Source organism: Pleurodeles waltl, chromosome 2_2 (genome assembly GCF_031143425.1).
Source record: "Pleurodeles waltl isolate 20211129_DDA chromosome 2_2, aPleWal1.hap1.20221129, whole genome shotgun sequence".
Classification (NCBI taxonomy): domain Eukaryota; kingdom Metazoa; phylum Chordata; class Amphibia; order Caudata; family Salamandridae; genus Pleurodeles; species Pleurodeles waltl.
Genome location: NC_090439.1, coordinates 40,979,396 through 41,051,484, shown reverse-complemented (window position 1 = coordinate 41,051,484; position 72,089 = coordinate 40,979,396).

The window sequence follows — 72,089 nt, the reverse complement described above, 5'->3', positions numbered from 1 at the left end:
GGACACACAACACATACACCACAACAGCAACATCTAGACAGGAACACACTGAGGTCCTTACATCACTAGCCATGTTTCTTAAGTCACCATTGAACCTGTCACACATCGGAATTTACTGTACAGCCTAATGTTAAGACATCAATGAGTGTGGTTGCCTAAATGAGACCTTGCAAATTGTAGGTGTCACAATGACCTTTACATTAATATAATGCATAAGTTTCAAGGTATGGGATGTACCGGGTACTTTGATATGAACGTGTTAACAACACTTCCAAATTTAAATGTGCATGGAACTATCATCTCACCCTCAGTGAAGACACACGGACACCTGTATCACAAGTCACAATGCTAGTGAGGGCACATTGTACTGCAAAAGCCAAAACATATTGATGACAAACGGTTAGCAGACAAACACTTGCTCAGCTAAGGAAACAACACAATGCAGATGGTATAGCCTACAAGTATAGGATGTCACATTAGTACACAAAAGAGTCACAGACAACACAAGACAACTACTGCCATTAAAGGTCTTTTCAATAGTGCCAGCTACATCTACATTGACCCAATTCTGTGTTTTTCTTTCAGCTGATCAGGGGTAGGGCATCCAGCCATGGCTGATGACACCATTTGGGAACCCGAGTACTGCTGCAGAGCGGGCATACAACGACGCCCATCAGAGGACACGCAGCATTGTCGAGCGCACCTTTGGGATCCTAAAGTCAAGGTTCCGCTGCCTTGACATCACTGGCGGTAGCCTACTATATTCCCCCGAGATGGTCTGTAGGATCATACTCACATGTGCAATATTGCACAACATTTGTGTAAAAAGGAACATTCCCCTCCTCGAACCAGACCCATACATGCCTGAAGACGACGTAGAGGAGGATGCTGGCCTGCAACAGGAGGGGGAACAACCAAACACGGCTGCTGGAGTGCGTAGGCGCCAACAGATTGTAAATAATTTATTTTCATAATTATCACCATCACCACTTAATGCATTATTGTAAATAAACACTGATAACAAACACCACATCATGGTTTGGCCTATTCATTTCTGCCCACCTTTAGCTTGGAATATCTGAAGAAGAATGTCGTCTCATTGAGCAATAATTATATAACAATCATGACACAAAAATATACACCACAAATGTAATGGCCACCATACAATGGTCAAATACACACACAATGTAAATGACAGACATCCTGTACAGTTCACCTTTGAAGGGCAATAGCTGAGGACCACACATATGACTCATATACATGTAGTAAACATGGATCATCGCAGCAGATGGCACACAACTAAAACACCATCACTCAACTAGGGGAAAACAGGCCTCATACATCAGGCAGTTCACATGCTAATGCTTCAGGAACAGGAATGTAGGAATACACTCTTGCCAACAGTAATTCCAACTACTTACTATCATTGCAATGACTATCTGTCACTAGAGTTCCACATAAGCAGAACATACACAGCACAAGTGCTACACCTACGACAAGCATCCAGCACATCACATCCCATCTACATGTCAGCCCTTTTCTAAAAACATTACACACACTTGCAGCTGCTTACACCCCACCTGTCTGAAGAGGTCCCTGGAATGCCGATTTGTGTACACTGAGATTCCCTCATCTACACACACACACTCACAAGAGTCATCCAGTGTGCCACACCCTTTACTATGCCTACCATTGTCATACTACCATCTCAATGCATGGAACTCAGCTCATATAATACACTGGCTTGGAGTTTATAAGGCCTGGTATCACCTGTAGATTGATTCTTCTGTGAAAGGTACTGTAGGGTATTTATCAGCAAATCCCAACTGACAGGACTAGTGAGACACAGATGGAGGCCACACCAGTGATCCCCTCCATGCACACCACCCAAATGTACATGCCCCCTCCCTGCTGATGCCTCCTACTGCATACATGTTGGAATTTGAGCTTTTACATCATTAAGCTTTGACACTAATGTTGCCGTAGAAAACTTTATCAGGGTTCATGTGTCACCTTCAAAACAACACAGGACATACACAGTGTGACATCTCAACTATCTACTGCTCCCTCTGACCAGTCCTAGTCAGAACACGTGATCATGTAATTACTGAAAGAACTTGCTCCTGATTGACCCAGCATCCTGTCAGCCTGACTGGCACCTGTCCGTGGGTCACTCTACAGATACCTGGGGTCCACTTATGGACCACACGTGCTGTCCAAAACCTCTTGTACCTCAGACACTAATTTGTCATTAGCCTCATCAATGTATACTCAAATACATAGTATTGCATCATCTGACTGTTATTTGTATCAGATTTGTGACGGTGCCCTTGAATAGCCAAATCTTGGCCCTTCCGTTGTCTGGCCCGCATTAATGCCTAAACTATAAAGTGTGACAGTGGACCAGGACCATACTGTATGATGGTGTAAATGGCCTCCATCAAAACCAGCAACCTCAGATAATGTCCATGAAAAGGTAACACATATGAGGGCCCTGACTGTTCAAACGCTGAGTAACATTTTTCAAATGATAAAGATGAGTCATGTGTTGAATACCCGCCATTTACTTCTGCACAGAGGCTATTATGTTTCCTGATACATTACCATCCACAGAGGCCAACTGGAGTAGAAATGTTGCAATGACACATGCCGGATCCAGACACCTGAGACATTCTCTCACTCAGCACTCCAAGGTTGCCCAGTTGAAAGTCTCATTACACGTTTTCAGTGACAGTGTGGGACCATCCATGTGTAGGTGACCATGTCCTCAATGGCTTCTCTCAAATTATGCTACAAACAATACCCAATTGAAACAAGATTAGCTGCCACTAACTCATGCGGAGACCTGGAAGTTACAGTGACAACATACACCCTGACAGTTGACACTGGATCAATATTTGATCACACACATACACATGTACCATCCAATCAACAAATTATTTGCAAGCAGCCGATCACAGTAGTGTCCCAGTTGTAACCTAGCAGGAAGAATGAAACATGCCACTAAACCAGGTAATGCATAAAGGGCCACATACATCAACAACCTATTTGCCCTCAGGAAATGGGGAATGTTGAGATTTAGCCAAAAATGTCAATGCAAAATGGTATGTCATATTTCTCCCAAGAATCAATAGGGCAAACGTCAAATGGGCAAATGGGATTACAGAATGGCAAACAGTGAATCATACCCTATTTGCTTCCATGAGCCTGCTGCTGCAGGTTTAGCATTACTGATTTTGGGAATCCCTTGGATAAATTTGCAAGTCTGGAAGAGCAAACCCTAGGGTGCTGGGGGCCTAAGTCCACCTCTGCTGCCCCCCAAATAGACATTATATATGCACATGTGAATCACACACATGCATAAGGCGCATGTGTGCACTACATGTCAAAAGGAAAACACATTGAAGATACATTAACTCGTAATTAGGACATGGTTACCCCCTTAAAACGTGTTTTCGACAATTGCACTACCTATTTGGCCTTTATATAAGTTTGCTTACCGTGATAAATGTGGACACATTTTAGCAAAGGTAGACATCCTGGTATACCATTCATATTTTGAAATTAGCCATCAGCAATTACCCACATATGTGTACAATTATGAGTAATATCCATTCTGACCAATCATTACTATTGCACTGTGAATACCTTCTATACATCCTATAAGGGTAATTTGCCATAGCTAACCCCAAATGTGTATTACTTAGCACCGTCATGACAAAATTCTTTTCACAATTTGACAAATGAAAGACATATTTGTCATAATGCGTCATATTTCCACGCATAAAGCTTGTGCGTCATAATTTTAGACGCACAGGAGTGCAGATAATGCAGAGTCAAAATTAATTTTCATATTTAGATATCATAATTGCCAGCGGCTTAATTTTCAACTCTAGAACTGTAAAATAAGCCTCAAACAAATATAATGGTCCAATGATGAATTGTTTTTTGACTCTGCATTATGTGCACTCCTATGCATCAAAAAATATGACGCACAATCTGTATGCGTGAAAAAATGACGCATAGCGGGGAAAAAACAGCGGCCATTTTATGCAGGATGTGATGTAATAGGATATCCTGTTTACAGAATCTGTACAGTGGGTGTACTTTCACTGTGTGGAAAGTGTTGTCCTGTGTATTAGTGCTTTTGTGTCCTGTGTAGCTTCTCAATTGTGCTTTTGTCATCATTGTCTTGTTGTTGAATACTGTCAGAGTCTGTGTTGTATTATTTTGTCAAGTCCAGTGTTTCTTTTATTGTCTGTGGGAGTCTGTTGTGGGTAGTGTAATATAGGGGTTAGTTGGGCTCTTCTTCTTAAGTTTTCTTGTTTTTCACTACTCTACCTTTCCCCATTTCCCCCTTTTCCTTTTTCTCCAACTTTTTCACCTTTGTCAGTGCTGACATGTCTGGTAGGCCACGGCTTGCCAGGATGGGTGAGGAGGAATTGGGTGGATTTATATGGCTTGTTTGCCATTTCCTCCCACTCATGCTGGAGGCTGGGGGTAGGGTGATACAGGGGTATCACACGGAGGCCCGTAAAGTCCGGTGGGGGAAGGTGCGCCATCACTTGGTCCGTGTCTATGGTAGCCTGAGGAATGAACATCAACTTAAGCACCGCTGGACTGATCTGATATCCAGGGAGCAAGATCTGCCGGACCACCTGGGAATCAGGATTGGTGGCCATGTTGGTGAATACACATCAATTACATGTGCACAATTTAAAGCTGTGTGGCGACATGTGATGATTGTTACCCAATCTGCCAGATAAGTAGCTGACTGTGTGTAATGCTAGGGAAACCTACTTGGTAATTGATGCACAATGTGAAGGAAGACAAATGCTAGCAGTCAGGTAGCTCTTGTTTTCTACACATACCGATTGCCTGTAGCAGTATGTAATGTAGTGCTGCCTTTGTGTCAGACAAGCAACACGTTAATGACTCAATTAGAACTCTACAGGTCACAATAGCCAGTGAAAAATGGATGTTGAAACATCATACCTACATATGTAGAGGCCATAGCTAAACTGACATTTGTAAACCCAATATGATGCTATAAATGAGTGCTGCCTTCACGTCAATTGAAGTTAGCAATGTTGTCCACACATATGTCACATGTGTGTCTGGTTGGTGTGTGAAGAAAATGACCACATAGGCTGTTTGAGTTTGAGAGGTCATGCAGTCCTCAAGTAACCAGCTTTTGGATGTTTCCCTTGGATGCACATGATGAGATGAATGCACCCCTATATTGTTGGGGCATACTAATGGAGGTGCATCTTTGACACCACATGACTGTCCTGGCCACTGCATGTGTGTAGTAGGGTGTGTAACTGTAGCAGGACACTCATCCAAAGTAAATGTTGCTCAAGAAAATTTCCATGCAGTATGAGCATGTGTGAAAGTGTTTCATTACGCATGTCATATTCTCACATTGTCTTTGTAATTGCAATTGTTTGTGCATGGATTCTGAGTATATTCTACCTTCCATGCTTTACAGGTGGACCTGCACCGTACACTGTGGGAGAGGTGGCTCATTTAGAGGACCCCGACACCTACAGTGAGTGTTGCATGTGTGCTATTTTTATTGTTTGCTGGTGATGCATGATGGACTACTGTGTGTTCAACAGAATTCAAGGTTTGATGCGCTGCCCATTCATTAGTATTGTTCCATTAGTGGGATTTCAAATATCACTTCAGTTTGAGTAGACCTATGCTTATCCTTTTTTCTGATTTTGGGTCTGTAGGCCATTCCAGTAGGGCCCGCTATGGGGAATGGGGTGAATCATGTGGAATACACTGGTTAATGTAAGACTCTGGGACTTGTCTCGGACTGAGTCTGCATATCAGACTGAAATTCTCCCAGATAGCTTCTGCAGAAGGCTTGTCTGAAATATGCTGCTTCCCTAGTTAACGATGGACTGAGTACACTGTAGGTTGGATCTTCCGGGGGAATGTACTTCCACAAGTTGAACTAGAAGTGTGTGGGACTAGAGTGCAATGGCCTAGGTGTACATTCTACTCGTGATCATGGGTGTTCTTGCTCCTCTGTGTGTGTGGTAAAATATGCCTCACTGGTAGTATGTGATGTTGGCCTAAGTCAGTACATTTTGACATGTGTGGACCTTGGATAGGACAAGGTTTAGCTGACTCCAATTTGTTGCTAGGCCTTCACTGGTGTTGTGTGTGTGGAGGCAAAAACTTGTTGAGCTTTCTAGACACTCCTGGGTGTGCTTTGAATATGGGATTGTTGGTTGTTCTTCCCACCCCCCCACCACAAAGACTGCCATGTGTTTGGGAATAGGGTACCTAGGACTGTAGCAACCAGTATGTTACACATACTTGTGACCATTTGCAACTTTGTTTATAACCTAGTGTACACACTTGGTTATGGCACATGAGTTCTATACTAGCAAAAACAATTACAAATGGCAGATATTGAGGGTTGTGATTGTTATCACATAGACTGACATATGTAGTGAAGGCAGTAGGCGGAGGAGGTGCAGCCATAATGTCAGCTGCCTTACCAATTATTTGAATGAGAAGTTTAGGCTGAAGTCACCCATCAAGTAGAGACATGGATATGCTAGGTGTGAGATGCCCTTTTGTATGCAGGTTTCCCATGTAATTCCTCTGAGACTTTCAATGATATATGTGGTGAAATTAGCTGTTACAACAACAGTAAAAGTAATGTCCAATTGAGCTATTGTGCTATTCCACCCAATGCATTTCCTATGGTAAATAGTTGCCCTTTCTCTTCACAGCTGCAAACATGAGTGCCGCACAGAGGCATGATTTTCAAAGGCGGGCAATGAGATACCGGCACATCCTGCAGGTGCAGTCGGGGTTCCGACGGATGGCCCGAAAATACCAGGCGGATCGGGCCTCCGGAGCATGGTGGGCCTCACCAAAGGGTGGCCCAACGTTGCCCACTACAGCCACCACCACCACATCCACCAGTTCTCCCCAAGTGGCCCCAGCAACGGCGGGGACAGTTGTCCCTGCCTCAGCAGCACGACCTGGACCCAGCAATTTCAGAGCTGCAGGACAGTCCAGTGGGCTACCAACAACTTCCACACCGAGCACCTCTGCCAGCACACAGACAGCAGCAGCACCTCCTATTGACCCTGCGGCATTCCAGGCTTTAGAGCGGAAAATGGACAAGTTCATTCGTAAGGTGGTCAAGCTGAGCCAGGATGTGGCGTACATTCAGAAGCGGGTTAGGTCCAACAGGCGGACCCTACAAAGGGCCAACCTCTAGGACTTATTTGATTCATTTAAATTTATCCCTCCCCTCTCTCCTCTTTCATTTTTATCATGATAGGTGGGTTTTAGGGATTAGTGTTAGGTTAGTATAGGTTGTTAGCTTAGTTAGTGTTAGGGAGGAGGGTGGGGGGTCCTTATTCTTTCTATTTTTCATTTTTGAGTGTGTTTCAATGTTGGGATTCCTGTCTGTTTAGATAAAAAATATATATATATATATAAAAAATTATAAAACAAATATTAAAAAAAATAACAAAAACATATATGATTGTTTAGGTTAGTATAGTATGTGTGTAGGTTAGTATGTGTTGTCCTGCATGTGTCCTGTCTCATAATGGTGGGTGGGGGGTTGATGTTTAGATCGATTCGTTATATGTGTAGAGTAAGTTTAGATTAGGTTAGTTAGGGACAGTTGTGGGTTAGGAGTAGTCAGGTTAGATTAGTGTAGGTATGACTTTTCCCTTAGTTGCCTCTGGTGTGAATACATATGAATAAATATATAGTTAACCCTTTGCATTATGTGTTAACTGCTACTTGATCATGGCCTTGACATCAGTGTAGGTGATTGTTTTTCTATGACATTTGTGTCCTATGCTACACACCGTAGAATATAGAGGTTTTAAATGGCAGCTACCCCTGTGCTAACTTGGTAAGTATCCACCATTTGATAGAACCACCATTAGTAGTTTACATGGATCACCAAGGATTTGTGTTGATGAGTATGTATTCTACATCACAAAGTGTGCTTCCAGAATTGGTATTGTGGGTAATTTATTAGGTCGGACTGCAGTGTGATGTTCAGGGACATCTTTGTAGATGAGGTGTTGTTGACCGTCTTGTCTTGTTGTCTTCATTGCTGACATAGATCATGTGTGCAAAAATTCAGCATGACTTCCCTTCATGTAAGTATACTCTGAAAGGGTGATTGATGCTGTGTTTAGTTGTGTTTGCTTAGATTTTACTGCATAATTTCATGTTTTAGTATTGCATGGTGCCTACATTTATCAGCCACCATTAGTCGACTTTGATTGCTATAGATGGAGCATTATTCTGTCCAACACTGCATGATTGTGTGTGGTTTGTCCCTTCATCAGTTATTCTCCCCAGGATGGTCAGGCTATGATGCAATCCTGGACACTGCACAGATGTCTCAGACTACATGATGTCAGGACAGTTGTATTGACAAGCTGCATGGTTGTCACACAGGCACTTTAGAGTTATCTACTGCACAGTTGATGTGTCAAATAACACAGAGACATATTAGGTGTGCAAGTGCTATTTATTGATAGGTGCTGTTGTGCAAAATGCACATTGTCCATGTTTGCTGAGTCCGTTCTGGTGCATTCTTACATGGTGATCCTACAGAAGGGGTGTGGATGATGCTCCTGACATGCTGGGGTGATGTAACAGACAGTGCAGAGGGACAGGATTTGCTGATTAGTAGGAGAGAGACATTCACTGGCAGTGCTGACAAGTCATACAGTGGTTAGCAGAACAGTCATTGAGTATAGTTGTAGTGAGACTGGCATTTGACAAAACGTAGGACCTTGGTCAAAGTAGGCCATGGTGCAGGGACTAGTGCTTCCGGGTACTCTTCCGTGTGAATGTGATCTGTTCATTGTATTCTTCTTCTGATTTGTGTGTTGCCTTCTTTGTCCTTGTTGTTGTTGGTTGTGAAGGGGCAACACACACCTCAGTGTTAGAAGACGTGGAGTCAGACATCCCGGTGGCTGCTCCCTGTGAAGTTCTTAAGGGCAGTACTGCTGCAAGGAGGGCCTGCTGGTTTTTGAGAATAGCAGCTACATCACGATGGTAGGCAGCCAGGTCAGCCCTGAGGGATTCATGATAGCATTCGTGCATGCAGTGGAAAGTTTGGGGTGCGAGGTGTTGTGGCAACTCCCTTACTGCAGTGGTAAATTCCTTTATAGTTTCTTGTAGTCCATGCAGTATGGATGTTAGGGCTTGCATAGCTGCTGCCTGATCTGCAGATGACATCATGCATGAGCGCACCCCCTCAAGGCTGGCTACCATAGTTTGTATTCCCACCCGCACCTCCTTGGCCAGCTCCCGCTGTACTCCAACTACAGTTCTTTCAAAGCTGGTGCCAGTGTCGTCAGAGTCCTCAGCTGTGTAGGAGCTGGCAGGTCTTGCAATTGGGGTGGTGGGTGGTTCTTCTGTGATGGCTGCTTGTTCTGTGCTCCTCCTTGTGACTGAAGGTGGGGTCTGGAGGGTTTCAAGGACCTTTTGGATGGTCTCCTGGGGAATGTTTATGGGCTCGTCATCCATGTCATCAGGGAAATCAGGGACAGGCATATCGGCAGGAGATCCATGTTCCTCTGCAATGAAACAGGGTACAATTAGTGTATCTGTGTTGTGACAATTTTGCCGTAACATGCTAGTCTTTTGATGACTTCACTTTGTGATCTTGTTTGGTATTGGTATCTGCTGTCCTTCATATGGGCATTGTTATAGGCCTATGGCCCACCTGTGTGTCACATGTATGATATAGAGTTATCAGACTTGTCTGCCTAATCGCCTCTAGGTGTTGCTTTGTACCAAATAGGGAATAGCCATCTTTTTGTCCTACTTGACCCTCTGTGTATATCTATTCTTATGGTGAGACCTTTCACTGGCTGTGGGTGTTCTGATTGCCCTGGCAGCACACTTGCCTCTCAGGACCTGCCCCAACCCCTGATTGTTCACATTGACTTAATTGTAAATGACATGTGGCATATCCTATGCATGGCAATGTTATGATGTGATATGGATGTAGACATTGTTCATGTGTCCAGCTGATGTTGGGTAATGTGTGTTACATTGGATTGCCCTGTTTATCGTATCAATGTCCTATATGGTCCTCTGACTGTGCAGGTCTATTTAAGTGACCAGTTGCATGTGTCCCCTCCTCAATGCTGTTGTCTGAGCAGTCTGACATTTGTGATGTTGCCTTGTTAGCCAGGCACGTGAAGGACCCTGACATATGCAGCATGTGTGTGTCCTTAGTGCTGTGTGGCTCCTATTGCTGTTTACTTTGGCTGATGTATGTGACAACTATGGGCATTGACATATGAGTGTACTGGGGCCTTTGTCTTGTTTCAGGAGATTGTTGCAGATGTCATCCTCACCCCCTAATTTAGGTATGTATGTTCCATGGGGAGGTTACTGCCATTGGCTACTTGTGCTGCACAGAGATCAGAGGTGGTAGTGTCAACTGTTGTGGCAGTTACATTGCAGTTGTTGTTTTGGCTACTGGATTACTGATAGGGACCTAGTTGATGTAGGAGATATTTTGGCTGACGAGTGCCAGGATGTAAGTTTGAGGTTGTGGCCTTCCCACCTGTCGAGGCTTTCCCTTAGCTCCATTGTTGTCATGACAGGATGCCCCATGGGACTGTTGTTGGTGTTGTGTAATGTCGTGCCCCAGCTTCTGTATGTGCAGCCCATGACCCCATACCGTGCCCTTTACCCATGCCACTCCATGTATATGCTGACTTACATGCAATGTGTAGTGGTATTTCCCCCCCTGCTTACAGTCCACATTATTGCATTATAATTCCCCATGCGACTTACCCTGCATGTGAGTTGTTTCCTGGTAGTCTGCGCTGTCTTGTCCTTGAATCCCTGTGACGACCTCCTCAGGGATGACGGCTGCGACCATCTCCTCCATGTGGTCCAGGGCCTCCTGGTGTGCTGGACTCCCACCTCCAGTCTGCAGTGCTGCCTTCCTGTTCCTGGCCATTTTTTCCTTTGTCCTACGTTTGCATTCATGCCAGCGTTTCTTACACTCGGTGACTGTTCTGCGTACTTCAGCCACACTGTTGATCTTGTCAACAATTTGTTGCCATATGGCCTCTCTCCTGCTGATTAGCAACTTAGAGGTGATGAACAGTTGGTGCTGGTGTTCCGTCACCTCTTTAACCAGGATTTCCTCCTCCTCTGCACTGAAGCGACACTTTCTTTTTTTTCTATATATGTCCTGGTTCCTGTTTGAATCATCTTGGCTGGTTCCTGGTCTGCTGTCATCTTCCTGGGGTCTGTAGTGGCATCTGGGATCCATTTTGGCTCTCCTCTGTTGAAAGGGCAGTGTTCGCGGGTAATTTTGACGCTATTGCGTAAAAAAAAACGGCGCTTTCCGGGTTGCGCTGTCGTAAATCGACCCACAGTCATTTACGTTGCGTTAACATCGTTTTCCTTTACGACTTGACGCCGCGATGTGCGTAAAAAAAAATGACTCTCACCTGGTTGTTGCGCCGCCGTGCGTCAAAGTATAAATTTGACGCCCGCACGGCGCATCGAAATGGCGTTAGCCGGTGGTAAAATTTTTGACGCAAAACTGCGCCGGCGCAGCTTTGCGTCAAAAAGTATAAATATGGCCCTAGGTGTGGAAAGCTGACCCCTTAGAATCAGGCATAGTCGAACTTCATGAGGTGACTTACTCGTAATGGGACCTTAGATGTAATAATCATGTAAGGAACCCACTTTAGTTCAAGCTACCTCTTAATCGTATTTGTTAAATGGATCTCTTGGGGACTTATTATTTCCATTCTCATAACCTACTAAAATGCCTTTTGAGGAATTAGAGTATTAGTTTGTGGAGGACAAGGGCCACAGCCTTGATGTAAGCTATGACTGGGTTTCTACAAGGCCCATGACACCCAGTCCACAAATATATCTGGTTTCTAAGACGAGCATCTTGCTCATGCTTTTATAGTTTAACCTAAGCCACAAGGCCTTTCCTGGAGAAAATCCATGTGGTATAGGCACAACAGGCAGCAAAACAACATAGGACCTCATTATGACAATGGCAGGCAGCCTCCATAACACCATCAGGCCGCCTGTGTGGCCTGAACCCCGCCAGCCCTATTATGGTTTCCCCATTTGGCTGGCGAGCGGAAACAGTGTTTCCGCCCTCCCCCCAGGCCCAGCAGGGAACAGGGCCTTAACATTTCATCTGGTTCCTAATGGAGCCAGCTGCAATGTGGCAGTGCAGCGGGTGCACCAGCACCCATTGCGCTTTCCACTGCCCATAATTCGGGCAGTGGAATGCACAATGGGGCTGTGCATGCGGGCCCCTGCAAAACCACCATGGACAGGCTGGTGGATGGGGACTGAAGGCAGATCTGCTTGTAGCGCTGCCCCTGGCGGATTACAACCGCCTGGACTGCCAGGCTTTAGGCTGGCGGTGTCGCCGGTTGGACCGTGGCGGCTCCACCACAGTCATGATGTGGTCCGACCGCCACCATGACCATGGTGGTCTAGTGTTCGCCAAGGTCATAATGACCCACATAATGTTTTAATAAATAAAAACCTAAGGTCAAACCAAACCTAATAAAAGGTGAACCTTTACTAAGGAAAATGTACAACAAAATCAACAAATTAAAATACAGCAATCAAACTTTTTGGGATATTTGTATTTGTTTGCTCCCCATCAGGAATCACCCAATAAGGTACCATGGGAAAATATTTCATGTTTTCCTATAGGAAATGCAAAGTATAGTGCCTTCTCTACAGTTGGGTTTTTCATAGGCTGATTCAAACTGTTGGTTGACCCTGTACAAGGTTTTATCTTTGGACTTAGAAACATTACTGGAGGTCACAAATACCCACAGAGAAAGTTTGGAATCTGCTACCAAAAAGAGATACACAAAGTTGTATCCATTGCTTGAGTGGTCCAGATTAACATGTGACAAAAATGCTCCAAGTGAAAAAACTGCTATTATAAAGCCATCAAGCCACATCATTTTTGGTAAGTGTGGTAACTTGACCCCATCCTCACGACACAATCATTTCAAGGACCAAGGTCTGATGTTACACTTCCAGCATTTCCCTTCCTTGATAAAACAAATCAGATCTTCAAGAGTGGCTCTTTAGACCCTGATCCATATTTTTCCTGATGGTGCAGGCTTCCACATGTCAGGCTATAGACCCACAGCAAACTTTTCTGGTAAAACTAAGCAACTGGAATTAATCTAGACTGTCAATTGTATCCTCTGTCTCAGGGCCAACATTACAACCAACAAAATACACCTGGAACCGGATTCGCAATGGAAAACTTACATGTATGTGTAAGCTTGCTCTACTAAGAAATTCAAAAAACAATTTCGTAGTAACTTTATGACTAAGGAGTCTCCCTATTCGTTGCAGAGAAGTCCATACATAAAAAGATTGGGCAGGCCAAAAGATTTATCTGCCCTGACTGCGGAGTCTCCACAACCAAAGTATTATTAAATTGTTTGCTTGTCAATACCAAAATAGAATAAACTTACACAAAAGTGTAAGGTTTACCTTTGTGAATTCAGACTCTTGAGTGGTGAAGGCACTCACTGCTCAATCTTTTCATAGTGTGCAGGTTTTGGGTTTCAAATCACTGTTCCACCGCAGATATAGTGGTTGATAAAAAGATTAAACATTGATTTTTGCACTTAAGACAGTCCAGACCTACTGGTGGGAAAGACATATCCTTTCACTTTCACATAACCTTTCACTAAGAGGCAATTTGATTTGTGGTGTTTGCCATTTTGGCTGCCATCTTCTTCCTGTAGCTGTCATTTGAAAATATCTTGCTTGGTTGGAGAGCTGTATGTAATTAATGTGATGTATCCTACTGGCTGGTTCCAGGATAAAATCTGAGGAGGTTTTACTAGGCCTTCATTATTTCTAAAGTTGATAAAATAAGGATCAATGAGTTTTGGCAATCATAATATTTATTACTGAAGGTATTATAAAACAATCCAACCACTGCATATGGATTCAAACATTGTGCCCAAAGTATACTAGGTAGATTTTTGCTGCTTGGGTTTCATTGCTGATCTATTTGCGGATATGCTTCACAGACAACATGATGAGGTAATTTTTTGTGTTGCCTAAGACTCTGATGAGAAGTGGGTGTTAAATTTCAATAGGTGGGCTAGCTTCTTTTAGCACACACATCCAAGTATCCCAATAATTTCTGCTCCCAGCGATTTTCTCCAAATAAATTCAGGTAGGTCAAATCAAATGTTCCAAAACGTACAGAGGCATAATGCCATGTAAATGTTGATGGATGCAGAGTTTGGGGCAATGACAACTGAATTTTCAATGTTATGTTACATGTTTGGAGTGAAAATTCAAAATAGGAGGCATCTAGTAAACACCTCTTCCCCCTGTGTCGGTATTTGGCAGGTACAGTTGTGAGCATGACAGACTTTATATTATTATGATAAGGTGACACGTAATTGGTGTAAATTAATTTATTACTCTTAGAGGTCGACTCAGCTCTTTGGACTCAGACAGTAGTAAGAGAACAGCCAAACAGATAATATTAAGCCAAATAAACATAAACATATAATTAATAATCAAATATATTCAATTTGGAGCCAAAGGTTTATACACACCATGACCTATTTGGCCATAAATCACTACACCAGTTTAGCAGAGTTAAAACAATTATTGACCTTTAGATTAACGATGCTAAGATCACATAAATCATGTGCAAGACCAATACAGGCTGACCAAAAAAAAAAACAATCTTGCCACAGCATTAATCACTAGACACTGCAGAATATTGATGCAGAATAATAACAATAACAAGTGAAAAATAGAAACAGTATACATTTAGTTATTGCAGATGAATTATTCATTGTTAATTTAAACTCAAAAATTTAGATTTTGGATCATGCATCCCTAACTATTACCTTAATTCGATGAGCAGATTTGGACTTCATGCAAAAAGAAAAATAAGACAAAATATAATTTGGAAAAAATCTAGTTATGGCGTTAACCAAAATAAGCGGTTGGATTCTCTAAAGAAAAAACAGAACAATCTGCAAGAAAGACAAATATACATTCGTTATAGCTCTCCTAAATTGATCAACAGGCAGCGATGTCTTCATCATCAGAGCATCTCGTCTTCATTGGGCAGCACCAGTATTAGAAACATGACTGGGAAACAGTTAAATGAATTGGGCCCTAAAGTATCTGAACTGATAGAATCATGAGCAAAGAGCTAAGTAACAGAAACACATCATAAATCTAGCATAGTAAAACAAGAACTGAAGACTGATGTAGATCACCTAAACCTTTGTTATATTAAAGTCTTAAAAGGTAACTAGCTAAGCTTCTGTTGGACAAGACTATAGGGGGAGGGTGTTAATAGCTAATCAGACTTTGCTTACGTCTTTGGCGTATCTTCTTCTTTGGACAGTACGTTTGGATTGGTTTATCTTCTCTCATCTCTGGTCACTAGCTTCTGCAATTGAATACATTTTATTTCATTCAGAAAGCAACATGAAACATGACATTGAGCACTGAAGCTCATTGTTAAATTACATTAATATTATCTCTGGAAGCATACAGAATGAAACAAGTAAGGGGCACCTTTTTTCCACTGTTTGCAAGACACACATAATGTTAAATAACTAAACTAGCAAAACCTTTTTGAAGGTCAGCAACAAATGAACAAGGAATTTCTAGAAAATGCTAAAACAAAGGCTTTTAGGAAACGCTGAACATAGGACTTCCACAAATGCTAATACATTAAGAAAATAAAACATTTTAGTAATGATTTCAAACCATTCATTTTAAAATTCATTAATAATTAATCTGCTTTAGTACATAGAACTATGAATAATTGAAATATTTCTACATTAGACATTATTAATTTTCATAATGCACCTTTTTTATGGTGTCCATCATTTCAGTCGTTTTAGAAATACACGTCTATTTTTCTAACACACCTCTTTCAGTTAGGCTTTTAAACACATTACTACATTTATAATTTGCATTTTAGTAATTCAGTTTGTATTAAGAATATTTGCTCTCTAACACAGTTTATGCCTCTTCTCTGCTCCACAGTGGAAATCATGGATTTAGAGCACGTAGGATCAGTTGCATCTCATTGCTTTGAAAAGTACTACAGATAACATCACTTGTTTCAAGGGACTACTTCACGGTACATATAGGGGGTAGGGAATTTCCTCAAAATGATTTGTAAAATGATGAGTAAATTATAAGAAATACATATCTGCCATCTCAAACTATATTTTAGATTGAAATATATCGTTGTGACACTTTTTGGATCGAGAGTGAAGTTAAACAAAGTACCAAGAAAAACAGCTGCTCATATTCAGTTTTTTTGCACGCATTTGCAATACATTTTTACTGCATTTAGGGCCATATTTATACTTTTTGACGCAAAACTGCGCTAACGCAGTTTTGCGCCAAAAAAATTAGCGCCGGCTAACGCCATTCTGAAGCGCCATGCGGGCGCCGTATTTATTCAATGACGTTAGCTGGCGTTAGCCGCCGGCGCTGTCTGGTGTGCGTTAAAAAAAACGACGTACACCAGGCAGCGCCGGCGTAGGGGGAAAATGGCGTATGGGCGTCCACAAATGGTGCAAGTCAGGCTGAGGCAAAAAAATTGCCTCAACCCGATTTGCGCCATTTTTTTACGATGCCCAACCCCCATTGAAATGACTCCTGTCTTAGCAAAGACAGGAGTCATGCCCCCTTGCCCAATGGCCATGCCCAGGGGACTTCTGTCCCCTGGGCATGGTCATTGGGCATAGTGGCATGTAGGGGGGCACGAATCAGGCCCCCCTATGCGACAATTTTTTTTAAAAAAAAATACTTACCTGAACTTACCTTAATGTCCCTGGGGTGGGTCCCTCCATCCTTGGGTGTCCTCCTGGGGTGGGCAAGGGTGGCAGGGGGTGCCCCTTAATGTAAATTTCTACCGCAAGTTGCGCGTAATTACTGAAAGGGGCATATTGGCTTTCCGAAATGTGCAACAAATGTAATACGATTTCCCCCAACCTACGCAAATGACACTGGCATAATTAAAATTTCTACCAGGCCTTATTCAGATTTGAACAACGAAAAAGATCAAATGAAGGGAAAGGATCGCGTTTGTTTGCAAATACGGGTATAAGCATACTATATTATCATTGACGTGGAAGGGTGGTAATAAGCTCAATGGCAATAAGGAAAACATGGAGCAGAGACAGATTCCTAAATCACAGCGTTTTTCTTCACGAGGGAGGTTTCTAATTTATGCCGGACTTGCTTGACCTTCATCTATTCAAATGTTTCTCCCTCCAACATATGGCACAGCATACAATGTGAAAATTAAATCACGTTATTAAATGCTGCCAAATACTCTTAAGGCTCAAATGAAACACCACCTCTCCGAACTATACCAAAATTGTTTTTTAGCTCTTCCCCTGACATTATTCAAAGAGCTTGCAGGCCGTACATTAGTATGTGCATGATGTGAAAGGCCGTTGTTCATAGAGCCTGTATGACAGACCTGCCCATTTGGAACCAGGACACTGCATAAAAGCCCCCTCAAAATGACACAAAGAAGCCATAAATAATGTAGTACATTAGTGGGTGATTGAGAATTATTTCAACTAACTATTGCGGAAAGCAATTAAGAGCAGCTAGGCTGACGCTGTTCGCTGATTCATACAGTGAACACAATCACAGCTTTATCAGATATTAACTTCTCGGTTAATAGGAGAGCCCAGGGGACTTTATAACATTTATTTAAATGTACCCGACATTATCATAGCCCAGTCTGTAATTAATCTCTTGAACAAAAATGTGTCAATTGTTTATAGAAATATTTTCATTCTAATGTATCCAACAATTTAAGAAAGAGTTTAATTACTTTAATAGCTTGAACTGTCTCACTCTTTTGTATGACACAGGGCATAATTACCCTCCTTTAAGTAAATTTATAGACCTCATTAACACTCTCACCTCTCCACTGTGATTAAAAGTCTCAAAAGGATTGACATCTTTCCGAACAGTAGGAGAATTATAGTGATTTATTGGTCACCCTTGGAGCTGCTAGCCCGCGTCTGATTTATTGGGCATGTTTCTTCGGAGGTGAGTGAAATTAGAGTCAAAATACGGAGTCTTTCGGGGTGACGACGTACACTCCTCTCAGATATGGGACTGTGTTCCAGGTAAATATGCGGTACCCCCCAACCCCCCAGAGAATGAACAAATCCTGCAGCTTGAAAAATATCCCTTTACCAGATACGAAGTAATGATATTACTTTATTTGGAAAGAAAAGCAGTGATACACCTTAACAACCAGACAGGAGCACTCATTACACTTCATAAGAAAACGATTACAGACCTTGGAAAAATGATGCATTTGAAAAATTCTGAAGATTCATCTTATACAGGATTGTTCATTAAAAGGTTCTTGAGAAAACCTATTACAGTCTCCAAAGACAGGGTGGTAAGGGAACAATGACAAAATAATTAGGATGCAGGCAAGAGCGAAATACAAAAGGGGAAATAAGTCTTGTAAGATACAGAAGAAAAAACGGGAAATCATTGAAAGATTCACACAGCACATGACAGGTTTAGATAAATGTTCTCTTTGAAGTACCATGTACTATCGATACAATATTATGTGTTGTATTTGAGCATCAAGTTCATCCCTACCTAAGGTTTCCAGTGCTTATAAGCCACATCAGGAGTATCACACATAGGGGGTTATTCTAACTTTGGAGGAGGTGTTAATCCGTCCCAAAAGTGACGGAAAAGTGACGGATTTACCACCAGCCGTATTACGAGTCCATTATATCCTATGGAACTCGTAATACGGCTGGTGGTATGTCCGTCACTTTACCGTCACTTTTGGGACGGATTAACACTCCTCCAAAGTTAGAATAACCCCCATAGTGTCCCTGGGGCACAATGGGTGCGTGCAATTGTTTTGTAGGGCCCTGGGGCACATGGTATGACAGAAGGTACCAAAGATGCTTGTGTTTCATTTTCCATACTAACGATAGAACAGGGGCTCGTGTAGTACCTGCACAATCTTGAGAGGGTGTTCCCCATGCATATGGGAGAATCAGCCTCTACATGCGCACCCTGTTACTGATGTATGCACAGAACCAAACAGATGCTTAGGATGTGCACTGGCAGTCTGCCAGAAAATGGTGGTGCATTGCTAATGCAAAAACAACAAGGTGATAGATGGAATGCTTGAATTAGTCTCAAACAGTGGCAGTAACTCAGGCCACAATCCAATCCATTGTTTTTTTGCCCACCATGCCACCCCAGTTTAAACCAACCATATGCAAATCAGTCTTGATCCTGCTCCCCATGGGTAAAGTCCAGCCCTCACTACCAGGCCAGGTCCTCCCTGGACCGGAATCATCCTTGCTTGAATCCAGTGGCACAGTGGGCCAGGTACCCATGTCTGGGCATAGCCGGTGCACGTTGGTGGCAAATACAAAAACAGAGGGTGATGGGTAGAATGCTTGAATTAAGCTCATCCACTGCCAATCGTTGGCGCTGCATTCCAATCCATTTTTATGCCCACCATACCACATCAGTTTGGACCTTAGTTTGGGGTTACTTCTGCATCAAGGGAGGATGCAAGGAGCAGGCAAGTTGATGCATTGTCAATGATCCTGGCAATGCAGGTGATGTGTCAATTCTAAACCACGGAATCAGGGATGCATCACTGCCAAAACACTCAGGTTGCACCATCATCGAGCCACACAGCTGCTGATGCCGTGCCTCTTGAAGTGGTGATTCGTCGACATCGAAGGAGATGAGTCAGTTGTGACAGGTGCAGTGAAGGTGACGCAGAGATTTACCTGATGTAGCACCCTTTACCCACTTCCAAAGGCCCAGGCCGGAATTGGCATCATTTGGAAGTCAAAACTTACAGCAAGCAAAGTCCAGCTGCTGTTGCCAGATGGAGTAAAGGTCTTGGATGTCCCTGAGATGTCAGAACTGAAGGAAAGCCTGCAAGCCCTTGGAGTCACTTTGGTTCTGGGGATGTAGAGATGCAGGTCCAGTCCTTCTCACTCCTAGGGAAAGAGGACAGCAGGCCAGGCACAGCAGAACAGGAGTCCAGCAGAGTCCAACAGAGTCCAGCAGAGTGACAGTCCCTTCAGCATCAGAATAGTTCTTCCTTGCCGAATGTTCTCAGGTCTAGAAGTGTACTGGTTTGGTGGGGTCAGAAGTCCAGTTCTTATACCCAGTGGTGTATTTAAAGTGGGGAGACTTCAAAGAGAAGGCTTTGAAGTGCCCAGAGTCCCTGCCATTCCAGTCCTGGCTACAGACACACTACAGGGGGTTATGCAGCCCATTGTGTGGGCTCAAGACAGAGCCCACTAAGGGGAAAGTGTCAGCTTCTCCCTCCCATCCTTCCCGGGTTGGGCTATTAGGATGCTGATGGTCCATCAGTCACACCTAAGCGTCCTTTTTGTGTGGCTGCCTGGAGAGAATGCACAAAAGCCCAGTTGTCACCCACGTAGACATGTATTCAGAGACTGGCAGAAGGCTCTAGGGGACGTATGTACGAAGGAATTTTGCATTTCCAAATGATACAAATTACTATTTTGAGCCTTTAGGAAATGCAAAATGCCATTTTGGTATTTATGAAAGTCATTTGCAGTGGTACAAAATGACATTTCTACTTAAAAGAAATTGCAGTTTGGAAATGACAAAATAAGAAATCCCAAATAGAGCATTTTAATTATGATTAGCTAACCGCATTTAGAAAGAATTTCTTCATTTTGGCTAATCGCAAAATGGCCATTTAGGAAGTGCAATTGCTATTGATTCAGATCTAGTGGTAACTAGGTGAAAACTATAAAGAGGCAACCAAAATGCATTAGGCTCTTTCACAATGGCGCATTGTAAGTTCTGGCAAGGACAATGAATATTTTGGCAGTGAGGCACAGAAGGAGGAGGAGACAGGAAAGGATATTGAGGGTGAGGGTCACCCTGTTTGGACAGACAGAAGAGGAGATTCATGAGCTGTACAGATTCAATAGTCAGGTGATAGTTGATTTAACTTCATAGTTACAAACTCAGCAACAGGCCCCAAATCAAATTTCAGAAGCAAGGCAATCCCGCCACATGTGCAGGTATGGTGTTGCCTACACCTCTTAGCCTGTGGCAGTTACCAGGGGATCATAACAGTGGTGGACGGTGTCACAAAGTGCCCTGTCCAGGTTCTTTTGCAGGTTGCTGGACTTCATGCTGAGCAAAATCTACCATTATTTAGAACTTGCCAATACCACCCAACCAATATGGCAAACAAAGCTGATGTTCTACAAGATATCACAGTTTCCAATGTTATAGGTTGTATTGATGGGACATATATTGCGATATGTCCCCCCTCAGTTAATTAATTTATTTACAGGAAAAGCTCACACTCACTCAGTGTGCAGGTAATATGTTATGCTTCCTGTATCATAACAGACCTTGTGACCAGATTTCCAGGTAGCACCCATGACTCATTCATGTTCCACCACGGTTGGATACATTCCCAACTGGCACATGGTGAATTTGGCGATGGCTTCCTACTAGCTAAGAGAATCACAGACACAATGCATACAATAAGCAGGATGGTCAACGCGCTCCATCAGAGAGAGGAACATGGGGACCCTGAAGTCCTATTTCGGCTGCCTACACAAGACCAGTGGAGTACAACTGTACAGACCAGATACATGCTGCAAGATCATCACCATGTGCCATACTGCACAATATCGCAATGAGAAAAGGTCTGCACGATATCTCCAAAGAGCCTGAGTCCAACTCCTTTGAAGAGTTACCACCACTACAATTCAGAAGGGTACATGTGCAGCAGAGTGACATGCTCAACACACAGAGGTGACCAACAACTATTTCTGAGGTAAGACATTTGAAAACCTCCCAAAAATGAGACATCACAAATGATGGTAGTGCTTGGTGACCAAATGAGTGACCATCTTTTATTCAGGTGGCTACAACATTTTTGCAAGTCAGGATCAACTGCATCTTTAAGGATGGTACATTGTTATCATAGGAACAACAAAGTAAATAAAGTGAAACAAAACAAAGGAAACTCATCCCACTGAGTGTCTAGAGCATCACTTCTTACGGCCCCTTCGGTCATCTACACTGGGTTATGGGACTGATGAGGAGTCATTGCCAGACATGTGGCCATGAGAACACCTGGTACTGCATGGCTAGAGAATGGATATCCCACTGCGGCTAGAGCCCTCCTCGCTCCCAGGTGGGGCTGGGATGTTGGGGATGAAGAGGGGGTATATCTGGATCCTCTCCAGTGCAGTGGTGAATTGCACAAGCCCATGTGTGACATCCTGGCAGCAGTGTGCCATGTCCATTTGGCTATTGACATTCCATCTTGCAAGCGAGCATTGCAGATGCCAGTTTGTAGAGCAGGTAATTGTGTCAATACGTGCAGGTACTGTGCCTCTGATGCTGCACAAGGTGATCCCTCTCATTGCTGCTAGCCACCATTACTGCTCTTTTTCCCATGCTGTGCTGAGATTTTGACATGTGTTGCAGTTGCCTACTTAATGTGTGTATTTGCTTTGTATGCAGGCATAGTGTGGAAATGATTGACCTCTCCAGGCCGCCATACACAGGATGTGCATCCAACATGTCAGCTGACATAGTCTGTGGACATTCTGCTGAAGTTTGGCCTGTTCACATTCACTGTGTTCTGGTCTTAGATGTTGTGGGGACCCTGCTTTGCAACTGTCTCACATTGCTGTCCTAATCTCTGGCAGTATGTGATGGTGGAGGGATGGAGGTGTTGTGACCTCAAGGACCACCTCACTGTCAGTAGTTCTTTCAGCTGCCATGGGTTCTGACACGTCCGGGTGGTGATCTGTGAAATACGTATATAAGTTAATATTAATCAATGAGTGTGGTTTGGTCACAATATTGTTGTGATTCTGCTGCCCGTGTTTGTGACATGTTTGTGTTTTACAGATATGTTTTGTGTGTTCATCAGCACTCAATACAGCATGGTGATGATGTGTACTACAACTCCCCTGATGCATTGCCTGGGTTTGGTCAAGCACCACAATCGAGTAATTCCTGCTGTGCTGTATGATATGTGGATTTGCTAACAATATGTTATGTATGGTACATAAATGGAAGATAACTTACCTGGTTGGTGCCTGCTGGATTGGAAGTGTCAATGTCTCCTGCCACACTCTTGGGTTCCAGAGTCCCCGCTATGAAGCTCTCCATGTGAGTTGGAGAGGGTGTTATGAGGGTCCCCCACCAATACCACGTCCCTCTGCCATCCTTCTGGCCACCTTTTCCTTTGAACAGGAACTCAGGTCATACCACCTGTTAGAAATGGGGTCTTTGGTTGGCAGTCAGGTTACTCCCTGTCCAAGCAAGGACTCTAACTCTAGTCAGGGTAAAAGAGAATTACCCTCAGCTAACCCCTGCTTGCCCCCTTGGTAGCTTGCCACGAGCAGTAGGCTTAACTTCAGAGTGCTAGGTGTAAAGTATTTGTACCAACACACACAGTAACGTAATGTAAACACTACAAAATGACACAACACAGGTTTAAAAAAATAGGAAATATTTATTTAAACAAAACAAAACCAAAACAACAAACATTCACAATACACAAGTCAAGTTATCAATTAAAAAGCAAATAGATTCTTTATGTAATTTAAAACACACACTAACAATGTTAGCATGAAAATGTACCTTGGGTGCATCAAAAATCACCCCACACTGGCGAGTGTGCATCAAAAAGGGCTCACGATGCGTCGATTTCACGAGCGGGTGAGACCTTGTGTCATTTCTCCTTTTGTCAGGTCGGGGCATGTCATTTCTTCTCTCTGCAGGAGAGCGATGCATCGATCAGGTCAGCACTCTAGGGTCCCGGCAGGCCTTGTGTTGTTTTTACACGCCCAGCGGTACTTGCGTCAGAAATCCAGCTGAACGATGATCAGAAAACCACAAAGCACGGGCTGCGATCTCCCAGCCTCCGTCAGTGATACTGCATGTCATTTCTCCAGCTCCATGCGTTGATTCTTCGGTTGCGTTTCTGGCGAGCATCAATTTTCAGCTGCGGAGCCGGCTGCACATCATTTCTTCAGCCGCAGATCGGAGTTGCGTCAATCTTTTACCCGCACGGCACTCTGTGCGTGGATTTCCTCCTCTTAGGCTGACAGTTTCCCCTTTCAGGGTCCCAGGAACTGGATGGAAACCACAGAGTAGAGTAGGAGTCTCTCCAGAGACTCCAGGTGCTGGCAGAAAGAAGTTTTTGCTGTCCCTGAGACTTCAAACAACAGGAGGCAAGCTCTAACTCAAGCCCTTGGAGATTTCTTCACAAGATGGAAGGCACACAAAGTCCAGTCTTTGCCCTCTTACTCTGGCAGAAGCAGCACTGCAGGAAAGCTCCACAAAGCACAGTCACAGGCGGGGCAGCACTTCTTCCTCAGCTATCAGCTCTTCTCCAGGCAGAGGTTCCTCTTGGTTCCAGAAGTGTTTCTAAAGTCTGTAGATTTGGGTGCCCTTCTTATACCCATTTTAGTCTTTTAAGTCACCTTTCTTCAAAGGGGACTCACACCTACTTGTGAAATCCTGCCTTGCCCAGGCAAGGCCTCAGACACACACCAGGGGGTTGGAGTCTGCATTGTCAGAGGCAGGCACAGTCCTTTCAGATGAGAGTGACCACTCCACCCCTCCCTCCTAGCAGAGATGGCTAATCAGGAAATGCAGGTTACACCCCAGCTCCCTTTGTGTCACTGTCTAGTGTGAGGTGAAAAACAACCCAACTGTCAAACTGACCCAGACAGGGAATCCACAAACAAGGCAGAGTCACAGAATGGTTTAAGCACGAAAATGCTCTCTTTCTAAAAGTGGCATTTTCAAACGCACAATCTTAAATCAACTTACTAAAAGATGTATTTTTAAATTGTGAGTTCAGGGACCCCAAACTCCACATGTCCATCTACTCTCCAGGGGAATCTACACTTTAATCATATTTAAAGGTAGCCCCCATATTATCCTATGAGAGAGACAGGCCTTGCAACAGTGAAAAACGAAATTGGCAGTATTTCACTGTCAGGACATATAAACCACATTACTATATGTCCTACCTTATTCATACACTGCACCCTGCCCTTGGGGCTACCTAGTGCCTACCTTAGGGGTGTCTCACATGTCAGAAAAGGGAAGGTTTAGGCCTGGCAAGTGGGTACACTTGCCAAGTCGAATTTACAGTGTAAAAATACACATACAGACACTGCAGTGGCAGGTCTGAGACATGATTACAGGGTTACTTGTGTGGGTGGCACAACCAGTGCTGCAGGCCCACTAGTAACATTTGATTTACAGGCCCTGGGCACCTCTAGTGCACTTTACTAAGGACTTAACAGTAAAACAAATATGCCAATCATGGAGAACCAATTACATACACATTTTAAACAGGAGCACTTGCACTTTAGCACTGGTTAGCAGTGGTAAAGTGCCCAGAGTAACAAAAACAGTAAAATCAGAGTCCAGCACACATCAACAACCTGGGGAACAGAGGCAAAAAGTTAAGGGAGACCACGACAAGGATGAAAAGTCTAACAGTCTGGATGAAGAAGATGGGATAGAATGTGGATTAATCTGTTTGCCAGGATTTTTAGCAAAGATTTAAATATCTGTGTTGATAAGTGAGATCAGGTGGTAGGAAGAGCACCGATCAGCAGTAAGTCCACTTTTCAAAGGGCAACTATAGTAGCACAGCCATGATCCAAAGGAAACAATCCCTCTCGAACCACCTCCATAAAGAGGGCCAACAGTTGTAGTGTCAAAATAATGCAAAACCTCTTATAGTATTCAATAGGGAAGCCATCGGGGCCAGGTGTTGTCCCAGATCAGAGTCCTGAGGTAACCTGATCAACCTCTTCAGCTGTTTGGACCTGGTCGAGGTCATAGGTCAGGGAGCATGGGGTAGAAGGTAAGGGAATGTCCCAAAGAAGAGGCTGCTCAACCCCTGGCAGGGGATTGGGCACATCTCATAGAAGTCTTGATAAAATGCCATGAAGGCTTGTGCAATCCCCATCAGGTCCTCTTGGAGCATGCCTGCTGAATCCCTAACGGCCAGTACTATATTAGTAGAGACACTGTGGGTCATCAACCGGTATAGCAATTTGCGGAATTTGACTCATAATTCATAAACCTGCTGGGTTGAAACCCTCTAGCACCGCTCCTCGAGTGAGACCTCTCACAGTTTAAACTGAGCTATCGAAAGAGAGGTATTGAAGAGCAAGGGAAAAGAAGGAGTAAGAGGAGTCAGATTTAAAGATGAGAAAATAGTTAAGCTATAATGGAGAGAACAAAACAAGGCTGAGTGAAGTAAGATATTGAAGGACATACATTTAGAAAGAAGGGGCATAAAGGAGAAAATGTAAATTGCAAATATAAAAGAAACTAGAGTTAGTGGGCAGATTTGATGCAGATTCTCAGTTAAGGATTTCAGGGTGGCTTAGGTAGGGTCAAGACTGGAGCACAGATCACTGTTTTCTTCCCCTGATCTAGCAATAACCAATGTCACGCTCACTAGTCTGTGGGAAACAATGTGAAAGAGAGGGCGGTATTCTCCTATTTACTTGAACCCTTCCATGAAGATTTCTTTCCACCCAGACACCTACCTTCTAGCTGAGAGGTAGACACAAATGTGATGTGCCTAGAGAATTACTGACAAACTATTTTGACTTTCTGTGATCGCTAACTAACTCATACTTTTCTGTCTGTGGTAGCAAGGATGTTGCAAGCCCTTTGCACTATCCTTCCCACCTTCTATGCCTCTCCTACAGTAAGATGAGAGAGGGTGGTTTAGTTTTAAACCATTCATGGCTGCTGATGCCCTGCTCCTAATATAATGAGGCATGGCCATAGTCAAAGCAGTCCAGATGCTGTCAAAATGGATACTAGTCCCAGTGCCTGGTGGAAATCATGCACTGTTCCCAATGCTAGCAGGAAGTTACCATAAGCCATTCCCTGCAGGTCCTGTACTGTATAGAGGGGCACTGGACACTGACATGTAAAGTGACTAATGCCCTAAGGCTTTCCTCAAGGGGTAATATCCACAGATCATACCATGGTCATGAAGCAGCCATGTTCTCTTCTCACTGAGTATAGCTGAAGGTGTACTCTGTAGATACTGCAAAATGGGTTCTTGGTACCAGACATGTTGACTAACTTTGAGAAAACAGGGCTGATCGCAGAGGCCTCATAATGTTTTCCCCCCATTTCTGTACTTTTTGCTGGTGTTTCCCTGCCTCTGATGGTGCCCTGGGAACTGCTAATCAGTGCCAGGGCCTGTGCTCTGTATAAATGAGTATGCAAATTAGGCTAAATATAATTATCTAAGTCAACCTACCTATAAGTCCTGAGTACATAGTAGGGCAAGTAGGTTTAGGGACCCCACCATAGGTGGTGCACCCATAGGTGCACTGCTGAGGGGCCCAGTGTCATTTTAAAGGTAGGCCTGCCTTGCTGGCTGCTTTTAAATTAAAGTTACATGCACATTCGAATTTGGAATTAAAAGTAGTTCCAAAGTCTTAAACTACCTTGTTTTTAGATGTGTCACCCGTCAGGTGTGCCCTATGTGCTCCTAGGGCTGGGTGCCATGTAATCATATGCAGAGGGCTTATAAAATTAGTTTTACAAGCCCTGGTGAGGTGAAACAGCCACATTTGTTTTTCCCTCATTATAGTGAATGGCCTCTATAGGCTAGAATGGGGCGACTTTATTATAATTTATAAAGTCCCTTTAAGTGTCAAATGCCTTAGGTTTGGCATCAAATTAATTGTTCTAATAAATCCCACAATTTACAATTGTTGGATTTCATATAACTTGTGCAGGTAAAGTGTTTTAAAATCTACCTAAAAGGTTGCCAACTTCAGCCCTGTAGTGCTCTGCTCTGATTGGCCAGCCTCTGGCAGCCTGGCCAGGCTGCTTGACGAGGTGTGAAGTAGCCTTGGCGAGGAGAACTTCCCTCAGCAGATGGAGAGGCAGGAAAGGGGAGGGCTGCCAAACTGGTCTTCAAAGAGCTACCCAGCACCTCCCTCACATCCTGCAAACCCAGACAAATAGATGATTAGATTAGGAGAGGGCAGGAGAAGAGTGTGTTTAAGATTTTTAGCCACACCATTGGGTGGGCCCAGCCAGATGTAACCTCCAAACATCAGTTTCAGCCATGACGGATTTTTGAGGAATGTTGCTCCCCTGGATAGATTTTTGCCACACTTCTCAGGAAGAGGTCAGCAGAGGGGGAAGGACCCTGCACCTGATTGGAGAACCAGGAACCCCCTGTTTTTCACCCAGGAACATGGATAAACCTGACAGAACTGCACCCACACCTCAGTCCTCTACCAGATGCCTACAAGGAAGAACATCAGAAGAAGAAGGACTGCCCTGCTGGACTCATGACCTGGACACTACCCTCTAACGGACTGCACCTGTTGCACACTTGGGTATCACCACAAAAAGGACTTTGCCTGGCTTCAACTGGTTCAAGGAGGGTTTCCCTGTTTGCTACAGTTACAAAGGAGCTGCCCGGAGTCTCCTGCATCAAGTCCTGCCGGCAGTTCCCAGCTGACCAGCGTCCAGTGGCCATTTGAAGATTCTGACCAGGTGCATTCTGGGAATTGTAGTCCCAACTCCCAAGGAGCAATTCAGTGCTTCAGGAACGTTGGATGAAGTTGTGGACACTTCAAAGACCCAGAAAGGACCTCCGGAAGAAGATCCAGGAGTTTGAGACATTTGGGGCAACTCCATAAGTTGAAGAGGTGCATTGTGGGAGTTGTAGTCGCAGACCCCAGGACGCAAACCAGAGCCTCTGAACCCTTGGCTGGTGCTGTGGACCACTTTCCTGAATCAAGAAACACTTCTGAAAGCAAGTGTCGCAGTGTTACCTTGTGGGTGGCCTGAACTCTGGACTTTGTTCCTTTCTAGTGTGACCTTTTTTTAACCCCTTTGAGCGCTAGTTGCTTCTGTGCGCTAGAAAGCATTAATTCTTTGAAAATTCATATCTCTGGTTCCCCTTATCTGATTTTAATTGTTTTGGTGTCATCTTAAAGTTAGAAATGTAATCTATTTTTATAAATTGGTGTTGGAATGTTATTGTGATTTGTGTTTTACTTATTCACTGTTTTGTGATTTTTAAATGCTTTACACACTAGTCTTCTAAGTTAAGCCATGTCGCTCGTTGCTAAGCTACCAAGGGTTGAGCTAGGTTTAATTTATTGAGACCTAACTGGACCTAAGTGAAGGCTAGTGGCCTATTGCTAAGTGTAGGTACTTACTTCCCTTAACAATGATCCATTTTCCAACACCAACCATGTCTCATTCCCAGAAGATGCAGGACATAACCATATGCCAATCAGCATGTTCTTTAGGTCCTGACAAAAGTTATGAGCACAGGACCCTGCAGTCATGCCTTTTGCAAAATACTCACCTGGGGGTGAAACCCTACTCGAGTAACAGCCACAATCCTTGATGGGGTGAACTACAAAAAGTCACTAAATTAGCCTGTGGTTAGCAACCTGGAAGTTTAGCTCAAAAAACATTCAGGCATACCCTTGAGGCAATGTGCAAAGTGTGTATGCAGCACACAAACAGTAATAAAGTGAAAATACACACAAGAAAAATTCCCTATCAAAGCAGAAAAATAGAATCATATTTAATAAATTATTTGACATCAAAATGACAAACTCCAATCAGTAGAATGGGAGATATGCAATTTAAAAGATTTAGAGTAAGTACAGCACATAAAAGCACAAAGCACCACTTGTTGTTATCTTGTCACGTGAGACCAAGTGAAAGTCACAAGTTCAGGCTAACTGCAAAGGAGCACAAGTCAGATACAGGCCAGATACATGGACTAGGTTAGTCACACTTAAAGAGTTACCTTTTAGAGTCCAATGTGAAGAGTTCCCTTTGCAGCGGAGGAGGCTGCAAGGAGAGCGTCATGGATGGCCGTCGCTGTAGCATGAAGAACAGGCAGGGCATTGCAGACTGTCATCGCTGTAGAAAGAAGATTCTTTCATGCTTTGCTGATGGTTGTTACTGAATATTTGCTTTGGCAACCACTGCAGGCTGTCAATGTTGTATCGTGAAATGCAGGTCTTGTTTTGCCAGTCAACGCTGACAGTTGCTGTGCACTGTGACTTGAAGATCTTGGCGTGAAGGGGCTCATTTGTAGTGGTGAAGAACGCAAAACGCCAGGATTCCTACCTTTTTTCAAGAAGGAGCTCAACTGATGCCACATTAAGACTTCAGGACCTTGGAGACACCTCCTGGGGATCAGGAACTCACTCTAGCAGAGACCAGCAGCTCTCAGACAAGTCCAGTTTCAGCTACAGGCAGCAGGTCAGCTGAGCAGATGCAGGCAGGCCTCTGGAGCTTATAATGCCCCTGTAGCTCTAACAGGAGGTCAGTCAGATGGCCTTTGGAGTCCCTTCATTCCTCAGACACCAGACATGACTTACCCACCTGCTCCCAATCAAACATTATCATGCTTTAAATGTAATAATGTACCCCAGTGGTATTGTGTGGGAGAGGTAAGCCTTGCAAAAAAAAATATATTTTTTTTCTTTAGTACCAGTACATGTAAAATTTAAGGTACATGTCCACCTTTTCAAATACAACACAGTCTGCCCTGTGAGTTGTTTAAGGCTTATTGTGTGGCTGACATTTGTATTATAAAGAAAGGGTTAGGCTAGTCAAAAGGTTTTTTTCCCAGGTCAAAGTAACAGTTGAAAACACTGCAGACGCAGGCTGCAATGGCAGGTCTGAGCCATGGACAAACAGCTACTTAAATGGGTGGCACAATCAGTCCTTCAGCGCCCACTAGTAGCATTTAATTTACAGGCCCCAGTACCACTTCTCTAGGTACTTATAAATAAGTTAAATGTGCCAATTGGGTGTAAGCCAATTTCACCATGTTTAAGGGAGAGAGCACAAGCACTTTAACAATGGTTAGCAGTGGTAATGTGCACAGCGTCCTAAAAGCCAGCAAAAAACGTTTCAGAATAACACAAGGATTAATGCAAAAGGTTTGTGAATGACCCTGGGGAGAAGGCTAAGTTCAACGGTATATATTTGCAAAATCCAAAAACAATACTGAAAAACTTTGGATAATATGGTTTCTCCACATACCTTTGTTTACATAAATAATCCGAATCTTCCAGGAAAAACATAAATAAAGGCATATTATAATTTAAAACATGTGCATTGATGAATTTACATTTATGATTATCTTATTAAACACAGCTCTTGATTCCTAATGCACTGCTCGTGATTTCACATCTAACATAGCAGATGACATTAAAATTGTCATTTACATCACCAATGGCGTCGTAAATGACAAAACCCATAATATCAATTGTGCAGGCTATGGAACATGAGTCCAAAGTCTCAGGAAGTATCATGAACTAGTCATGACCAGCGACATCACCTGTTTGTGCTCCATGCTAGTACATTATCTTATGCTCCTAAATATAGCATAGAAGGGACCTGGCCTTGGGTGTGTATGTCCAATATCCCTTTATTTAGTGGATGTTGATGTGATGAGAGCTTTGTCCTGTGTACTCTCCATACAAATTTAGTCCATGGCCAGTGCACAGGGCATTGATTTCTTATTGGAGGGTTTTCAGGATATACAAACCAGGCACATTTGCAGATACTGAAAATAAATGCAAGGCATGTGCACGATCTGCTTATCCTGAAACTCTAGCAGGAATTCATTCGAGGATGAACACCATTGCTGTGTATTACTGGGTTGGTGTGTAACAACAGACACAAAGCCAAATGGTAAAATGTCATGCTATAAAGTGATGAAGGCCAAAGTCGGCTTAGAAGGGCCTGCCCAAACAATTTTTAGAATATCCACATAAGATGAATTTGCTTAGCAGACAACTAATCTGAATGGAAATGTTCTGCGTAGTCGAAGGTTAACCTTAAGTTCTGGTATTGGCTTATGATGGTTACCCCTAAGGTAGAAACCTTATTTACTTTTGTAGGAGATATCTCAGGCTTAGAGCCATGTATTGGGGCCAATGGAAGAATATTGTTTCTCATCAATGTTTCATAGTCCAATTAAATAGTAGGCATTTTCTTTATATCAGCTGTTAACTGTCTAGACATTTTATCTCTCTAATATATTTTATTTTAATACCATGGTTATTTGCATCACGTTATTTTAATGAAAGTTAACAATGCTCTATAATGTTTACGGAGCAGAAATGCGAATCTAGAGAATTCGAATCAGTTAAGTTAAATCCCTAATTATGAGCTCTTGTCATTAATTAATTGTGAAGGAATTTGTCATAAACTAGTAATTGACTTAACAATCCCCTAGTGCTATGTAGTATAACTGTAGATCCCTGGCAAATGCAAGCCAGAAACAATTTGTTCTATCTCCACTATTAAATTATGCTATTTATTTCTGTAATTAAAGTCTTTAGGTAGCACTGTGTGCTCGTGATGCCAGCTTTTATAGTGATTTTTTATCACGTTGGGAATTCAGGAACACATAGCAAGCACAGGCACTTCAATGTATCCTTTGCTCTATGTGTGCACAAAATATTCCAGCCTAGTTGTCGACTTTATACCTCCTTGAGGGACATTAAAGTTCACCGAGAAAAATGTTTCAAAGAAATGGATTGTATAAGTTCAATTCTCAATACTCCCACACCCAAGACATCATTCTATAGGTAAATAAAAAGCTGATTCAATCACTACTTTGTGAATTGATAAATCGGGGGAGAAAGATCTGCTTTTTGATGTTAGAAGTGAATGTCGTACAACAAATAATAACGTGCTATGCTTTGCATAATGTTGTTTCTTTTGCTACAATATCTTCTAAAAATCTTAATTTTGAAGACTATTTGTGTTTTCGCTACCTACATGCATTATAATTTAAACATAGCATCGTTATAATGGCTCAAAGTTTGTTTCTGGTGCTCACGATAATGCACTATATGAGGATGGCAAATTAGGTTTACTGTGTAATAAGGAAAAATTAAATTCAAACGAGCAAGGCATTGAGGCGGTATATTTTAGGTTTTAAGAGGAAAACATTCTGTCCATGTATTCTTTGGTTTTAAACCAAACATTACATTAAGTGACAGAAATCAAAGTGAAAAATGCTTTAAAATATTTGACTTCTAGAACAGTTGCCGTTTTATAAGGATGTGTTATTTTCTCCTCCAAACCGCTGCAAACTGCAGATAAATCTACTATGACTATTTTTCCACGATTTTTACACACTACAATATTTGTTAAAACGTTTTTTACATATGAATGTGTGGAGGAAAAGCGTTTGCTGTTTTTCCCAGGCTTCACTATCACACCATTATTTATTCTAATACTTCAGACTTCCATCTGGCGAAGTAATCCTGAGAAGTAGATACTACGCTAATCTTTGATTTATAAAACTGCTGACAACGAAAAGCGTTTCATGTGTTTAAAGAAATGCAGATCTTATGATTGCATAGCCTATGATGTCCATACCACAGATTGGTCAACTTCTCATGATTAGTGCATGCGGTTCTAGGCTGTGTGCTTATACTACATGTATTTTGGTGAGCAGGATTGAGACATTCTACTGAGTACGAGTGTCTGATCAATCAGCAGTAACATCTCATTTCAGTTCATACTGAAGACATTTCTTCTTGAGGAAACAGTTGATAATTATTATAAGATCAATAAAAGATGCTCACTGATACAATAAATGAGGAGCAGGAAACCTCAATGAAGAGTGTACGTGTGCAACTAGAAAAGTAAGCATTTAACATGGACTTTCAATATATTTCTGTTTTCCACCAAATATAAGATTTGCTTCAATGGTGGTGTAAGAAATTGATTTGTTGGTTGACTAGGGTGTGAGCCGTGGTCAAGCAGCAACTGCAATCCTTGTCAGGCACAAGCAAACCTTAAATTAACCTGTGCTCAACCCCCTGGTAGTTTGGCACATAGCAGTCAGGCTTAACTTAGAGGCAATTTAAGATATTTGTGCAACATTTCAAATAGGAACACAGTGAAAACACACCACAAAAGGAGCCCACAACAGTGTTATGAAAATAGAGTGATTTTTATAAATAAAACAAGACCAAATAGACAAAAGATCCAATCAGTAAAACTGGAAATATTGAATTTTAAAAAAGCCCCGAGATGTGTAAAGCACCTCTATGGATATCTGGTCACACTGGATCGGGACAAAGTCACAAGTTGAGGCAGACTGCATAGAGTGCAGGCAGGCTACAGGGACCAGTTATGCCCGATGATCAAACGTACCTTAATACTGGGTTGCTGTGCATTGTATGGATCCGCATCAAAGATGTGTTGCATAGCTATAGCAATGTGTTGGTTCCAAGATCTGGCAATGCTGTGATGTGAGGACCTTGCGTTGAGGATGTGTCATGCAGTGGTGGTGCTGGAAGCAATACGGGCTGCAGCGACGATGTGAGTCTTTGTGACAGCTCCAATCTACACAGCAACAAGGGAGGCATAAGTTTGGCTTGGGGTACACCATTCAGCAGAGGAGATGTGTCAGTTCAGCTTTATCCACGGATGCTTGTGAAGCACCTGAAGCCCATTTCCAAGGATCCATGCTAGGGGTGGCACCACTTATCAGGGTAGACTGACAGATGGCAAAGTTCCGGTGAAGATGCAAGATTGTTGAAAGCCTGTTATGTCCCTGAGGCTTCAGATCAGGAAGCCAGCCAACTAGCCCTTGGAGTAACTCTGGGATTGAGAGATGCAGGTCCAGTCCTTCTCATATAGTCAAGAGGACAGCAGGCAACAGGTCAGAGCTACAAAGCAGGGGTCCAGCTGAGTGCAGTCCAGTAGTGTGGCAGTCCATCAGCACCAAAGCAGTGCTTCTTTTTGGCAGAGTACCCACAGGTCCAAGGGAGTACTGAATTGGTGGTGCCCAAAGTCCAGTGTTTATTAATAGTTGTACATTGGAAGGAGGGGTGAAGCTTCTAGAGATTTCCCTCTGAAGTCCCCCGGCATCCTGTCCAAACCTCTTCAAGGAGGTTATGTTCATGACACTGAGGTTATGTTCAGAATACTGGCACTGTTCTAAGAAGATGAGAATGGAGGTCGGACAGTATACCCCAATTTTAAAGAAGGCTGACAGGGTCGAGAGGTTGAGGGGAACCGCTTATGGAATTGTCTTTGTAATCGAGGTGCATGAAATCCACTGGCTGGTTTCCATGAATTTTCTTCTGGCCAAAACCCCTTCCAAGAACTCAAGTAGAATAATTTGTTACTTCTCCATTTTGAATCAAGTATTGCTTGTACCCCATATTCTTGTTATCCATTTAGCTATCCATTTATCTATCCATTTATCCAAATGGGTTTGGTTTCCTTGATCTTGGGTCCTCAAGCTGGCTTTTGCAGAGAAATATGCAAATATATTCGTAAGGTGAGGTAAAGCCAGCTTAACTGTCACTGGGTACTCTTGCTTTATCATTCTATACAGCACTATGTAATGAGAAATGACATAGACTGTGTCTATTGAACTGTACATTTTGTGTGGACAGCCAAACTCCAAGGCCATGCAATGCTTGTCTATGTTTATCTGCTTGTATTTTAAATTTTTCTTTTGCCTTTAGCAAATAGTATTTTGCTTATTGTAATGTGTCCTAAATGTGAAATATGAGTTGTTGAATATCAGGAAATGCTGTCACTTTGGCCAAATGATAAAAAAGAATATATTGTGGGTGAAATCCATAATTGGCATAAAAGGGCATAAAATTTGTAGACGTGCGTTGTGCACTTTTATATGCCACCTCTGCTACCCATAACAGGTCAACCTATGTTTCAGTGGATGAGTCCACATAGCACCCTAAGTATTGTTTAAGGGTCTGGTTGAGGCGCTCCATTTGCCATCAGTTTGTGGATGGAAGCTAGTGGATAATGCCAGGCAAAACTGTAACGTGGAACACAAATCCTTCCAAAATCGCACTGTCAATTGTGTTCCATGATCTGACACATTAACTTTGGGCAATTCATGTGAATGTACTACATGCATTAATAACAGCTGCACTAACTGTTGGTATTTTTTGTCAGGCCTTAAACTTAAAATGCCTCATTTTAGTTAGACTGTCAACGACCACCACAATTGCTGTATGGTCCTTGTCTTTAGGGAGTCCAACTATGAAGTCTAGGGAAATGGTTTCCCAAGGTAATTGTGGAGTAAGCAGAGTTTGTAACAACCTTGAGGCTTGGTGTGATCCAAGTTTGTTTGAGCACATACATCACAAATGTTCACTAACATCTCTACATCCTGTTTCACTGTCGGCCACCAAGATTGTCCTGTGACTCATTCCCACGTATTTTGTAACCCATTATGCCTGCACATGGTCAAAATGGTACAAATAAGGTACCTTTTGCCTCAATTCTTTTGTGGGTTTCAAAATCTGGGAATTCTTCGTTTATTCCTTGCTTTATTTTCCACTCCAAATCTCCTTTGAGCCATTTTCTCCATAAGGGCCTTTGTATAGCTGTTCTCATGTCTTGCAGGAAGACTTTCACTTTTGTAGCACAAATGATCTTGTGAGAATTAATAGTGACTTTTGGTTGTTCATCTGGAAAAAGTTTTTCACTCTCTTGGTGTGTTAACTCATCTGCTTTTCTGTTCTCTATGCCTGGTCAATAAGTTACAATAAAGTTGAATTCAGTGAAGAACAGGATCCACCGTAATTGCAGAGGAGAAAGTAATTGTGCAGACTTCATGAACTTAAGATTTCTATGATCTGATGTACACCGTTATTGGATTTTTAGCCCCCAGCAAGTAATGCCTCCATTCTCAAAAACCATCTCAATCAATTGCTTTTCAGCTGTAGTATAGTGGATTTCAGTCTCACTGAGCTTCCTAGACAAATAAGTATTGGGATGCTACTTGCAGGTCACAGAATTTCTTTGGGACAAAAAAGCCCCATAGGAACTATTTGAGTCATCCGCTTCTACAATAAAAGGTTTGTCAGGATCTGGATGAGCCAATGTAGGTGCTGTTGTGAAAGCTGTCTTTATGCACATTGGAAATCTCCTTCTGCCTCAAATGTTCATACAAATGGGGTGTTTTTTATGCAGCAACTTTGTCATAGGTGTTACCGCTTTTGAAAGCTGCTCAATAAATTGCCTATAAGAATTTGCGAACCCCAAGAAGCATGGGATGTTGCATACATTTCAAGGTACTGGCCTGTCTTTGACAGCTTGTACCTTTCCTGTGTCATCATCAAACTTAAAGGTGACAAGATCACTCCTCAAAATTAAACCTCTGATACATGGAATTCACATTTAGTAATTTTACCAAACAAGTGACTTTTTTCTGAGGGCTTGCAAAATGGCACAACGTGATGATAATGTTTGGCCACTGTGGATGAGTATATCAAGATTTTGTCAATATACACTATGAGAAACAATTCCAGGAATTCCCGTAAAAAGTAATTCAGGAATACTTAGAAGGCTGCTGGCGCATTACACAGTCTGCAGGGCATAATTCTGTACTTGAATAAGCCATATGGAGTGCAAAAGGCTGTTTTCCATTCATCCCCTATGCGTATTTTGACGAGATGGTAAGCCCCTTTTAAATCTAACTTGTTGTAGATAACCACCTTTATAATATGGTCCACAAGCACAGGTATCAAGGGCAACAGATATACATTTTTTACTGGGAATTTGTTTAAGAAATGTTAATCAATACAATTTTGCCGTTCACCATTGGCCTGAAGAATAAAATATAAAGGAGAAGCTGCTGGGAACTTAGACGGTTGGGAAAAGCCAAATAAAATGTTTATTTTGCCAGGTTCTAATAGCAGTTTAAAACTGCGCACACAGGCTCCGCAATGAAGGCCTCAGTTGAAGGGCTACTGACATGGGTGGTGCACTCACTGCTGCAGGTTGACTTGTACCATTCAATTTACATACTCTGTTTACCTGTAGTACCACCTTACTAGGGACTTTTAAGTAAATTAAAATGCCAATTGGTGCTAAGCCAAAATTATCATCTTCTCAGGAGTGAGCAAATGGTTAACAGTGATAAAAAGTGCAGAGTCCTAAGGCCAGGAAAAACGAGATCAGAAAAAAATGGAGGATGAAGGCAAAAAGTTGGGGGAAGACCACATTAAGGCTGACAGGTCTAACAGTTTAGTTTGTGATGTATAGGAGTAGTGAGTACCTAAAGACAATAGGATGGTAAATAGAAAAAACAGAAGTTGTATGCTGATTTGGTAGACGAACTACCCATGCCATTGGCTACAGCCTGATTGATGGATGGTGATGGGTCGACGTTGAGGGGAGATTCGCTGGTTTCAACTGGCGCAACGACAGCGATGCATGGAGTTTGCAGTTTACAGTTGCAGCACTTTATACTCACTTCATAGGACCCTGGACTGGATTAGCAACCCTTGGCAAGGCAGGACTTGCAGCATGGAAAGTCCATGTGCTGTTGCAGGATGAAGTGAAATCGTTGATATCCCGTAGACTTCAGAACAGGAGGCACGAGAGCAAGCCTTGGAGACTCTTTGTTTCTCAGGGTTTAGAGATGCAGGTCCAGTCCTCCTCACTCCCAGGCAAGGAGGACAGAAGGGTAGGCACAGTAGAGCAGGAGTCCAGGAAAGTACAGCAGATTCCAGCAGAGTGACAGACCCTTTAGAAACATACCAGGCCTTCTTCTTGGCAGAATGTGCACATGCCCAGGAGTGTACTGGTTTGGTAGTGTCTGAGGCCCAGTACTTATACTCAGTTGTGCTTTTGAAGTGGTGGAGGCTTCAAAGAGAGGCCTTTGAAGTGCACCACGTTCTTGCCCTTCCTGCCCTGGCTCCAGACACACTATGGGGGGAATGCAGCTCTTTGTGTAGGGATGGGCACAGCCCATTCAGGTTCACGTGTCAGCTCCTCCCTCCCACCCTGCCCCAGATGACCCATAAAGATTTTAATGACCCATAAGGATGTGGATAGCCCTTCAGGTGCACCTCAGCTCCCTTTGTGAGTGGCTGTCTAGAGGGAATGCACACAGCCCACCTGTTACCCACCCCAGATGTGTTTTCAGAGACTGGCAGAGGCACAGAATGGTTAAAGTAAAAAAAATTCCAACTTTCTAAAATTGGCTTTCACAGAATCCCAACTTAAAATTCAACTTTACCATAAGTTGTGATTTTAAATTGTGAGAGCAGAGAAACCAAACTCAAAATATCTATCTTTTCCCAATTGAAAATGACACATACAATGTAATAGACATTCTCAATGTTAACCTATGGGAGAGATAGGCCTTGCAGTAACGAAAAATGAATTTAGGAGCTTTTCACTACCTGGACATTTAAAACCAAAAAGTGCATGTCCAAGGAAGGTTTGGGCCTGGCAAGAGGGTTAATTTTCCAGGTCGACGTGGCAGTTTAAAACGGCACACACAAGTCCTGCAGTGGCAGGCCTGAGTCATGTTTAAGGGCTACTTAAGTGGGTGGCACAACCAGTGCTGCAGGCCCAAAGTAGCATTTAATTTACCTCCCCTGGCATGGGCCCACACTAGCATTTAATTTGCAGGCCCTGGGCACGTTTTTAGGAACGTATAAGTAAATTAAATATGTCAATTGTGGACTACGCCAATGTTATCATGTTTTAGGAAAAGAGCACCTGCCCTTTAGAACTGGTCAGCAGTGTAAAAGGGTCAGAGACCTAAATCCAGCAAAACCATGTCAGCAAAACAGGATGTCAGAGGGCAAAAAGCTTGGAGGAAACCACACAAAGGATACCAGGCCTAACAGACATCTATTCTGGGAAATGGGTTCCGACCCACCCAAATGTCTTTGTTGAGGGAATGCTAGCACATGCACATATGTGATTTGTTTTTCTGCTTCCTGTATGCCTCTATAACATTGGTTACATTTTACTTCACAATAAAAAGAACACTCAGCATTGTATGTTTCATAGGTTTCCTACCATCTTTCAACTTGATTTCATGAACAAAGTGTTTTAATTTCCCCAGTTCTTGATGGGCCACATTCTCATGGTAATTTAGAACATTTGCCACATTCCCAGTTCGCTTACCAGTGCTTTAATTCTTAATACATTGTTATCCTATGTGCTTTCATTGCTTTTCATTACCTGTACATCTACACCAGGTCTTACTACCATGCCACATAACAGTTGATGATATACTCAAATGTTTGCTTACTTTTCACTGTAACATCTTAAGAATTATATCCAAGCTTCAAAAGAACTTCTTGATTATGTTTTCAGCTCGCCATAAACAGTGGGGCATGGCATCTGTGAGCACAACATTTTTCACCATGGTCACTACAAAGTTTTCATTGATAGAGCATTTCTCTATGCATGCTCAAGAAGTATAATGCCACTAATTGTAATTTGTTGTATTGGATACAGCACACCACTACTTTGTTATCCTATTTACACACATCCAATATTTCAACACACCAGCCTGGGGCAACCTCTAATACCAAAGCTTTCACACTTTGAATCAGAGGTCTTCAAACTGGGTGGCAGGCTAGGGGGTCCTCAAGTAATCCCAGGGGGGCGCCAGACTCTGGCCAAAACAAACATTATACAGCTAACAGGCCTTTGTTTTAAGGAGACGCATGTTATTGCGTTTAAAAAAGGTAACAGTACATAACTGCTATGTTTAAATAGGTCTAGGCATATTTAAACATTGCCATCTTTATAAAATAAATGTAAAAAATTCTGAAGGGGGGCCAATGATTTTTATTTTTCAACTGGGGGTAGCGGTATTGGAGACCACTGCTTTGAACCGTCTCCTCTTCTTCACTCAGCACTCATATTTAGTGTTCCTATTATTAACTTTATGCATTCTTGCAAAGTGATTTGCTTCTTCAGATTTGTTACATAACGTTTTCCACGCTGGACTCGTGTTGAGATCGCCCTTTGTAAGACATAGCCATGTCTGTCGCCGTAGGCACTGTTTTTTCCTGCTACTCCGTTGTACATGTTTGGTGTAAGACTTATTGCACTGGTGTGCTGCACATTTAGAATGTATGTTGTGGTTTATTGCGTTATTCGGTCTTATCTTGTGACCTTCAAATACGGTTAAATATTTCCACAGCTTAATCTGTCAGGTTCTTGCAAGTTAATCATTTCTGCTGGTTCTTCTTGTCCCAACATCTTACAACAAGTTTTGTCTCTAATTAACTGCTCCAGAAAATGATCAAATTAGCGATGCACTGTCAAATGACGTTGACCTACAATGCAATCATCCACTTTTTATGTGGGCTGCTGCTAACTTGAATCAATGCGTCTGTACCATCAATCCTTCTGGGAACTGCAAAATTATTTTCTTGCCTTGTGACTGCCACAACATATTCATCATATTTCTTGCCTTCCGGAGGATCAATTATAGGCAAATGTTTGGAGATATTTTGTCTCTCAATACCCAAGGAATACTAAAAAAAGCAGTATTTATTACTTGGACAGAAACTGATACAACCAATGACTTCCAAAGTACATTTTGAAGGAGTTAAATCGCTCGTCCCTGATCTCCTCTGCAGGACTTTGCAGGAAGGATACCGGAGGAAACACGAATTCCATATTTGCATAAGTAAAATATATCTCAAGTTCATAGCCTGGATGTAGTAAAATACTAATTCGTTCAAAGATGAAGTAGACAAGAACCACGTGTTCTATGAAATTAATGATTAAGGTAATTACTCATAAAGTAGTTGCAATAGTATGAGTTGGTCAGCAGTGCTCTCACCTTCTACTGGTGCACCCAACAGCGTAAAGCATTGCAGAAGAGATAGTAACAGGAGAAGGGCAGATTATCTCGAACTGCACAGCTGCAAGTCATGCGAGATGTCCCCAAATGGTATGACATTCTGGATGGGTGTGTGCAGCAGTCATTGATGTTAATATTGATAATTAGAGCCACTAATTGAATTCTCTGCCCACACCTGGAGGCATTACTTTAGAACAGCAATGTCAGGTGGCAACTGCCAATATGTGGATGGAGAGAGAAATTAATTGACTTTTATTTGTGGAATTCAGTTGCACACGTAAATCAGTACCATTAACGGTCCCTGTGGGCATTAGGATGAGTTTTGTTATTGCGATATTTACTGAGAGAAGTCACATAAATGATGGTGTGTGCTTGGGCGGTGCGGACATGTCTCCCCAAGACCTTCCTGAGTGCTGTGAGCCTGGGATTCCTTCACCTCTTTTGAGGAGTTCACAGAGTTTCCTCAAACGGAGAACCAGCTAGACTTCAATGTGCCAAATAGAGCCTCATCAGTCTAGCACTACTTTAAAGTCCAATTCTGAAATGGGGTGGAAAAGCGAACTCTTAGGACTGTTGCACCGCTTGCCATGGCATATAGAAGTTTTATTTTATTTAATTCTTCCTCCTGGGTTTTAACAGGCAGATGAAACAATACTTTGTGCCCAAGTGAACAGTTTTTTCATGAATATTGGGCTGCTGTGTTGAATGATGACTAAAGACAATTACAACTTGAAGAAATATACTTGTTCAAAACAGTTCAATAGCCATAACACAAACTAAGAGGTAAGTGTACAGTCTCCAGTTGTCCTTCTAAGCAAGTGCACATATCCAACCTAGTGGCATTCACAATTCAACTCCTGTTCAAACTGGAAGCCACACTGCTGGTTTTAACACAGACGTGACAAAGCAGGCAGAATGTATCACATACTCAAAAATATATTAAAGCAGTTAATATTAGCCTGTACAAAGACAATGTAAAGTGTAGGAGGCTGGCCTGGCTTATAGAGGGTACCATGTGGAACTTACACCTTGTGCCAGTTCCAGTTATCCCTTATTAGTAGATCAGTAGTGTTCTAGCAGCTTAGGCAGATAGAGGTAGCTATAGCAGAACAGGTTAGGTTGAACTAGGAGACATGCAAAGCTCCTACTATACCACTTATATCATATAGCACTATATCACAAGAAACACAATACTCAGAGTTACTAAAAATAAAGGTACTTTATTTGAGTGACATTATGCCAAAAGTATATCAGAGGATATACTCCCTTAGGAGGTAAGTAAAATACACAAAATTTACACACAATCCAAAATCAGGTAAGTAAACACTTAGAAAAGTAGTGGAAACACTGAAAACACAATAGAATGCAATATGAGACCATAGGCCTAGGGGCAACACAAACCATATACTCCAAAAGTGGAATGCAAACCACGAATGGACCCCAGGCCTAGTGTAGTGTGTAGAGGGTCACTGGGAGTGTAAGAAAACACTAAAGGTGTCCAATATACCCCACCCCTAGATTCTCAAATGTAGGAGTAAAGTTACCCTACTACCCTAGAAAGACAGAAAAGTCGAGGTAGAGGATTCTGCAAAGGCAACAACTGACTTGCAAAGCACTGAAGATGGATTCCTGGACCTGAGGACCTGCAAAGGAAGGGGACCAAGTCCAAGAGTCCAGGGGGGGCAGGAGCCCACTAAACCTTGGATGAAGGTGCAAAAGGGCTGCCTCTGGGTGGAAGAAGCCAAAGATTCTGCAACAACGGAAGATACCAGGAACTTCTCCTTTGGTCAGAAGATGTCCCACTGCGTGCTGGAGGATGCAGAGTTGTTTTCACACAGAAAGACTGCAAATAAGCCTTGCTAGATGCAAGAGCCACGGTTGAAGATAATGGGGGCTGCCAGGGCCCAGGAAGGACCAGGAGGTCACCCCTTGGAGGAGGAGACAGAGGGGGCACTCAGCAATAGAGAAAGCCCATGAAAATCAGGCAGCACCCACAGAAGCCCTTGAACAGTCATTCAAGAAAGCACAGCAGTCATCTCAACACAACAAAAGAGGGTCCTACGAAGCCGGTGGTCAACTCAGCGAGTTGAGCAATGCAGGATGGAGTGCTGGGGACCTGGGCTGTGCTGTGCATGAAGAAATCCTTGCAAAAGTGCACAGAGGCCCTAACAGCTGCAGATCATGCAATGCACAGGATTACTGTGTAACATGGGGAGGCAAGGACTTACCTCCACCAAATTTGGGCAGAAGGACCACTGGACTGTCGGGGTCACTTGTATCGAGCTCCTTTGTTCCAGGGACCAAACTCATCAAGATTAGAGGGGACTCAGAGGACCGATGATGCAGAAGTTTGGTGCCTGCATTAGCAGGGGGAAGATTCAGTCGACCCACGGGAGATTTCTTTTTGGCTTCCAGTGCAGGTTGAAGGCAGACAGCCCTCAGAGCATGCACCACTAGGAAACAGTTGAGAAAGCCAGCAGGATTAGGCGCTACAATGTTGCTGGTAGTCGTCTTGCTACTTTGTTGCGGTTTTGCAGGCAACCTGGAGCAGTCAGTGGTCGATCCTTGGCAGAAGTTGAAGAGAGAGATGCAGAGGAACTCTGGTGAGCTCTTGCATTCATTATCTGAAGAGAAGCCCACAGGAGAGACCCTAAATAGCCCTCAGAGGAGGATTGGCTACCTAACCAGGGAAGAGCCTATCAGGAGGGGTCTCTGACGTCACCTGCTGGCACTGGCCACTCAGAGGTCTCCATTGTGCCCTCACTCCTCTGCATTCAAGATGGCAGAGGTCTGGGACACACTGGAGGAGCTCTGGGCACCACCCCTTGGGTGGTGCTGGACAGGGGAGTGGTCACTTCCCTTTCCTTTCTCCAGTTTCGCACCAGAGCAGGGGCTGGTGGCTCCCTGAACCAGTGTAGACTTGCTTATACAAGGAGGGCACCATCTGTGCCCTTCAAAGCATTTCCAGAGGCTACTCCTCCCCAGCCCTTAACACCTATTTCCAAAGGGAGAGGGTGTAACACCCTCTCTCGGAGGAAATCCTTTGTTCTGCCTTCCTGGGACTGGGCTACCCAGACCCCAGGAGGGCAGAAACCTGTCTGAGGGTTGGCAGCAGCGGTAGCTGCAGAGAAAACCCCAGAGAGCTGGTTTGGCAGTACGCTGGAGCCCCGGGATGCATGGGATTGGCACCCCAATACCAGATGTGGCTTGGGGGGACAATTCCATGATCTTAGACATGTTACAGGGCCATGTTCAGAGTTACCATTGTGAAGCTACACATAGGTATTGACCTATATGTAGTTCACGCGTTTAATGGTGTCCACGCACTCACAAAGTCCGGAGAAATTGCCCTGAACAATGTGAGGGCACCTTGGCTAGTGCCAGGATGCCCTCACACTTAGTAACGTTGCACCTAACCTTCACCAAGTGAGGGTTAGACATATAGGTGACTTATAAGTTACTTATGTGCAGTGTAAAATGGCTGTGAAATAACGTGGATGTTATTTCACTCAGGCTGCAGTGGTAGCCCTGTGTAGGAATTATCTGAGCTCGCTATGGGTGGCAAAAGAAATGCTGCAACCCATAGGGATCTCCTGGAACCCCAATACCATGGGTACCCAGGTACCATATACTAGGGAATTATAAGTGTGTTCTAGTGTGCCAATCAGAATAGGTGAAAATGGTCACTAACCTGCAGTGAAAATTTTAAAAGCAGAGAGAGCATAAACACTGAGGTTCTGGTTAGCAGAGCCTTAGTGATACAGTTAGGCACTACACAGGGAACACATATAGGCCACAAACTATGAGCACTGGTGGCCTGGTTAGCAGTATCCCAGTGACAACAGGCAAAAACAAACTGACACACAAGTACAAATGGGGGTAACATGCCAGGCAAGATGGTACTTTCCTACACAGCCCCCCCAAACGAGGGACAATAAGGCTAACTTTGCCCAGATGAGTCTTCATTGTCTAAGTGTAAATATCTGGAGAGTCCATCTGCATTGGAGTGAGTACTTCCAGGTCTACGTTCCACTGTATAGTCCATTCCCTGTAGGGAGATGGACCACCTCAACAATTTAGGGTGTTCACCTTTCATTTGTTTTAGCCAAAGTAGATGTTTGTGGTCTGTCTGAACAATAAAGTGAGTACCAAACAGGTATGGTCTCAACTTTTTCAGTGCCCAGACCACAGCAATGGCCTCCCTCTCTATGGCAGATCAACGCTTTTCTCTAGGGGTCAACCTCCTGCTGATGAAAGCAACAGGTTGATCCTGGCCCTCAGTATTAAGCTGTGATAGCACTGCCCCAAACCCCAATTCAGAAGCAACAGTCTGGACTATGAACTTAGTGGAGTAGCAAGGGCTTTTTAGGACAGGTTCAGAGCACATGACCCGTTTGAGCTCATCAAAAGCTTTTTGACAGCTAGCTGTTCACAAAACCTTTTTAGCCATCTTCCTACTAGTAAGGACATTAAGAGGAGCTGCAATGGAGCCATAATTCTTAATGAACCTCCTATAGTACCCTGTGAGGCATAAAAAGGCTCTCACCTGGTTTTGATTTGTTGGGGGAGCCCATTCCATAATAGTCTGGATCTTCGCCTGCATTGGTGCAATCTGTTCACAGATACACCACTTTCCCTGCCCTATATGGCATTTTGAAGCCTTGATAGCGAGGCCTGCCTTTTGCAGGGCCTCCAAAACTTTCCACAGGTGGACCAGGTGCTCATCCCAGGTGGAGCTAAAGACAGCTATATCATCCAGATATGCTGCAATAAAAGCTTCCAACCCTTGCAGGACAGTGTTCACCACCTTTGAAAAGTGGCAGGTGCATTTTTCAGACCAAAGGGAATTACAGTGAATTGATAGTGCCCTCCAATGGTTGAAAATGCAGTTTTGGGTTTAGCATCTTCTGATAATATAATCTGCCAATACCCTGCAGTTAAATCAAAAGTGCTTAGATACTTGGCAGAAGCCAGTGTATCTATCAGCTCATCTGCCCTGGGTATACAGTGAGCATCTGTCTTGGTTACTCGGTTGAGCCCTCTGTAGTCAACAAAAAACCTCATCTCTCTTCTACTATCCTTACTGTGAGGTTTTGGGACAAGCACCACTTGGCTGGCCCATGGGCTTTCTGAAGACTCAGTCACTCCTAAGTCTAACATTTTCTGCACCTCTTGTTTAATGCAGTCCCTGACATGGTCAGGCTGCCTATAAATCTTACTTTTGACAAGTAAACTGTCTCCAGTATTGATTGTATGCTCACACCAAGTAGTGGTACCTGGTATTAGTGAGAAGAGTTCAGAAAACTGGCTTAAGAGATTTACACAGTTGTCCTTCTGCTCAGCAGTAAGGCAATCTGCCAGTACTACTCCCTCCACTAAGCCATCAGCTTCAGTGGTGGAGAAGATATCAGGTATAGGGTCACTCTCTTCTTCCTGTCCCTCATCAGTTGCCATGAGCAGGGTGAGATCATCCCTATCATAGTAGGGGTTTAGGCAGTTGACTTGGAGCACCCTAAGGGGACTCCTGGCAGTGCCCAGGTATACCAAGTAGGTAACCTCACCCTTTTTCTCAACAATTAGATGGGGTCCACTCCATTTGTCCTGGAGTGCTCTTGGGGCCACAGGCTCCAATACCCACACCTTCTGTCCTGGGTGGTACTGGGTCAAGACAGCCTTCTGGTAATGCCATTGCTTTTGCAGCTCCTGGCTGGCCTGAAGATTTTTACTGGCCTTTTTCATGTACTCAGCCATTTTTGATCTTAGGCCAAGTACATAGTCCACAATGTCCTGCTTAGGAGCTTTTAAAGGTTGTTCCCAACCCTCCTTAACAAGTGCAAGGGGACCTCTCACAGGGTGCCCAAAGAGGAGTTCAAAGGGGCTAAAGCCCACTCCTTTTTGGGGTACCTCCCTGTAAGCAAAAAGAAAGCAAGGTAACAGGACATCCCATCTCCTTCTGAGTTTTTCAGGGAGTCCCATTATCATACCTTTGAGAGCTTTATTAAACCTCTCAACCAGACCATTTGTTTGTGGGTGATAAGGAGTAGTGAACTTGTATGTTACACCACACTCCTTCCACATTGATTTGAGCTATAAAGACATGAAGTTACTACCTCTGTCTGACACCACTTCCTTAGGGAAGCCCACTCTGGAAAAGAATGCCAGGAGGGCCTTTGCCACTACAGGAGCTGTAGTGGTCCTTAAGGGGATATCTTCAGGATACCTAGTGGCATGGTCCACTACCACAAGGATAAACCTATTACCTGAAGCTGTTGGAAGGCCAAGGGTGCCAACCATGTCAACCCCTACACTTTCAAAGGGCACCCCAATCACAGGAAGTGGAATTAAGGGGGCCTTTGGTGTGCCACCAGTCTTGCCACTGGCTTGGTAGGTCAAACAAGAGCGACAAAACTCTTTGGTGTCCTCTGACATATGAGGCCAGTGAAACAGGGGAACAAGCCTGACCCACGTTTTACTCTGGCCCAAATACCCAGCCAAAGGAATGTTATGTGCCAAGGTAAGAAGAAACTCCCTATACTGAAAAGGGATGGGATGACCAATCTCCTGGCAGCTCCAGGTTTAGGGTCCCTTGGCGCAGTACACAGGAGGTTGTCTTCCCAATAGACCTTATGGCTATCACTGACATCCCCATTCTACTGTTTGACAGCTTGCTGTCTTAAACCCTCTAGTGTGGGACAGGTCTGCTGTTCCACACTCAGCTCTTCCCTAGCAGGCCCCCCTGCACCCAGATGCTCAGCAGTGTCTGCTGCCAGCTCCTCTGGTATAGGTTCTGCACAGGGAGAGGATTCCTCTTCCTCAAAAGATGAATCTTCTGGTGATGGAGGGATAGTAGGCAAGGATTTACCATTACTACCCCTAGCTTTTGGGAGCACTTGGTCCATTGTTCCAGGATCCAAGTTTCCCTGTCCTTTTTGCTTTTTGGCCTGAGCCCTTGTCAAAGCAAAAATATGCCCAGGAATGCCCAGCATTGCTGCATGAGCCTCCAACTCCACTTCAGTCCAAGCTGATGTCTCCAAATCATTGCCTAGTAAGCAATCTACAGGTAATTCAGTGGCTACCACAACTTTATTTGGACCAGTAACCCCCCCCCAGTTGAGATTCACAACAGCCATGGGGTGGCTAAGTGTGTTATTGTGAGCATCAGTCACTTGGTACTGCTGACCAAGTAGGTGTTGATCAAGGTTAACCAGTTTCTCTATAACCATAGTTACACTGGCTCTTGTGTCCCTGTAGGCCTCAACCTCAACACCATTTATAGGGAAAGTTGCTTGTACATACCCATATTAAGGGGACAAGCAACCAAGGTGGCAAAGTCAATGCCACCATCAGAGACTAAAACAGCGTCTTTGGTCTCCCTAACAAGTCCAACCCCAACTACACTGCCAATAGTGAGCCCAGCTACACCCTTGGATTGGCTATTTATAGTAGACTTCCCACCACCACTGCTATTACTAGGGGTACTAGAGGTTGCAGTTGGGGTTTTGGTAGTGGGAACCTTGGTGTTTTTCTTTGGACAAGTGGCATCACTTGCCCAGTGGCCTTTTACTTTACATAAATAACACCATGGCTTTTTTCTGATTGTGAGAAGAAGATATGGACCCACCACCCCCAGAGGATTTTTGTGGGCCTGAGGAAGACTCAGAATGTTTTTTTATCTTTGTCCCCACCCTTGTCAGAAGTCTTACCATCCTTCTTCTTGCCATCCTTGTCACCCCCTGCATGAACTTTTCTGTTCACTTTTGTTCTGACCCATTTGTTTGCCTTCTTTCCCAATTCTTGGGGAGAGGTCAGATCTGAGTCTACCAAGTACTGTTGCAACAAATCAGATACACAATTGTTCAAAATATGCTCTCTCAGGAATAGATTATACAGGCTTTCATAGTCAGTCACCTTACTGCCATGTAACCAACTGTCCAATGCCTTCACTGAACAGTCTACAAAGTCTGTCCAGTCTTGAGAGGTCTCTTTTCTGGTGTCTCTGAACTTAATCCTGTATTGTTCAGTGGTTAAGCCAAATCCATCCAAGAGTGCATCCTTCAAAACTTTGTAATTGTTAGCATCACTTTCTCTGACAGTAAGGAGCCTATCCCTACCCTTACCAGTGAAAGATAGCCACAAGATAGCAGCCCACTGCCTTTGAGTGACCAACTGTACCATACAGGCCCTCTCAAGTGCAGCAAACCACTTGTTAATGTCATCCTCCTCTTTGTAAGGGGGAACTATCATATGCAAGTTTCTGGAATTTTGCTCTCTAACAGGATTATTCTCAAAAACATTGCTGCTGCCACCATGGGGAACTACCCCTAACCTCTGCCTTTCCCTTTCCACATCAGAGATTCCCTGTCTAAGGCCAGCTATTGCTGTTTAAGCTTCAGCCTGGCCTCTTCCAACCTCAGCTTTCTGAGTTCCCTTTCCATTAAGTTATCCTCAGGGTGGGAGGCTTGGGAATTGTGAGACACAGAAGAGATATGGGAATTGGCAGAGTTAAACCTGTCCCTAAGTGGCTGGACTCTAGTAACCTGGCCTTTAGAAGTGAATTATGCCCTACTAATGTGTGACCGCCTCCCACTACCAGTGTCACTAGATGGCCTGTTAGCTGACAGGTCCTTGGAAGAACCCTCCCCAGCATCCTCAGGGGACTCCTCTGAGTCTTGCGGGGTACCCCCCTCCTCTACCGTCTGATCCTGGGATGGGCCAGACTGGTTCTGGTCATTTTCTAGGAGAAGGCTAAGGAGAAGATCTTTGGTAGGATTTTTACCAATTGCTAAACCTCTTTCAATGCAGAGACCCCTCAAACGTTTAAAGTTTAGATTCCCATATGCTGCCTGGACAACTGTGGGAGTATGTTCTACTGCAGACATGACAGAAAGGGGTTTAGGACAGAGAGAGAAAAAAAAAGTTTAGAAACTTTTAAAGAAAAGAGAAAAACTTTTGAAAACTTTTGAAAACCTTTGAAAGTTTTCAGAAACCTTTTCAGAAACTTTTAATAAAGTTTTAGAGAAGGAAAGTTAAACTGTTTAGGTTACTGTGTATACTCTGAAGTATTTGGTATATGTTTTTCTTATGAAAAGCACCAATGACAAAGTGGTAAAGCAGTCACAAGTACTTATCCCACCGCTGCACCACCAATGTAGGAGGCTGGCCTGGCTTATCGTGGGTACCTTGTGGTACTTACAGCTTGTGCCAGGTCCAGTTATCCCTTATTAGTAGATCAGTAGTGTTTTAGCAGCTTAGGCTGATAGAGGTAGCTATAGCAGAGCAGCTTAGGCTGAACTAGGAGACATGCAAAGCTGCTACTATACCACTTATATCATATGGCACTAAATCACAATAAACAAAATACTCAGAGTTACTAAAAATAAATGTACTTTATTTTAGTGACAATATGCCAAAAGTATCTCAGAGGATATACTCCCTTAGGAGGTAAGTAAAATACACAAAATATACACACAAACCAAAATCAGGTAAGTAAACACTTAGAAAAGTAGTGCATATACTGTAGAACACAATAGAATGCAATAGGAGACAAGAGGCCTAAGGTCAACACAAACCATATACTCCAAAAGTGGAATGCGAACCACAAAAGGACCCCAGGCCTAGTGTAGTGTGTAGAGGGTTGCTGGGAGTGTAAGAAAACACTAAGGGTGTCCAAGATACCCCACCCCAAGACCCTGAAAAGTAGGAGTAAAGTTACCCTACTACCCCAGAAAGACAGTAAAGTCGAGATAAGGGATTCTGCAAAGGCAACAACTGACTACAAAGCACTGAAGATGGATTCCTGGACCTGAGGACCTGCAAAGGAAGGGGACTAAGTCCAAGAGTCAATCAAGTATCCAGGGGGGGCAGGAGCCCACTAAACCCTGGATGGAGGTACAAAAGGGCTGCCTCTGGGTGGAAGAAGCTGAAGATTCTGCAACAACGGAAGATGCCAGGAACTTTTCCTTTGGTCAGAGATGTTCCACAGCATGCTGGAGGTTGCAGAGTTGTTTCCACACAGAAAGACTGCAAACAAGCCTTGCTAGCTGCAAGAGTCGTGGTTAAAGATAATAGATGCTGCCAGGGCCCAGGAAGGACCAGGAGGTCGCCCCTTGGAGGAGGAGACAGAGGTGGCACTCAGCAATAGAGAGAGCCCATGCAGAAGCAGGCAGCCCCTGCAGAAGCATTTGAGCAGGCATTCAATAAATCGTCTCAACACAACAAAAGAGAGTCCCACGAAGTCGGTGGTCAACTCAACGAGTTGAGCAATGCAGGATGGAGTGCTGGAGACCTGGGCTGTGCTGTGCACAAAGCAATCCTTGCAAAAATGCACAAAAGCCGTAACAGCTGCAGATCACGCAGTACACAGGATTACTGTCTGGCGTGGGGAGGCAAGGACTTACCTCCACCAAATTTGTCAGAAGGACCACTGGACTGTCCGGGTCACTTGGATCCAGCTCCTGTGTTCCAGGGACCATGCTCGTCAAGATGAGAGGGGACCCAGAGGACTAGTGATGCAGAAGTTTGGTGCCTGCGTTAGCAGGGGAAGATTCCGTCGACCCACGGGAGATTTCTTCTTGGCTTCCAGTGCAGGGTGAAGGCAGACAGCCCTCAGAGCATGCACCACCAGGAAACAGTCGAGAAAGCCGTCAGGATTAGGCGCTACAATGTTGCTGGTAGTCATCTTGCTACTTTGTTGCAGTTTTGCAGGCATCCTGGAGTAGTCAGCGGTCAATCCTTGGCAGAAGCTGAAGAGAGAGATGCATAGGAACTCTGGTGAGCTCTTGCATTCGTTATCTGAAGAAAAACCCACAGGAGAGACCCTAAATAGCCCTCAGAGGAGGATTGGCTACCTAACCAGTCCAGGTAAGAGCCTATCAGGAGGGGTCTCTGACATCACCTGCTGTCACTGGCCACTCAGAGGTCTCCATTGTGCCCTCACACCTCTGCATTCAAAATGGCAGATGTCTGGGGCACACTGGAGGTGGTCTGGGCACCACCCCTTGGGTGGTGATGGACAGGGGAGTGGTCACTCCCCTTTCCTATGTCCAATTTCGTGCCAGAGCAGGGGCTGGGGGCTCCCTGAACGGGTGTAGACTGGCTTATGCAAGGAGGGCACCATCTGTGCCCTTCACAGCATTTCCAGAGGCTGGGGAGGCTACTCCTCCCCAGACCTTAACACCTATTACCAAAGGGAGAGGGTGTAACACCCTCTCTCAGAGGAAATCCTTTGTTCTGCCTTCCTGGGACTGGGCTGCCCAGACCCCAGGAGGGCAGAAACTTGTCTGAGGGTTGGCAGCAGTGGTAGCTGCAGAGAAAACCCCAGAGAGCTAGTTTGGCAGTACCCGGGGTCCATGCTGGAGCCCCGGGGATGCATGGGATTGGCAACCCAATAACAGATTTGGCTTGGGGGGACAATTCCATGATCTTAGACATGTTACATGGCCATGTTCGGAGTTACCATTGTGAAGCTACACATAGGTATTGACCTATATGTATTTCACATGTGTAATGGTGTCCCCACACTCACAAAGTCCGGGGAAATTGCCCTGTACAATGTGGGGGCACCTTGGCTAGTGCCAGGGTGCCCTCACACTTAGTAACTTTGCACCTAACCCTCATAAAGCGAGGGTTAGACATATAGGTGACTTATAAGTTACTTAAGTGCAGTGTAAAATGGCTGTGAAATAACGTGGATGTTATTTCACTCAGGCTGCAGTGGCAGTCCTGTTTAAGAATTGTCTGAGCTCCCTATGGGTGGCAAAAGAAATGCTGCAGCCCATAGGGATCTCCTGGAACCCCAATACCATGGGTACCTAGGTACCATATACTAGGGAATTATAAGGGTGTTCCAGTGTGCCAATCAGAATTAGTGAAAATGGTCACTAGCCTGCAGTGACAATTTTAAAAGCAGAGGAGCATGAACAGTCAAGTACACAATCTGTTTAAATTAGACCAGTCACACCCTCATAGTCAGAAAAGATTAGTTGAAGATAGGCATTTATGATAGGTCACACAAGGTAGAGCATTGCATAAACTAAATAGACAAAAGAAGGGAAAGGTATTTGAAGTAGAGACCTGCTTCAATGAGATGGTGACAGTTGAAGAAAACTATGAGAACTTCCAAAGAAAAATCACAACAACATTATATAACATAATACCGATTGAAAAATTATACATAAACAAAAATAAAAACAGAATCCAAAAAACTAGAAGACAATGGCAGAAGGTCTACCTAGAAAGTGAAAAGCAACAATTACAAAATGCATTAAACAACCATTAAAATATCCTAAGGTAGGTGAAAGAGTACTACCACACTAAACAATGGTGGAAGCAACAAATGGGTAAAGAAAGATATTTCACATTATAAGATAATTTGTGAATCCACGAAGTATTAAACAAAAAAGAAAGAACTCACAAGCACTCTATGATGATTTATCCAAGTTGTTTTCAATAATAAGGTTGAGATGATTATAGATGATATTGTTTTAGTCCCATCCAGGAGATTTCAGACCCCAAGATATAGAACTTCTATTGTTGAGATAACAGACCAATGTGCCACTAAACTAGAAAGCATTGAAACAATGAAGGAGGCCGATTTTAGAGCCTTATCAATGACGGTGTCATCGGGATCAATATTACTCAGAATAATTATAGAATACAGATAAACTGGGCCAATTAACTATATCCGAGGTGTTACAAATATGCAATCAGCCCTTGAATACAGGCATAGTTTCACAGGTGTGGAAAAACGCAGTCATATCTCTGCTATTAAAAAAAAACAGCAGACCTGCCAGTGCTCAGTAACTACTGTCCAAAATTCCGTCTTCCTTGTTCTGTGAAAATCATGGAAAAATACATTAGTAAGAAAATCAAACTATGTGAAAGATCATAACCTATCAAAAAACTAAAATTATGGTTTTAGACTTGTGCATTGAGTTAACACTGATCCTAGCATGAATGAGCTTCAGATGACAGTGGATAGAGGTCAAACAGCGGTCCCGATATTGCTCGACTTGTCAGTTGAATTTGACACTTTTAACCATCAAATACTACTATCCAGACTAGCAGATATAGGTGTGGATGGGACACTGCTAAAGTGGATTAAACCCTATCTTACTAACAGAACTGATGCAATCCTACTTCCCACTTTTTTCTCAGAATTTAAAAAAAGTAGAACACAGAGTACTGCAGGGCTCATCTCTTAGCGCTATCCTTTTTAATATTTATTTAAGTCCTTTGTTGACACTTATTCAGTCTTACGGCATTAGCTTTGCAAACCATGCAAATTATACACCGCCGATCCTCTCATTAGACGACAATAGGCACATTTTGCTAGAAGCATTCTATAACTGTCTAACAGAGGTTGCAAATTGGCTGAACAGCAACTCACTAAAATTCATTGGAGAGAAAACTAAATCTTTATGTTGCTTTTACTCCAAATCTCCATATACACTTCTGAACAATCTCTAGCCATGGTCAAGTACAGGCAACCCAGGGATGTCACAATTAGTGCGTAATCTGGGAGTGTACATTGATAAGAAGCTTTTCCGTGGAGACACGTTAACAATACAGCAGCCACATCAATCAATAGTTTATTCGGTCTAATGTTAGACCATTTCAAAAGATAAAAATGACCGTACATACAGAAAAATAGAAATCATAACCATCACGAAAAGAAGGAAGCAATAACAGTTGGCACTCTGCTTGTCCAATGGACCAGAGGTTAAATAAAACTCCTCAGATTGTACCTCCTAGCTTAAGAAATACCATTTACCAAGACAGTTTCAAAGAAAAACAGATAGTATGGCAAATACTTTCAGAAAGTGCCTATAAAAAACTATTCTGGAACAAGTTATACTTGAGAAATGGTTCATAGTACTTCGTAGAGGATTTCATAATTGCAGCGATAAAAAACCAGACAATTAAAATGGTGCCATAGAGTTAGCCTCATGTCTTAAATAAGCTGATCAAGGGGATTAAATCTTACCATTTGCAAAGTGATATGTGCTAAGATAATATAAATCGATTTAAGACAAATAGTATACCAGATCTTTTCTAATGATACCTATAAAAACTATTCTACAACAGGTTTATACATAAGAGTAGATCATAAAACTTCGTAAAATAGTTCCTGTTTGCAAGAATTAAAAACCAAACAATGAAAACAAATCATAAAACTTCATAAAATAGTTCCTGCTTACGAAAGTTAAAAACCAAACAATAAGAAAGGGTACCCTCGAATTAGCCTCATCTCTTAAATAAATTGATCAGAGGAATTAGATCTGACAGTTTGCGAAGTGCTATGTGCAGAGATACCATAAACCGATTTAAATGGGGAAACCCACTAGAAAACATACACAGGGATGCAATCTAATATCGTGAATAGATCAGCACTGATAGTTATATTTAAGATCCATCACTATTGAGACAGTCCTCGTCCGCTAACTGCGAGACCATTCTTCAGCCAGTGGATTAGGATCTATAATAGTCCTACTACGAATTGTCCATGCTGCTGACAGGTACTTAGAAACAGAGCTTACTATCAGCGTGGAAGTATCATATATACATAATCTGTACGCACTGATTCGGTTTTGTAATAGCAGTGCTTTACACAAGGGAATAATCCACTTTCCTCTAGGGCATTTATACAAGGGGCAAAAAAATGGGACATGCTCAGGAGTTTCATTGCATAAATGGCAGTTTTTGCATTTGTCAGACATAGGAATATTGGACGGCCAACGAGCTGTAAAGCTGTTGACCGGCAATGTTCCGTATCTGAACTGAAGGAATAAAGTTTGGGCACGTGCTGGTATGGGGAGATCCAGAAAACTTTCGGGCCGGGGTTCGTGCTTGACTAGCAGAAACTCTGCTGTCAGCCGACCTGGCCCATTAGAGCGGGAAAACTCCTCGTAGACTTCCCCCAATATCGTTCTTTGATCAGCAATCTGGCGTTAGCAGGAATCATCTCAGGATTCTCCCAGTAGTGGGAGAAGCCCAACTTGACCCAGGCTTATTTCATCTCCCTCAACCAGCGAACTTTTTCCCATCCTTGGAAAGGTGGTATTAGATTTTTGACTGCTGTCCTAAAGGGTTCGAGTTCTTCCGTTTTCCATAATCGAACCCAATATAAAAGTGGCCTTAAGTATGCTATATCTTTGATGCTATTTATGTCCAGGTCTAATCTTAGGGGGAGCATCGGTGTGCCCTTCCCTAGTCTAAATATGTGTCTGAGGAAATTGTTTTCTTTGGTTTGGAGGGTGCCCAGTTGTCTGTATGAACCCCAGAGTTCCGCTCCATACAGGGCAGCGGCACGGATTTGGACTTTGTAAATTTCAGAAATAAGAATCAAAGGGGGGCTTACTGCAGTACTGGCCTTCCGTTCTAGCACTCTCTTCTTTGACTGATGGTAAGCGCCCCTTCCCTTATGGCTGCGTCCCAGCTGCCCTTATCAGATAGTCTAATGCCCAAATAATCGTATTCCGTTACCCTCTCCAAGAGGACTGAATCCATCATTATATTTGCTTTAAGCTATATATCATAAGTTTTGATTTCTTTGCATTGATATCGGACCCATAGTCTATGCAAAATACACAAAACTGGTTAACCAGATTTTGGATTCCCATGGGTGTTTTGGCCAGCAGGATAGTGTCATCCGCATAAAGTAGGCATGGCACTTTGGTCCCGGCCAACTTTGGGGAGTCATTGGTACAGTTTGCTAAATAATTAATACAATTATTTATGTGTAGGAGAAAAATAGTAGGGGCTAGGACACAGCCCTGTCTGACTCCTCTCTCAATGGCCACTGAATCTGTTAGGTCGCCATCCTTCCCGCTCCTGATTTGTGCATAGGTGTTCTCATGTAATCGTGCCATAAGTTTTTAAAAAACCATTTGGGATGCCCATGTTGGCTAATGTCAGCCATAACTAGTTCCTGGGGACCAGATCAAATGCAGCTCTAAGATCAACGAAAACTACAAATAGGTTACCCCCTCCTGCTTCCACAGTTTTCCATTTAATTGTTAGGAATCTTAAGACTTGATCTATAGTACTGACTGCTGGCCTAAGCCCTGCTTGCAAATCGGAAATAGCATTAGTTTCTAGAATCCATTCTTCTAGATGGAACAGGATTTGTTTTGCAAAAATGTTTTGGAAATTATCAAGTAAGGTGATTGGACGGTAGTTAGCAGGGTCAGAGGGGCTGCCTTTCTTGAAGATGGGGACTATCTCCGCTACCATCCAGGAGCTCAGGACAGGCGCTCCTGCAGCTACTGCATTAGAGATCAGGTTCAGATGTGGGGCCCATATATCTGGACATGTCTTGTACAGGTCACCTGGAATTTTGTCAAGGCCAGGAGCCTTTCCCCATTTTAGTGAGGCAATCGCAGCCTTGGTTTCTGCCAGGGTGAATTTGATTGGGAAGGTCTCAGAGATCATAATATGGTTCAATTCCCTGATAGTAATGCCTGAGGTCCCAGAGTATAATCGGCCAAAATGATCTGTCCACTCTACGGGGAGTATTGAGGCACCAGGCGAACGATTGGGTTCCTCACTAGCATCTGCCACCAATTTCCAGAATTTCGAGGTATGGTTAGCTGTTGCAGACTCCAGGAGGGAGGCCCATCTAAATTCATCCCATCTCCTGCGGGCTCTACTTAGTTCCTGTTTGTACTCTTTCCTTGCTTCCCTTATATGCTCTGTCTGGCCCTCTCCTAAAGCCCTCAATAGTTTATGCTGTGCTTCCCTGCATGCGGCACTGAACCACCTTGCATTACACTTCTTTTTTACTCTATTGGCAATCTCTTTGGTGAAAAGGTGTTCTAAAGAATTGAATAGTTGTGTGTGGGCTGCTATAAGCCCTTCACTGTCTTCTAAAAGCAGGGATATGCGCTCCATATGATCGGCCAACTGGCTATACACAGATGTCATTATACCTGTGTCAGTGCTCACAAATTCCCATTTGACGTTTCGTCTATTATTTGTCAATGTGAGCTGGTGCTCGTAAATCTTGGGGCAAGGGGCTTCAAGTAGGGGTAATAGACTCCTAAGTGATAAAATCAGTGGCTCATGATCACTTTCCTCGTGTTCTACAATATTCATGTCAACCATATGACCCCACAGCCGGATATCAAGCAAAATATAGTCTATCTGGCTCTTCTGTGTTCCACGCCTAAATGTGGGATCAAGGTCAAGGTCCGAGCGTAAACGACTGTTACAGGCCCGAAGGCCATGTGCCAGTGTAATGTCCACAACTTGATGTGTTAGTCTGTTCATTCTCGGTCTTTTGCTTGACACCAGTTGGGGAATACCCCAATAAGCATCCTCCTCTTTGTAGAGTTCCTGGGCCAGCGAGTAGGGTTCAAAAGTAACATTAAAATCCCCTGCGATAAGAATAAAATGGGAGGATGATTTACAGGAAAGGAAACTATCCAAAATAGTCAGTGCGTCTGACTCATATTTACTACCCAAGCTCCTATTATAGATGTTAATTATTAGGAGCGGTTTCTCCTTAAGGGATGGTATTGATAAACCCATCAGATCGGGACAGCCCATGTCTACTATTTCAATCCGGCATTTGAGGGAGCAACTAAGCCATATAAGCAGCCCACCTGAGGGTCTCCCGGAGTTTGCCTTACTTGCTGGGACCCAATAGCTTTTGAAACCAATTCTATATTTGGGCTCCAGTGCCCACGTTTCTTGGAAAAGGCATTTTTTATGCTCATCTATAAATTTGCCCCATTCAGGGATACTCATTTTATTCTCCAACCCTGCAATATTCCAGCTAAGGACTGTGTCTAAACCGTCTATTTTATCTTGGGGAGCTTTGGTCGTAGAGTGCCCTCTTGCAAATGGAGTGCCATGGGGAGGTTTAGTACCCCTTTCAATCATAACTAGACCGGCCTCAGTTGGGTTACCCGCTACGTTGTCACCCAAGATATTCCTTGTCCCGTTTGGATCGGGGCATGGCATAGTCAATTCGGATGCCCAGACAGGTAGAGAGGATCCGTAGTTACTGGGGCCTATTAAATCCGGGGCTAGGTTGGTCTCATGCGCCTTACCCTCCTTACTGGCTCCCCAAATACAGGTCTCCAAACTCTGATCACAGAAGGAAAGAGGGGGACTGTTTTCCATCCTAGGGGGTTCTAGCTGGGCTAGTGTGAGGGTTAGCGTGGAGTCTCTGATGTCTACAGTAAGAATCTGATCGGCCTCAGGATTGCCTAGCCCCATTCCTTCTGATTCAATATTCCTGGCTATAGGATAATTCTTATCCCAATTTCTAAGTCCTTGGGGCTTAGGTGAGCCATGCACAGGGCTGATTTTTAGTCAATCAATTTCAGAAAGTGAAAGGGAACTACGTCCCAACTGGGGGTCAAGCTGCATCTTTAAACTAGTTGCTCATCTAGCCACATGTTTAGCATTTCTCCAGAACCTAAGAAATATTGTACCACTGCTGCCACATGCAACAAGAAAGCTAGTGGTGCACACTAAAGTCATGAGCAGAATTGACCTTTCCAATACACTGCTACCTGAAGCCGCAGATTTTCTAACAAAAATAATTAAAAAGTGCAAGTGGCAACCACAAATCTGCCACTACATAAACCCAGACATGCCTCTTCCTCTGGCACCCTTAAGGAACTCCACTGGCTTCCAGTGAAAGGAAGGATCACATTTAAATCATTATGTATTGTGTTCAACTAAATGAGGGAAACAGGATCCAGGCTGTAACAAAGTACATTTAAGCGCTACATACCACAAAGGAACCTACGCTTCTCTTCAGCTAACCTCTTATGTATTCCAAAATTTCTGAAAGTGAGTAATGGAAGCCAGACCTTCTCAGTGAGGGCAGCTCAACTATGGAATAAGTTGCGAGCCTCTCTAAGACCTAGTAGTAAATTTAGACAATTTAGGAAAGCTCTTAAAACCTCACTTTCCCCAGATAATCGTTTCAAACTAACGAATGATAGATAGGGACATAAAGTATCTCTGTTGTGCGATCTGTTTTGGTGAGGTTTTTTAGCACCAGCATAACTTTGGTGTATAGCCATTTAAACGCTGTCTTTGGGCACGTTATTTTACCAACTAGTCTGGCCGCTTGTGCCCTTTAGCCAGTTACATTTAATACTGTTTCATTTTTATTATTTCAGGATCAGCCACATTCGTGAAGCTGTTTTATTGTCTCTACTTATTTGTCCTTTCACCTAGGAAAACATTTAGGGCCTCATTCCTACCCTGGCGGACATGGACCGCCAGGGCCGGGGACGGAGGAAGCACCGCCAACAGGCTGGCGGTGCTTCTGGGGCAATTCGGACCGCGGCGGTAAAGCCGCGGTCAGAAAAGGGGAACCAGCGGTTTCCCACCGGTTTTCCCCTGCCCCAGGGAATCCTCCACGGCGGCGCTGCAAGCAGTGCCGCCATGGGGATTCCGACCCCCTTCCCGCCAGCCTAGGCTGGCGGGAACGGGTGTTGTGGGGCCCCTGGGGGCCCCTGCAGTGCCCATGCCACTGGCATGGGCACTGCAGGGGCCTCCTAACAGGGCCCCATTCAGATTTCCAGTGTCTGCAAAGCAGACACTGAAAATCGCGACGGGTGCCACTGCACCCGTCGCACACCAGCAACTCCGCCGGCTCCATTCGGAGCCGGCTTCATCGTTGCTAGGGCTTTCCCGCTGGGCGGGCGGGCGGCCTTTTGGCGGTCGCCCGCCCGCCCAGCGGGAAAGTCAGAATGACCGCCGCGGTCATTTGACCGCAGTGCGGTCTTCTGGCGGTCTCCGCCCGGCGGGCGCTGCCCGCCGCCCGCCGGGGTCGGAATGACCCCCTTAGTTTCTTATCAAGACACAGAAAACACACACATCCTTGCGTGGGGACATTTTCTCAGAACATCAGCTGTTTATTATAAAAACACTTCTCTGTCCCATGCATGTTAGAGGGATATTCCAGCCAGATGACCACAATCTCATGATGATTGACTTTGCTACAGCCGCTTGCTGAGACTGCTGGTTCCCTGGCCTACACTGGGATGATGTCTCTGTAGACAACAGGCTTCCTTGCTCAGGTATGAGGGATGATGTCTTCCCAGGGAGGTCCTGAAGAGCGGATTAGGGTTTATCATGCTGTGCTCGGACATAGTTTAGGTAGGAACCACATATATTACAGATATAGTGACAGTATGGTGGGACTTTCCTGTGTTTCACTTTCCTTGTCACCAATTTGTTTTTGGCTTGTTTTATCATTCCAATTATTGCAATTCATGCCATTTTATCTAAGATACAGCTGACTTAATATATCATATTGAATGATTTTCTGCCTCTGTCTTTGCACGTTTAAGACTAATGTAACTGAGAGAAGAGGATGAGAGCTAATACACCACAATTTCCCGGAGAAATCATTAGGTCATGCGCCTGATTGCCAAAAATCATCTCTACTCTTGGGCACCGATGAGACGCTGCTAGTTGGCCAGAAACAGATTAGGCTGACAGTTGTCACATGATGTGGGATTCGACTCACTTCCTGACAATTCAGGTGTTGCTGTCACCCAAATCCAGAAGCCTCATTAGGATAGTGAGAGCCCACGCGACAAGTTACTGCCAGCATTCGTCAGGCACTGATTTTCAGATCCTCCTAAGTAGCTCTGTCTCACTATGTGCTAATGGCTCCTCAATACTAACTACAGAGACGTCAGTGATATTGAGGATTTCCTCCTCAGCTAGGTAGGTAGTATCTATCAAATGCTGTAGGTTGTTTAAGCTTGAACTTTAACTGCTTCTGTGCCGCGGACGTAATGGTTATGTTCCACGGCACAGTGCTCCTGTGCCGAGGACGCAACCATTAGGTCCCATCACTGGTGCTCGGAGGGAGCGCTAGCGCTCCTTCCATGGGCTTTCCCCACTGCCCCAGGGCAAGGATGGGAGGGGAAGCCTTTCCACCCCTGTCCCCGTGGCACCTGATGACGTCAGTGCGCGATCACGCACTGACTTCATCAGAGGCCTACCCCTCCGCACTGGAAGCTCAGCTTCCAGCACGGATCAGAAGAAAAATGCTTTTGCATTTCTCCTCTGATCATGTGGAGGGGCCCAGAGAGGCATCAAAGGAAAGGAAAGGCCTTTTCTTTCCTTTGATGTCTTTCTCAGCATTTCTGTTGCCTAAACGCGATGCGATCGGGCAGCAGAAATGCCCACTAGACACCAGGGAGGTTTTTCTTAGGTCATTTTCAGGAAGGGAGCAGGCCCTTGGGCAAGGCCTCCTCCCCAGGGGGGCAAACTATTTTTAGGCCATTTCTGCCCCCCCTCGGGGCAGAAACCCCCTAGACACCAGGGATTTTTTTTTTTAATATATATTTAGGGAGCAACCCCTTAGGCAAGGGTCCCTCCCCGGGGGGCAAAATTACTTTTAGGCCATTTCTGCCCCCCTGGGGGCAGATCGTACTGCTTTTATTAGGCCAATCTGCCCCCAAAGGGGGCAGAAACCACTAGACAACAGTGATTTTTTTTTATATATATGATTTAATGAGGGGAGTGGCCCCTTGGGCAAGGGCCGCTCCCCAGGGGGTCAAAATATTTTTAGCCCTTTCTGCCCCACCAACCTAATAGAGTTAGGCTGATATGCCCCCGGGGAGGCAGAAACCCCTAAACACCAGGGATATATTTATTTTTTTGTTTACCTTATTTTTTTTATATATGGGGAGCCACCCCTAAGGCAAGGTTCGCTCCCCTGGGGGGCAAATTGTATTTAGGCCATTTCTGCCCCACTTGGGGGTAGAGAGGCCTATTTGTATTAGCTTGACTGCCCTCAAGGAGGGCAGAAACCACTAGACACCAGCAATTTTTATTTTTTTGCTTCAATTTCACGTAAGGCAAGGGTCGTTCCCCTGGGGGGCAAATTTATTTCAGGCCTTTTCTGCTCCCCATGGGGGCAGATCAGCCTATTTTGATTAGCCGATCTGCCCCCGGGGGGGCAGAAACCACTTAGGCACCAGGGATTTGTTTGTGTGTATGTGAATGTTTCATTTGGGGGGGCAAGGGTTGCTCCCCATGGGGGCACATTACTGTTAGACATATCTGCCCCCCTTGGAGGGGAGAAATTCCACCAGAGGCCAGGAAAGATTTTTATGGCCATACCCCCACCCCAAATAAATGGGGCCAAAGTTGTTCTGCCCACCAGTAGGCAGATAGGACAATTACCCCGATTGATCCCCCCGGGGGGCAGAAAGTCTACTAGATGCCAGGGAATAAAAAAAAAATAAGATGGGTGGTGGTGGTGGAAACCAACCAGTATGGGCCTGATTATGCCCCCGGCCTAAGTGAAGGGGGTAATGGTCTTTCAGCTCTCCCCCGAACACTAAAACAGCTTATCCAAAGGCAAGCAAGAGGACATTTAATTATTTTGGGTTTTAGATTTATATTTGGACCTTGAGGGCTGACTCTCAAAATCGTCCCACTTGGAATGGTGAGGACTACACTATTTGGACTTTGGGACGCTGCCATGTAGAAAAATCCACAATACCTAGACCCATCTGAAAAGTAAACATCTGGGTGAGTCCAGGGTGGTGTGCTTCACATGCACCCCGCCACATTTTCTTACCCACTATGCCCTATAAACCTCCAACTTTGCTGGAAATCACACATTATTTCCCCATTTTTGTGATGGAACCTTCCGGAATCTGCGGGAATCCACAAAATTCCTACCACCCAGCATTGTCTTATCTATACCAATAACAATTCTGCCCCACTTGTTAGCCTAAAAATGTTTTTTTTCCAACTGCCCTGTTGGACCCGCTTTGGTTCCCCTTCAGTTTCAACATGTTTTTGGCTCTTCCCTGTCACAGGCACTTGGCCCACCTTCACAAGTGAGGTATCATTTTTACCGGGAGACTGAGGGAAACGTCGGGTGGTAGGAAATTTGTCCCAGTGCCACACAGAAATATGGGAAAAAATGTATTTTTAGCTAAATTTTAGATTTGTGTAGGATTCTGGGTAAGAAAACACTGAGGGATCCACGCAAGTCACACCTCCCTGGACTCCCTCGGGTGTCTAGTTTTCAGAAATGTCTTGATTTGGTAGGTTTCCTTGTATGGCTGCTGAGCCCAGGAACAAAATTGCTGGTAGCCCCCTCCCACAAAAACAGGTTGTTTTGTATTTGATAATTTTGATGTGTCCAGATAGTGTTTTGGGGCATTTCCTTTCGCGGGCACCTGGCCTACCCACACAAGTGAGGTGCCATTTGTATCGGGAGACTTGGGGGAACAGTGGGTGGAAGGAAATTTGTGGCATCTCTCAGATTCCAGAACTTTCTGTCACCGAAATGTGAGGAAAAAGTGCTTTTGTGGCAAACGTTTGAGATTTGCAAAGGATTCTGGTTAACAGAACCTGGTGACAGCCCCAGAAGTCACCCCATCCTGGATTTCCCTAGGTGTCTAGTTTTCAATAATGCACAGGATTGATAGGTTTCCACAGCTGCCAGCTGAGCTAGAAGCCAAAATACACAGCTTGGCACTTTGCAAAAAACAGCTCTGTTTTCTTTTGTAAAATGTGATGTGTCCACGTTGTGTTTTGGGGCATTTCCTGCCGTGGGTGCTAGGCATACCCACACGAGTATGGTACCATTTTTATTGGGATACTTGGAGAAATGCTGGGTGCAACGAAATTTGTGGCTCCTTTCAGATTCCAGAACTTTCTGTCACCGAAATGTGAGGAAAATGTGTTTTATTGGCCACATTTTGAGGTCTGCAAAGTATTCTGGGTAACAGAACCTGGTGAGAGCCCCACAAGTCACTCCATCTGGGATTTTCCTAAGTGTCTAGTTTTTAGAAATGCACAGGTTTGGCAGGTTTCCCTAGGTACTGGCTGAGATAGAGGCCAAAATCTACAGCTAAATGCTTTGCAAAAAGCACATCAGATTTCAATGTAAAAATGTGATGTGTCCATGTTGCGTTTCCTGTCGCAAGTATTAGGCCTACGTAGGCAAGTGATATACCGTTTCTATCGGGAGACTTGGGAGAACACAGAATAGCAAAACAAGTGTTATTGCCCCTTGTCTTTCGCTACATTTTTTCCTTCCAAATGTAAGACAATGTGTAAAAAAGACGTCTATTTGAGAAATGCCCTGTAATTCACATGCTAGTATGGGCACTCCGGAATTCAGAGATGTGCAAATAACCACTGCTTCTCAACACCTTATCTTGATCCCATTTGAGAAATACAAAGGTTTTCTTGATACCTATTTTTCTTTTTTTATATTTCATCAAATGGTTTGCTGTATATCAGGCATAGAATGAAAACCCATTACAAGGTTTAGCTCATTTATTGGCTCTGGGTACCTAGGGTTCTTGATGAAACTACAAGCCCTATATATCCCTGCAACCAGAATAGTCCAGCAGATGTAACGGTTTGCTGCTTTCAAAAGCTGACATCACAGGAAAAAGTTACAGAGTAAAACGTGGAGAAAAATGGCTGTTTTTTCACCTCAATTTCAGACTTTTATTTATTTTAATTGTTATTTTCTGTAGGAAAGCTTTGTATGATCTACACCAATTACCCCTTGCTGAATTCAGAATGTGGTCTACTTTTCAGAAATGTTTAGCTTTATGGGATCCAGCATTGGTTTCATACCCATTTCTGTCACTAACTGGAAGGAGGCTGAAAGCACAAAAGATAGTAAAAATGGGGTATGTCCCAGTAAACTGCCGAAATTCTGTTGAAAACTGTGGTTTTCTGATTCAAGTCTGCCTGTTCCTGAATGCTGGGAGGATGGTGATTTTAGCACCACAAACATTTTGTTGATGCCATTTTCAGGGAAAAAATCACAAGCCTTCTTCTGCAGCCCTTTTTTCCCATTTTTTGGAAAAAAACAAAAATGTAGCCGTATTTTGGCTACTTTCTTGGTCTCCTTCAGGGGAACCCGCTAACTCTGGGTACCACGAGAATCCCTAGGATGTTGGAAAAGAGGTCGCAAATTTGGCGTTTGGTAGCTTAAGTGGACAAAAAGTTATGAGGGCCTAAGTGCGAACTGCCCCAAATAGCCAAAAAAAGTCTCGGCCGAGGAGAGGAAAGGGCCTGGCAGCGAAGGGCTTAAATTGATTAATCCCGATTTTGGTGTCCATAAATCTGAACAGGTATACGTACCAGGGTGAACCCTCAACATGTGTTAATTGTAGTAACATGTGACCTCCCCTAACTGCTCATTTGTTAGCTAATGGTCTTACAGTCCAGGGGGTCTTGTAACATTTGTAGTTGAGGCTCATCCAGCCTATAGAACAGAAATATTCTACTCTTGGGTCCCCTTTGTAGCAGTCAATGGTAACACTAATACATTTCATCATTACACACCTGCAAACATACCTGCACAGTGCAGAGCGTATGCATACTTAGAGAAACCTCTATCTTTTCAATACCATAATAACTGGCCTGATGGTGCCCTACCGCTCACAGTATTACACGTTAGGCTAGGTCCTCTGAGCAATGATGGTCCTACCTGGCCTTTATTGGCCATATATACACCGCATCCTGATGCAGGCAACTTGGTGGTAGCTGAGGTTATCCACTTATATTTTGAATTCACAGCAATATGTAGACTATTAGTACAGTTTGTAATACAGACATTAAACCCTAACACATCACGTGCTGCTCCATCACATTCACATGCAGTAACGTCAGACATTAACCCTGCAACTGTACATTCAATCAAGGGGAAACTACCTACCAAAGGGGAGGAGATTCCGTTTTGGTTGGCTCAAAAAATAAATGCACTGGAAGCAGTTTTTCCCCATAAGGGACCTCAGGATAAACATAGAATACACATGATGTGCTTGCCATTTGGGATTGTTCCCACAGTAGATAACTGCAATACTTGGAGCACAGTATTTGCCACGCTCTATACTACCTCACAAGGTACACCAACACATGCCAATCGTCCGTAAGTGTTAAAACAAATGTAAGATGAACACAGGGCTGCCCCAGCCCTGGATTTGGGGATGCAATTAATGGGCAATTTTGCCACTGTATCTTCAATAATATTAAGCAACCTTAAAGGGGAAGCAGTTTCACTAGCTGTGCGCATGAGACTGCAGGATGTTCCTGTAGGAAAGTACCCACTTTTTGACATGGTTACCCCCACTTTTTGCCTGATGACATTAGGTTTTGACTGTGTTCACTGGGATTCTGATAACCAGGACCCCAGTGACTGTGCTCTCTCCCACAAAATGTTATTGCTGGGACTTCACACCACCCCATTTGGCATACTGGTGCCCACATACAAGTCCCTAGTATATGGTACACTGGTACACAGAGCATTGGGGCACCAGGGGTTCCCCTTGGGCTGCAGCATGTATTATGCCACCCATGGGAGCTCATGTAAAATGTGTCTTCAGGCCTGCCATTTCAGCCTGCGTGGAAAGGTGCACACACCCTTTCTCTTCAGCTCACTTCAGCACATCCCTGGTGGGCCCCAGGTAGGCCCTCCTGGCCCACAGGGTAGGGTGATGATACCTGTGAGTGAGGGCACCCCTGCATGAGCACAAACTCCAGCTCCATTTTCCTGGACTTCGTGAGTGGGGGGAAGCCATTTTACCCGTGAACTGGACACAGGTCACTACTTATGTCGCGCTACATAATGGTAACTCTGAACCTGGGCATGTTTGGAATCAAGCATGTCACAATCATACCCCAATGCTGTTTCAGTGTTGGTTATATGATTCCATGCACTCTAGGGGCTCCTTAGAGGACCCCAGCATTGCTCCTCCCAGGTTTGTGGACTTTTCTGGGGAATCCACACTGCTGCCACCCCTCAGATGGATTTCTGCCCTCCTGCTGCTCAAGCCTAGGAAGACAGAACAAAGATTTCCCTTTGGGATAGGGTGGTAAAACACTCTACCCCTTTGCCAATAGGTGTTACATGGTTTGGTAGGGGTAGTCTCCCCAAGCCACTCGTATGCTTTGAAGGACATCGTTGGTGCCCTCCTTGCATAAACCAGTTTGCAACTGTTCTGGGACCTCAAGCCCCTGCTCTAGTGCGAAACTGGACAATGGAAAGGGGTGTAACCATTCCCCTGCCCATCACCTCCCCAGGGGTGGTTCCCAAAGCTCCTGCAGGTGGCAACTTGATTCTGCCATCTTGGATCCAAGGTAGGCAGAGGCCTCTGGGAGCATCCGAGTGGCCAGGTCAGGCAGGTGATGTCACAGACCCCTCCTGATAGGTGGTCACCCTGCTAGGTGACCAATCTCCTTTCCAGGGCTATTTAGGATCTCCCACTTGGGTGGATCCTCAGATTTGATGTGCAAGAATGCAACAAGACTCCTCTGCAATGTTTACTTTGACTTTTGGCCACTGGAACTGCAACTTGACTCCACAGGAACCTACAATCTGCAGCCACAATGATGACTCTGCTCTGCAGCATTGTTTCTCCGGCTCCTCCCAGCAACAGCAACATTTCCCTGGCTGTGCATCCTCGGACCTCTGACCAAGGCCTTGCTTTCACCTCAAGGGCATTCAGGGACACCACGGCTTTGTTAGGAGTCCAACTATATTATTTGTCTCCATTTCATCCAGAGGGAAATAGTGTTGTGGAGTGAAGAAACAGTGATTTAAAGTAATCCTTAATATCTAGAGTCGTAGGTGGCTTAGTCACCTGTATGGAGTCCACAGAGCACTTATTAATCTGCCCCGGAGGTCCCTGGGAGGATGTACCCCATATGAATGCCTGTTAGGAACACAACTGTATGTTGCTGATCTTGATGGTCCTGATGCAGAGGCAGCAGATATACCATTTGACAAAAATGAACATGTCACTGTCTTGCAGGACGTACAACAGTTCTATGACGACAATGCATCTGCCAGTACCGCCTCCTTGGGATTAGGTGATGCATCAATAACACCTACTGGCCGGATTCTAATAGTTGGGGATCTAGTGCATAAAAAGATTGCTGTGAAAAAGGATTTTGGTCCTTCCTATCGCTACTGCCTGGTTCTAAAGAAAATCGCTTTGTCTACATAGACAATGTCAAGCTACACCATATGTCCAATCCTGCACAGCAGACCTAGAGGACTCCTATGTAGTACCTAAATCCCTCTCACTACAGACCAGGATGTCCTCTACAGGTTTAAAACAGCAACACTGACAACTCTCCAAGCTTGGGGAGTGTGTAAAATGATCTTTCATTAGTCCCATTAACTTCTTCTGTGACAAGCAATGTCAACAATGTTGAGCGATTCTACTCAAATGTAACACAAATGGATTGAATAATATAGTATGATCCCCCAAGGGAGGCTTCTGCCAGCTCTCCTCTTCCAAACACAGCTCTAGTTTTTGCACAAACTGCTTCTGGATAATTTGCCTCCATCAGTGACACTTTTTCCGACTCATCTGCCTCTTCTTCAAGAAGACTGTCAAGAGCAAGTAAGCTGATATTTTGGATCAAGATTAACCATTTCATTCTACCTTGGGACTATCTGTGGCTTTTATTAACTGTACTTCCTTCCCTGGATTGGGTTTGTTATCGTCTTTTTCTACTAACGCATAGTCATTGCCTTCCTGAACACTCTACAGCTGAACTGGTGGATGAAGTCCTAAAACCACATTATTCCTCCCATAAGGTCCACAGAGACTTGTCTCTAGTGCACATTTCAGCTATACCAATTCCTGATGGGAGTGTTTGGGATAAAGTACCCTTTGATTTATATGGGCTAATGGAGGTTATCCAAATTCCACATATATTTAAACTTTCAATGAATGATGTAATAACACCTGGAGTTGTTTCTGCTGATTGGGTTGTAAAAACAGTTGATTCTATGTTATCTGAATTAGAAAATGTTACTGCATTTGGTAGTTAAGGTGTTTATCAATCAAAAGAAAATTATGGAGATAAGTTTTGTTGTAATAATTATGGACATCATTAAATGTATAGGTCAAGTACCCTAAGTACTATTTTTAATTACATACAATGGGAACATTGTCCAACTCCACCAAAGGGGAGTTCAAAAACATATCCTGAAAATGTGCATATTTTTTCTGGGCCCAATGATAAAAATACTAAGTCATCTTGTTTTAAATTGCCAGTAATGGAAATACAACTTAGCGTATTAATTAATATCCATTTGATTTATTCTGATTCCTTTGTTTCCCAGTTGGCTATAGAAGGCTATGGATATTGGCTGAAGTCAAGTGACTTAAAAAGCATGAGGAAACTTAAAATTGGCAAATAAGGGGAAAGGAAAGCTTTATTTAGTTCATGCCTGATGCCTCTTCAAATTATATTTTTAAATTAAACTGTACAACAGACAAGTTGTTTAGGCTTGGTCAAAAATTAAGGACTTGAATGCGCCGAGTATCCCTGCCCCTGCAAAATTTTATAATTGGAAAAAATATATTAATACAACTGAAGATCAGCTTGACTAGGGACTCCAAAATGGAACAGTTAACACTTCACTTTCACGTCCTGGCATGTGGATATTGTGGCAAGTAGACACAAATAGTTGTCTTGCATGTTTTGTAAACTCCATTGGAGGTTTTAGAAAAAATAGGCCAAACCTTTGCTGTGTCATCAGAACATATGGGTATAGTAACAACATACAGTGTAGGGAAGTTATTTCAGCAATGGTTAAAACGTTCCTCACTAGATGCTGTTAAAGAACACCTGTCTCCTGTCTAATATTACAGACTTGGAGGATTTCTAGTTAGGAGACAATGTAAAAAGCACTTCTTACATGCAGTATATAATGAAGGTTGAAAACTTTCTCAACAAGAAGCCGCTGCCCAGCTAAGACAAATAGATTAAGAAAATTTACAGAAAGCATTAGCCGTTGTAGATAATAGGATTAAAACCTTTTCCGACCACATGTACACTTTAAACATTGTTTCTTCTGCAATCGACATTGTACAAAGTGACATCATTCTTACAACGTGGAAAAAGCCAGCTAAGGTCCATTATGCATTTGGGTTGGACGCAAGAAACACTCAAATCAGGTCACGTTCCCTGGCAACATGTCAGCGCAAGGGATATATTTTCAACATTTAATTTGACACAACATCAACAAATAATGGCTAAGAAGGAAGGAACTTATGTTATGCTAAACATCGGGAAATTATAAAAGTTGCCTTTAACTGTGGGTGAAATACCATCTGCTGAGTGGTTAATACAGGGGGTTATTAATCTGCCTATTTCAACACTGCAATTTACATCCTGTTTGAAACATATTCCTGTAGGCAGATATGAAAGGCTATGAGATAGTCACACAAATATTTCAATGCCATGAAAGAGGTCTTTCTTAGTGGCAGTAGATGCAAGACTTCTGTGAGCCCTTCAATGTTTGTAAACAGCT